The following is a 69,111-nucleotide window of genomic DNA, read 5'->3' as shown; positions in this document are numbered from 1 at the left end:
AGAAGACCTGTAACTTCTGAGTTTTAGGCTCCACAAAGCCTGAGTTTGTTTCTGTCCTTCTCCAAGTATTTATGAAGTGAGTTGGAAAAAAACCTCTCTAAGCAAATGGACCTAGGAAATATTTTCTTTACTCTTGCTCCCCCAGTGCCCAGCACATGTTGTTGCTGTTGTTGTTCGGTCACTCGGTTGTGTCAGACTCTTTGTGACCTCATGGACTGTAGGCCGCCAGGCTCTTCTGTCCATGGGATTGTCCAGGCAAGAATACTGGAGTGGGTTGCCACTTCCTTCTCCAGGGGATCTTCCCAACCCAGAAATCAAACCCGAGTCTCCAGTGTCTCCTGCATTGTCAGGCGAGTTCTTTACCACTGAGCCACCATGGAAGCCCACCTAGCACATGGTAGGCATTTAATAAAAACTTGTTAAAGGATAAATGAAAAGTGAAGCTATGAGCAAAAACAGTAAGTAATTACCCCAGCCAGAGCTATAGCAACAGGAGGGGAGATGGAACCCGTAGAAGGCAGAGCACACCCTTTGACGCTTGTCACTGGGATGGGGAAGTCACAGGATGGATATCAGAGGAGAGAGATGACCAGGGCGAGGTAATTGGGACAGGTTTATGGAAATGCGGCTCCGAAGCAGAGGAAAGGAGAGAAGGCGGCTGGGGAAGGATGGGTCGGACCAGGGATGCAGGTGGGAACCCACGTGACCTGCTTGAAAGGGGCAAACCAGTTGGTGAGAGCAGGAAGGCTGGACAGGAGAGTCTGAAGGGCAAGCTTGGAGCTGCTTTGGGATAATTAGCCAGGAAAGCCAAGGCTACCCAACCAAGGAGCTTGGTTCCACCCTGAGGAGAGAAAAGACCGCACAATGGGTCTGTCCTTGGGGACACATGTGTGTGTGGGGTTCAGAATGCCTCGTCCCCAGGGCAGGAGGAGGTCTGGGAAAGAGAGACCCCGGGCAAGCAGACCGGACCAGAGATGATTCCACCAGCTCAGGAAGCGGGGTGTACAGTCCAGGGCTGGGGAGACGGGGTGAAAACAGCCAAGGAGGTGCGGGACAGAGACACAGCACAAAAAATAAGGGCTAGTGGAGGGGGGCTGGAGATTTGTCTGTTTTTAACGTTTATTGAACGCCTACTATATAGCAGAGGCTTTTTCACGGACCACTTCATTGACTCCTCAAACTCTCCTGAGATAAGAGAGACTGTTGTGCCCAAGACACAGGTTAGGGAAGCAGGGCTCAGGAAGAGACGACCCTCCGCGCCAGGCAGGCAGGATCCGGGGTGGGCTTCTCAGAATCTATCCTCCTCAGGCTCGTGATCCTTGTAGACCCCAGTGGCCACAGGGCACAGGGAGAGGGCAAGTCAAGAACAGCTTCTGACTTTGCCCCTTGGAGGCTGAAGGCCATCTGTCCGAGAGCGGGGTGGTGGCGGGGCAGGGAGACCCAGGGAGAATCTTCTGGAGGCATATTTCTACTTGAGCAGCTGGAGGACAGCTTCTTTGTCCTTGTTCTCCCAGCCTGACAAGTATTTTGAGCCCTGAGACTTTGAGAGAATCACTCTGCAGCTGTCCCTGACATTTTAAAATCTGTTTCTAGTTTGAATTAAGTGGAATCTTCATTCTTGGATATGAAAGTTGTTGCAAAAAAAAAAAAAAAGGTTACAGAAAGCAGTTTATTTCAGCTTTTCTTCATTGTTGCAACTGACCTTCTAAATAAAATATGTGATACAGGCAGGCTTCCCTGCCCCCTGTGAGGAAAGTCTGGGGGTCAGATCTAGAGCCATCCAGGGCTGGGGGCCCTGTATCTGCCTCCCAGAAAGGGGCTTGCTCTGCCTTTCTGCCCGTGGCTGGGCCGTGGACACAAAAGAGGTTAAGCTAATAAGATGTGAGGACTTCTTAAAGGTGTGTGTTTTCCAGTTTCTCCAACTGTCTGAAGCTTCATCCTTGGGGAAATTTTCAACACTGGTGTATTCTCAAGAGAGATTATTTCCCCTGTTTGGTAAAGGAGAAACTATTTATATATTTCCACAATTTACATTGCAACAAAGACATGTGGATTTATTTAAATATTTCCTGACAGGGCAGCTTTAACATGTTATATTAATCTGCCAAAGACAACTCATTACAGCTGCAGAAAAACATCCCCTGCTTACCCACAGGAAAAAAAAAAAAAACATTTACAAAAATCAAAAAAGCTGATCACTTTAAAAGTTGCTCTTGCCACGGAAAATGCGAAAATTAAAGAAACACGAAATGGTTACATCAGAACAGGAAGCTGACTGAAGACCCTGTAGATATTCTTCATGGTTTGAGGAAACGATATTAAAAATGAAAGTAATGGTCTCCACTTGCAGCAACTAGTTGAACAGTACCTTTAAATTTTCTTTCTAAATTGGTCAAGTGCTGTGTAGCTGCTGTGAAAGACACAAATGCTATAGAAACACACTTCTAGAATCTCCCTCCTTCACTGCGGGTCACAGATTATTGGACTGCTGTGATGTTTGCATATATAACTTTCAGCATAAGATTCATAGTATGCATTTCAAGGATACAGTGTTCACTTCTTGCTCAAACAGTACGAGCTTCTTGACCCTGTCTCCCTAGCTACATCACAAACCTCCTCCACGTGGAGCGTCCATCTGGGCTATCACATCGTCCGCTTGGGCCTTGGGGCACGAGGAATCAAGGCCAGCACACTGATGCTTATCCTGCTCATTATACTGTGAGTAACCAAGGCCTTTGTCTCTGACCCTGAGTTTCACGTCTTGTGCCCACACCCATGAAGCAGTAACAGGTAAGGCCCCTTAGCTTCCAAGGAAGGTAAAGTCTGTGAATCTCCACAGTTCTTAACAATTGTTTAAGAAAAAAATCAATGCATTGCGAAGTTTATAACATATGTAGAAGTTAAAAGAGTATGATAGAATAAGCAATGAAAAAGATTAAATGGAAATGTATTTACTGCAAGTTTTTATGGATGCGTGCTATAACAGAACAACGCTGTCTAACAGACACATACCACAAACCAGAAATGCAGGCCGTATATGTAACCTTAAATTCTCTAGAGACATAAAAAAAGAGGAAGTTAATGGTAGTATTTCATTTAACTCAGCATCTTCAAAATACTATCATTTCAACCTTCAATCAACATAAAAAAATTCAGTTATGTATTGTACATTCTTTTCTTATACTAATTCTTTGAAAATGAGCGTATATTTAAACCACCAGCATAATCTGTTCATTTAAGCCCCATTTCAAATGCTAACGAAGCTACAGACTAACCTATTGGACAGCACAGCTCTAAAACCACTGAACATAAAACAAGGAGGGACGGCTGAAGAGTGGACAGAGATAAAATGGAATACTGACGAAATACTATACTAACCCAGAAGAAGTCAGGAAAGAAAAGAACAGGCTGAGAAGTGATGGCACAAATGACCCATTTGGATGTGGCACACTAATTCTTCACCTCCAGGGCGGAGGAAAGATGAGCACGGAGGCTCAGGTCGTGCGAAGAATTTTGGTCCTAAATATGCCATTCATAATCCTTGGGGATTTAGACAAGAGACCTCATCCTCCTCAATTTGCATATATTTCTTTATCATGTAGTGTATCTGTTTATGGCAGCAATAAATGTTACATTTCAGAAAGTGGATTTGGATGTTAGCCCCAGATTTGAGTCTGGACTCTGCCCTCATGTGACTTTGGACAAATTGCTTAATTGTCCTAAAGTTCAGTTCTTTCTTCTCCATAGTGGGTATTATATAACACCTACCTTAAATCCACACAAAACACAGTGTCCATCATTTTAGAAGCCTTCGAGAATATTAAGTGGTTTTATTATTATTATTAAACCAACTAGGACCCTGAACTATGGGTTAGACACCATTCAAGGCAGCGGTGACTCAAGGCTGAATGGCAAAGTCTCTTTCTACAAAAGAGAAGCCGGACATCTACCTGACTGCCTACTAACATGGCTATTACGGGGCTAAGGTAGGAACACAGACAGAAGCATTAAGGTAAAAACATGTGTTCCTTATGTCAGTGTTCATACTGTGATGTGTAATCTTTTTCTTTGACAAAATACAGTATCCAGGGAGCCTGGAATAATCATGAATAAAGTTCTGTTCTGCTCATGATTTCAAAAAATTAACAGACTTTATTCTACAAGTGAATGCTGCTGCTGCTGCTGCCAAGTCACTTCAGTCGTGTCCGACTCTGTGCGACCCCATAGACGGCAGCCCACCAGGCTCCGCCGTCCCTGGGATTCTCCAGGCAAGAACATGGAGTGGGTTGCCATTTCCTTCTCCAGTGCATGAAAGTGAAAAGTGAAAGTGAAGTCGCTCAGTCGTGTCCGACTCTTAGCGACCCCATGGACTGCAGCCCACCAGGCTCCTCTGTCCATGGGATTTTTCAGGCAAGAGTACTGGAGTGGGGTGCCATTGCCTTCTGCACAAGTGAATGAGGAGCAAATTATTCTCCTTTAAGACTTCCCTGGTGACTCAGATGGTAAAGAATCTGCCTGCAAACCAGAAGACCTGGGTTTGATCCCTGGGTGGGATCGAACCCCTGGAGAAGATCCCCTGGAGAAGGAAATGGCAACCCACTCCAGTGTTCTTGCCTGGAGAATTCCATGGACAGAGGAGCCTGGGGGCTACAGTCCATGGGGTTGCAAAGAGTCGGACACAAATGAGTGACCACCACTTTCACTTAACTGAAAAGAGCAGTTTCTATTTGTTCACTAAGAAGCTCCAATCTTCTGAATCTTACCATTGGGAACTAGCATTTTATTGATGTTTTTCTTCTCTAGCATCCTTTTACAAAAGTACTGTGGTCACTCATGTGTCTGACCTAGCCCCTAGTTTATAAAGTGCGAGTTATTCCGTAGAGAAGATTACCAGGTTTTTGATGCCAAACATATAACAAGCACTTTCTCATACCTACTCGATTTAGTTTTGTTTTCAAGCCTGAAATGTGGATTTAGCAAGCTTCCTTTAATAGATGAGAGTCTGGGACTTGCGAGGGTCATACAGTGGTCGGTGGTGGGGCCAGAATGTGGATGAAGGTCAGCCTGATTGCACCCGCCCCTTGTAAAGCTTCCTCTTATGGTGGGTGCTTCAGAGAGGTTGCACAATAGTATTTCCCATTTGTTCAGAGTACAAGCAATCGGTCACATATCTTCAGCTGCTCTTACCAAATATTCGGAGGCTCTCCAAGCAGATCATATGCTCCAAGCTGCAGTAGCAACGGCGGCAGCAACAGTCTGGGGTCACGAGTTCCCTGTCAAGCCAGCGCGATACCCCTGAAGAATTCTCCTTTTCCTACGTGACGTTTAAGTTGCGTGTGTGGGTTCTAAGTCGCTTCAGTTGTGTCCGACTCTGCAACCTTATGGGCTATAGCCCACCAGGCTGCTCTGTCCATGGGACTCTCCAGGCAAGAATACTGGTGTGGGTTGCCATGCCCTCCCCCAGGGAACTCTTCCTGACCCAGGGACCACACCCACGTCTCTTGTATCTCCCCTGGGACGCGGGTTCTTTGCCACCAGCACCACCTGGGAAACCTGACTTCTAGTTTAATCGTCTACAATTATTCAGGTTAATATAATGTCTTATATCAAGAATTCTCGTTTGTTTTTCTATATTCAGATCAGATCACATCAGTGGCTCAGTCGTGTCTGACTCTTTGCGACCCCATGAATCGCAGCACGCCAGGCCTCCCTGTCCATCACCAACTCCCGGAGTTCCCTTAGACTCACGTCCCTCGTGTCAGTGATGCCATCCAGCCATCTCATCCTCTGTCGTCCCCTTCTCCTCCTGCCCCCAATCCCTCCCAGCATCAGAGTCTTTTCCAATGAGTCAGCTCTTTGCATGAGGTGGCCAAAGTACTGGAGTTTCAGCTTCAGCATCATTCCTTCCAAAGAAATCCCAGGGCTGACCTCCTTCAGAATGGACTGGTTGGATCTCCTTGCAGTCCAAGGGACTCTCAAGAGTCTTCTCCAACACCACAGTTCAAAAGCATCAATTCTTCCACGCTCAGCCCTCTTCACAGTCCAACTCTCACATCCATACATGACCACTGGAAAAACCATAGCCTTGATTAAATGGACCTTTGTTGGCAAAGCAATGTCTCTGCTTTTGAATATGCTATCTAGGTTGGTCATAACTTTCCTTCCAAGGAGTAAGCGTCTTTTAATTTCATGGCTGCAGTCACCATCTGCAGTGATTTTGGAGCCCCCCAAAATAAAGTCTGCCACTGTTTCCACTGTTTCTCCATCTATTTCCCATGCAGTGGTGGGACCAGATGCCATGATCTTCGTTTTCTGAATGTTGAGCTTTAAGCCAACTTTTTCACTGTCCTCTTTCACTTTCATCAAGAGGCTTTTTAGTTCCTCTTCACTTTCTGCCTTAAGGGTGGCATCATCTGCATATCTGAGGTTATTGATATTTCTCCTGGCAATCTTGATTCCAGCTTGTGTTTCTTCCAGTCCAGCGTTTCTCATGATGTACTCTGCATATAAGTTAAATAAACAGCACTAAATATTTCTATATTTTCTTAACAGTCTGTGTTGTCCTCTGGGTAAACCTAAGTCTTGAACAAATCTCACGGCAGGGTCTTCCTTACCTGCACCAGCTCATACAACCATTTACCCCAAAGATAAAGAACACTGGGCCGCAAAGGAGGCAGCAGTAAATGTCTGTTGATTGGATTTTCGTGAGGATCTAAATTCAGCACCTCTTACTTTCTGTCTCTCTTGTGCAAATTTGACATCATCATAGAAAAATGAGCACTAGACATGCATGAGAATTTACAAAGGAATAAGTACACATGACCGATAATAATAACATCAAAAGTGTTTAACTGTACTAGTGCTGAAATAAATAAAAATAAATTGAAGGGGAAACCAATATTTATCTACTAAATCAACAAAAACCATTTAAAAATAATAATACCTGGTTGCTGAGGGGATCGTTATACTGTTTGTGGAAAACTGTATGATAGGATGTATCAAAAGCCTTAAAATCTGGTGATTCGTCACCTTGCTGTGCCCCTGAAATGCTATAAGTCAACCATAATCCAATAGAAAAATATACATATTAAGAAAAAAGTCTGGTGATTCTTTTCATGAAGCATTTCACTTTTAGGCATTTACCCTGAGGAAGTAATCATGGCGGCACAAAAATATAGAAGAAGAACATTCACTATAGCAGCATCTCCCATTATTGTGCTGTTAACAGTAGTCTAAATGTCTGAAGTATAAACTGATTCAGTAAATCATGATCAGTCCGTGCAGTAGAATACTATACAGTGACTAACAGTCATGTCACGGAAGGGACTGTGAACGACCCGCGTGAATCCTGCAGTGTGTTGCAGTGTGTGCAGTTTGCACAGTGTGGTTGTGTGTGTGAGTACCAAACGAGCATTTCACAAAATGTCAGTAGGGCTTATCTCTGGATGTTGAGATTATGGGTGATGATTTTTCTTCTTTGTCCAGCTTCCCTGCCCCATCTCCCTGCAGGGGAGGGTTATCTCCAAAGTCTTTCAATTAAGATGTATTAATTTAAGAATGAGAAGAGAAAAAGAAACTGTGATGCATTTTTGAGAAACAATGACATCACACTTTAACTTCTTGGGGAGCCCAGACTCTCAGGCAAGGGTGAGCTCTTGCTTTGCCCTACCTGGGAGATGACTCAGAAGTCCAGAAGTCCAGTCTCCAAGGCCAAAAAGACGAGTTTATCGGGTCACACCCATCCTCCGTACTTCATCCATTCAGTCTAAAGTGTTTTACCGAGTACCTGCCCTGTGCAGGGGTACAACAGGCAAGAGGAGAAGAGGGAAAGAGAAAGGAGAAAGGATGAGGAGGGAGGGAAGAAGAAAGCCTTCTAATGTACTATGAGGGACTCTGACGTCAACAACGTGGTGGCCAGGAGCAGCGCTGTGAACCAGCCCTCGGGTGCACAAGCTTGTTCTGGAGGGAGTTGCCAGGGCGGCACAGCTTCCTTCAGAGCTCAGGCACGAAGGCGAGAAAGAGGTACGCTCATCCAGTGCAAGGTAACAAGACAGGCTGGAGACACTGGCTCAGGAGGGAGCAGGGTTGCTATAGAGACAGAGAGAGGGCTGGGCCAGCAGGGGTTGGAGCAGAAGAGACCAGACCACAGGCAAATCTTGTGGCCACGTTCTGGGGCCCACTGAAGGACTCTGGATCTGGGAGCAGCCGGGGGATCTTAGGAGACCCCGAGGAGCCCCATCCCGGGCGGCGGCGGGCAGACCTGAGCGGGAAGAGAGACCCTCATGCAGTCACAAGGAAATCGCCCGGTGATGCACAGACTATTTTTAAGTGACTTCATCTTTGACTCCCTGCCAGGGAGTCTCCGATCTTAAGGTTCAAAAGCTCGAACAAAGGAAAGACCAGCTTTTTGAGTGTGAAGTGATAACGCAGGGCGGTGGCTTTCCAACACAATTAAATTCTAGGTGAGCAGAGCCCACAGCTGTGGAAAGCACGGTTTGCCTGGAAAGTACAAAGTGCCTTTTTCCCGCTTTATTCATCAATAACCCTACAATTGGAGCTGACACATCCAAGCTTCAAAGTGAAAGCAAAGAGCTCAGTTTGTGAATATTAAGCGGCTTGCTGAGAGATGGTCTGACCCTTAGGTTTCAGCAGCGTCCAGTGGTGACAGAAAAGGGGCCTAACGTTCATCAGACCCCTTCAGGGCTGGGCGGCTCACTGGCCAGCTGTGGGCTCTCTCTTCTGAACTCTCAAGGTCCTGTTTTCGATTTCTAGTGGGGAAGAGATTTCTTCTAATGAGAAGGTATTTATGTCCATCCATTTAGTCACCTGCCATGGGATGCAGGGCCTGGCTTTGGCTGAAAAGAAACGTCTGCAAACTAGATTACTGAGAAACTCTTGAACCTGGCAGTTAGCACTTCTCCCCAAGTCTGCTTTCCTCTAAAAATATAAGTATTAATTTTTTTAAAAAAAGGTGGGATCTCCTGGGGGTGGATCTCTCAGAGGCCCAAGAGGCCGTGGGAAGACTCTACTGAAGACCCTCGCTGGCTGGCACCAACCCTGTGAGATGCACATGTTACCCACACGACAAACAGTAGATGTGAGAACAGTTAAAGAGCAAAACCTCATCGCTCAGCCCTGAAGTGGCGGGGGCGGGGGGCACCAAATGGGGTCACACAGTAAGTAGCACGGCTTCCTGCCATCTGCACAGGCAAGGAGCTGTTGTTCCTGTTGCACTCAATCCGGAAGACGAGAGTGAGAGGAGATCACAGCTGTCCCCTCCCTCCGCAGGGTGGCAGAGGCCAGGGTCAGCCCACAGAGGAAGGGAGCAGAGTGGCAGCGCTCAGGAGGGGAACTATCCCCTAGTATCACAAATAGCGGAGAGCAGCCACCGTTGGATGCAGTGGTCCATTGCAGAATGCAGAAGACGCGCTGGCGTGGGAGACAGAGTCCTGTGTAGTCAGAGCTGTTGCCCTGCTGTCGGCGCGTGAAATATATTGATGGCTCACGCTGGCCTGAAGCCCCATCCACGCACCGCAGAAGGGCTGTGTGCGCCGAGCGTGAACCCCTGTCCTGTCCTCAGTGCGCACACATGCACACACACACATACACACACACACATACACACACACGCGTGCACACACATATGCATTCCTGGAGTGTTTAAGTCTCCACGAAACCTGTGAGGGTCACGGGGTGGCAAGGAAGCCAGTCCCCGCAGCAAAAACTCCAGCATCCAATCCGTCCAGAGACGACCCTGGGCTCTGCTGCCTGCCACCAGCCGCTTGCTCCGCCCCCAGAGGCCGCGTGTCAGTGGCTCCTGCCTGGCTCTCTCCCTGACTCCTTCTCTCTCTCCCTTCCCTTGCACTCAGAGCCCGGTCACCTGCTGTCCCTTCTCCTGTGGGGCGGCGTCGCCCTCCTCCACTTCCGTCTTTGGACTCCTGCCCTCAGGCTCCCGCTCATCCTTACAGTCTCTCCTGAAACACCAGAGTTTTCTTAAGAGCGCGGGCACTGACAGCCACCCTGATGAGAACATTCTTACCGGGCAAGAAAAGAAAGCCACCATCGCCAAGCGAACCTCTGTGGAAAGAAAGCAGCTGGTGACGGGGAGGAAGACAGTTATTTAAGAGTAGAAGGGAAATCTGAACAGGACAGAACAGTGCGGTGACTTCAGCAGGGCGTGGTCGGGGCCTCGAAATCAACACCAGAGCTTGGGGGTATATTCAGTCACTATTTACATACACATACTATTTACATGCACATAACAATACATACATGTAACATAGTTACATACACGTAAGGACAGAGCCTGAGATGCTTGGATGGCATCACCAACTTGATGGACATGAGTTTGAGTAAGCTCCGGGAGTTGGTGATGAACAGGGAGGCCTGGCATGCTACAGTCCATGGGATCACAGAGTCGGACACGACTCAGCAACTGAATTGAACTGAACTGAACCATCTTTCGGGGCTTCCCAGGAGGTGATAGTGGAAAAGAACCCACACCCAGTGCAGGAGACAGAAGAGGCGTGGGTTCAGTCCCTGGGTTGGGAAGATCCCCTGGAAAAGGAAATGGCAACCCACTCCAGTATTCTTGCCTGGAGAATCCCATGGACAGAGGAGCCTGGCGGGCTACAGCCTATAGGGTAGCAAAGAGTCAGATGGGATTGAAGCGACTTAGCACACAGGCCCACAATTGTCTTTCAAATAAGGATACAAACTGACTCTAATTTTATTTTATAATTAATATATGTTGCTGCTAAGTCGCTTCAGTCGTGTCTGACTCTGTGCGACCCCAGAGATGGCAGCCCACGAGGCTCCCCCCATCCCTGGGATTCTCCAGGCAAGAACACTGGAGTGGTTGCCATTTCCTTCTCCAATGCATGAAACTGAAAAGTGAAAGTGAAGTCGCTCAGTCCTGTCTGACTCTTCACAACCCCATGGGCTGCAGCCTACCAGGCTCCTCCTTCCATGGGATTTTCCAGGCAAGAGTACTGGAGTGGGGTGCCATCGCCCTCTCCGATAATTAATATATAATTATTTTAATATACTGAGAAGCAGGACCTTCTCAGTGAATTCTCTGGCTGCCTTCATGAAGCTTCTGGTTAAAGGACTCAACACACTCTGCTTTGACTGGACCAGGCAAGCCACAGCTGATGATTTCAGGCAAGTCCTAGTTCTCGGGAAGCAGGACTCCTTAGAGCAAGTGGCTGGCTACTTCTCATCTTTTTACAGATGTGCTACGTTTTATACAAAGTATTGCCTGTCATTTAGCACAGAACATTTTATTAGGAACTTAGATGAGTTTTTAAACAAATCGTACACTCTGCAACAGATCAAGTCCTCTGGCCTAGAGCAGAGCTTCTCACACTGTGGCCCCCAGACCAGCAACCATGACCTCCCCTGGGAACTTGTTAGAAACGCAAGCCCTCAGCCCCACCGCAGAACTCTAGGACTGGGAACTCGGTGTGAAGGAGCCCTCCAAGTGAGGCCGACCCCCTCGTAAGTCCAAGAACCGCTGCTCCAGACCCACCGCACCTCCAGAGCCTCTCAATAGTCCATACTGAATATTTCTAGATGCCAAGGCGTGCGCTTGGTCACTCAGTCGTGTCCAACTCTTTGCAACCCCATGGACGGTAGCCCATCAGGCTCCTCAGGCAAGAATATTGGAGCAGGTTGCCATTTCCTTCTCCAGGGGATCTTCCTTCTCCAGGGATTGAATCTGTGTTTCCTGTGTTGGCAGGCTGATTCTCTACCACTGCGCCACCTGGAAAGCCCCTAGATGTCAAAACAGCCTCTGAACGATGACTTTTTTCATGGCAAGGTCCTTTGATTTACAAAAGTCTGCAGCCCAGTCCTCAGATGAGCTGGCCTCCCTCTTGGGGCTGCTCTTGGGGCTGCTCTTGGGGCATCTCTCCTGCCCACCTCTCCTGGTCCTCCACCTGGTGGGTGGGGCTGCTCCCAGGGGTGGAGGGGCGTGGCCTCAGCTGCTCTTTACCCTGGCTGTTCAGAGCCGTCTCAGCGAGGAGCCCTGAGAGGTCCCTAGAGAAAGGCTCCACGTCCCTGACCTGGAGTCACTGCTGATCGCGGGCTCCCAGGGCCCACAGCTCTCTCAGGGCCTTGTGCTCTCACCTCAACTCTGTTCACAGCGCGACGCCCTCCTGCCCACTCGGACCCTGCAGAGCGACCTCATCTCTTCTCATAGAAGTTTACCCCCCTCTCCTCTCCTCTGGGGCTCAGATTTCCCCTTGGGTTTCACAAAAAGCCAGTGGTTCTTCAATTTGAACAGGTGTCAGACCCACCTGATGGGCTTATTAAGACATAGTGCTGGCCCCGCCCAGGAGTTTCCGATTCAGTGGGTTCTCAGCCTGCAGCAGTGGAAGAATTTACATTTCTAACAAGCTCTTGGTGCAAGTTGATGCTATGGTCCAGGAATCCTACTTTGAGCATCTCTGTTGAAAACCAACATCAGTGAACCTAAAAAACTAACAAACAAAAAAACCAGTCCCCAAATGACCACACCCTTTCATCTCCCAAGAAATCCAAAGTATCCTTCAATTAAGTCAACTTATTTCACTGGTAATTAAGTTCCACTTACTGCGAAAAAAGAAGTTTTGAAGTTACTTCAATTCTTATTTAAGCCATCAGCAGAAATAGTCAATTTACTCAATGTACTCAGAGAAATGCTTTTCCTCCCAGGGGAAATAGTGTTCTCTGCAGCTTCTAAAATCTGCTGGCCCCAGCCCTGACTCTGGTTCCCTTAAGCTAAGGAGGAGCTGGGGTTGGGCTGGGGACCAGGGGTGAGAAGCTTCGCTGTCACAATTCACGACGATGGAGGATGGCGAACAGGGAGAGAGACTCTTGGCTTTGAATAAGAAGCGGGAGGTGACATCAGTAACCCTGCCGCTGACCCGAACCATCAGGCTCCAGGCTTCCTAGGGAAGCCCTGACTTCTCCACCCCTCCCCGTCCTTCCCACTAAGCTGAGCCCAGAAACAGAACCCAGCTCAATTCTCAGGGCTCTTGCCTGCATCTCCTCTCCAGAGACCACAGCAGCTGCCCCCAAGGACACAGCCCTGCTCCCCCAGCTGAAGTCTGAATCCTGGAGTGGAAGCCAGAGCGAAGTGCCAACAGGGTAAGAGCCTCATTCCAGACCTCAGAGGTCCTTCTGCAGCCCCCCCAAAGGCCAGACCCCCAGTTCATAACCCACATCAGAGCCCCCTTGGGACAGTATGCCAGTGATGGAAAACACGTAGAGGCCTGTGGTTTCGCTCTCCTGAGTTCACTGCTCTACCTGGGGGCGGGGTTCCAGGGAGGGTGGGTCTATATGTGGGCAAGGCTGCAAAGAGGGGCCGCTTATAACAAAGGGAGAGCTGTGTGGAGGGCGGGGCTACAAGGAGGGCGGGGCTTCAAGGAGGGCGGGGTTACAAAGAAGGCTGTTTGCGGGCCCAGCCAAAAGGTCACGTGTTACTTGCTGCCCCTTCTCTTTGAGAACAGAAAGTCAAACATCCCCCACCCCAGACCTAGACTAGCCTCGCCTGTTGATTCAAGCTCCAAAGGTTCAGGGAACTGCATTCAAAGGCCCCTGCTAGCTGCCTTTGGACTTCCCTGGTGGCTCAGTAAAGAATCTGAACACTGCCTGCAATGCAGGAGACTGAGGTTTGATCCCTGGGTGGGGAGGATCCCCTGGAGAAGGAAATGGCAACCCACTCCAGTATTCTTGCCTGGAGAATCCCATGGATAGAGGAGCCTGGTGGGTTATCCAAATCCCTGGGGTCGCAATGAGTTGGACACCGCTTAGAGACTAAATTACCACCAACGGCCTTTTGCTTCTCACAGTGGTTCCCCAGGAGCATAAAATAGGAGAAGTGAAACTGATCATGTCACTGCTTGATAAGGGGGGAGGAAGCACATGGACGACACTGTTTATTGGGCCCTGTTATCGTGCAGGTCACACACAGGGTCTCCGCGCCATGAAAGGGTTCGCAGCTGCCCTCCTCATCTGGACTCTGCTGTCTCCCCGGAGAGCTGGCGGGGAGGCCTGGCCCACGCACACGGCCTGCAGGAACGGGAATCTGCAAGTGCTCTACCAGAGCTGCGGTAAGTGCTTTCTGAACGTCGGTTTCTGTTTACGGGGAAGGCAAGGCCCACACGTGTGAGATGCTCAAGCGCTTTATGGGGGTGGGGGAAGGGCAGGGAGACAGCGGATGAATGGGTAGGTGTGGAGCACAGGAAGCCCTGGGCAGAGAAGCTGTCTGGCGGGAGAGACCTGGAGAGCACGACCAGAGGGCCGGAAAAGCACAGTGACTCTCTAGATCAGAAGGGAGAGGAAGATCTGCCTGCAATGCGAAGACCTGGGTTCGATCCCTGGGTCAGAGAAGAGAGGTGGCTACCCATTCCAGTATTCTTGCCTGGAGAATTCCATGGACAGAGGGTCCTAGCGGGCTACCACGCATACAATCACTAACCTCACAGAGCCCGAAAAAGAGCAGACTGACCGGTGAGTCTACCAAGTCATGAAACCTTGCCAGTTCAGGATCAGGAAGAGAAGCTTCCATCAGTTCAGTTCAGTTGCTCAGTCGTGTCCAACTCTGCAACCCCGTGGACAGAAGCACACCAGGCTTTCCTGTCCATCATGAACTCCCGGAGCTTGCTCAAACTCATGTCTACCGAGTCGGTGATGCCATCGTGGTGAAGCTTCCATGACCTCCCCCGACTGCTCACCCGGGGCTCCTCTCCAGGTTACGTTGTTTGTGAGTCGAGTGAAAAGATGGTTTATGACAAAGGAGAAGACTCCTGTCCTTCTGATGATGCTGCCAGAACTCCTCTCACAGCAGCAACGTCATTTATTCATTCAACACACACTTATCTGGCTGCTGCCAATGCCACGGTTTTCTCTAGCTCTGGACATGATAAGAGGGATGAGCCAAGGCTGTTACCCCACCGGTCAAGCGTAGACAGCAACCAGCATGCAGCCTAGTGAATAGAGCGCAGGGAGCTGCCGTGATCAGGGTCTGAGCCGAGTCTTTGGAGGGTATGTTTGTTTTCTGGGGCCATCAAAACACCACGGGCCGAGGGGCTTCAACAGTAGAGGCTGCAAGTCTTGCAAGACCAAGGTGCCAGCAGGACTCGTTGCTCCTGGGCTTGCAGGTGGCCTCCTCCTCCTGTCTTCACCTGCTCTTTGTTCTGTGCCCACATGTCCCTCGTGTGTCTGTGTCCATTCTCATGAGGACATCAGTCATAGCGGATTAAGGCCCACCCATCCAGGAAGATCCCCCGGAGGAACAAGTGGCAACCCACCCCAGGAGCCTTGCCTGGGAAATCCCACGGACAGGGGAGCCTGGCAGGCTGCAGTCCATGGGGTCGCAAGGAACCAGACAGGACTGGGTGGCTGAGCACAGATACACACGTTCAGTTCATAAAGGGGGCCTGAGTGGGGAGAAATGAGCCCAGTCTCAGGATTGCATGTTGAATGAAGATGAAAGGGACTGGCTCACGAAGTCATGACCTTGTGAAACATGACATCTTGGCGGTAGACAGGGGGCAAAATGCTGCTCAGACTGTAGGCAGTGGAAAGCAGATGCCTGTTAAGTACCCAAGCCGGCCCCACAATATGCCAACGAGGGTCATCAATGTTACACTGAGCAGAAGCTGGGCCCTACGACTGGCACCCAAGGAGTGCCTCACAGATGTCCGGACTTGACTCTTAAAAAGAGGGAACATCGAAGACTGAAATACACACACACACACACACACACACACACACACACACATGCACAAATTTTGTTTAATGTAGAAGAGAAGGAAAGACTGGGTGCTGGAAGTGTTCATCGCCTTCCTCTTGCTCTTCCCTTGGGGATGGGATGCTTTCTGCTGGCATCTGTTCATCTTCAGGGCAGGATGAGAAGCAAAGCTTGAGATGAATGCGCCGCTCAGGATTTGTTTTTCCAGTTCACCCTCCCACAAATGGTTGCCATGGCTGGTCCACCCCTCAGACCAGCCTGCAGCCTGTGTCCAAGCCTGGCAACCACCTCTCCTGCCGCTGCCAGGAGCAGATGCTCCAGGGAAACGGATCATGTCGCTGCAGCCTGGGCAGAACCCCTCCCTCTGAAGAGGCGGCTGCTCTGTGGAGTCAATGAGTGCTGGTCACACCCTTGCTCTAAGCACTCAGTGGAAGAAATGAGGGAGACGCAGTTCTAGTCCAAGAGCAGCGGGAGGAGGGGCCAAGCAACAGGGTGAACGCCTCGTGGGAAGGGCTGGACTGGAGACGGCAGGGATGCGATGATGTCTGGAGAGGGTGAGGCTGAGTCTAAGCCACCAGGGAACCTGTCCTCAAGCTTGAGTTCAACCATGTGGGATGATGAGAACAGTGATTACAGCATCTCATGTTCATAAAGGGCACATGTGTTAGGCGTCACACTAAGTACTTTCTAAGCGTTATTTTTATTTACAGATGTGTAAACTGAGGGTGCATGCTAAGTCACTTCAGTCATGTCTGACTCTTTGCCACCCCATGGACTGTAGCCCGCCAGGCTCCTCTGTCCATGGGATTCTCCAGGCAAGAATACTGGAGTGGGTTGCCATGCCCTCCTCCAGGGGATCTTCCAACCCAGGGATCGAACCCAGGTCTCCCGCATTGTGGGCAGATTCTTTACCATCTGAGCCACCAGGGAAGCCTGAGAATACTGGAGTGGGTTGCCATGCCCTTCTCCAGGGGATCTCCCGGAACCAGGGATGAAACCTTGCATCAGACATGATGAGCAGTGAAACAGCAACAGAGGGTGAGTGACGTCAGATAACTTTTCTGACGCCACCAGGTGGCAGCGGCAGAGTGACGCCCTCCAGGGGCACAGGACAGGCATTAAGCAAATATCTGTGGAGTTAAAATGCATTGATTCCAGGCCACTCTGAATCAACTGGCGTCTAGAATGTTGTCAGAAGGCAAATGGCGTAGGGGTGGGAGCGGGAAGGAGCATTTAGGCCGAGGACCATGTGAGTGAAGGCTGGGGAGCAGGTTTAGCCTCAGGGGCTGGGGAAGGGCTGGGACACGGGGGAGGGTGAGCGATGAGGCGGGAAGGGTGAGCAGAGCCCAGGAGTGATGGGTGACTTTAACGTGTCAGTGCAGCCAGGGCCCGGGATGCTCCGATGGCTGGTTAAACATCATGTCCGGGGTGTCTCTGAGAGGTTTCCAGAGGAGATGAGCGCTGGTGCGGTGGACTGAGTAAAGCAGATGGTCCTCCCGGTGCGGGCGGGCAGCTCCCAACCTGTGAGGCCTGACGCCCGCACAAAGGCGGGGGCAGGGAGTACTCACTCTCTGCCTGACTGTGAGGCTGGGGTGCCCATCTCCCACCTGCAGTGTCTCCACCCTGGGTCTCAGGCCTTCAGGCCACACCAGCGGCCTTCCTGGGGCTCCGGCTCACAGATGGCAGACTCTGAACATCTCAGGTTCCATCATCACACGAGCCTACACCGTGTAACAAGTCTCTTTCTAGGACAGATACAGATATGTGTCATGATCACCAACACGTCATGACCTGTGCGGGGGTTGGAAAAGAATCTCCAGGCAGGATGAAAGGAGAATAAAGTTTATTAGAGTGGGAGACGCTCTTAGAACAGCGGGCTGGCTCCAGGGAGAGCCAACCCTTTCAAGGGCTAGTAGCCAATGTTTATAGCCTCAAAACAGAAAAAATTCCTACTGGAAAGGGTGGCATTAGGTGGTGGGTTAAGATGGTAGAGGGTGGCTAACAGCGTAGAAATTTTACCTAATATGGAGTCAGGGAACTGGCCACTGGCCGGAGGCCCACGGCAGCAGTTGCTATGGGTTCGGTCAGTTCCAGAGATGTTTGTCCTGTGACCTTGGGACAGGACTCCACACAGAGGGCATAGGTTCAATCCCTGGTCTGGGAGCTAAGATCCTCTATGATGCATGGTGCAGCAAAAGAAAAAAAAAAACCAATAATCCAGGAAGGAATTTCTGGGAGCCTACATTAGCATCATTTCAACATCCTTAATGTCAGAGGGAGACTTTGATGTACACCGGGGTCAGCAGAGAGGAAAGTGGTGTCCTGGGAGCTCCCCCAGAGATGGGTCTCCCTCCTATCTTGCCAGCTATCGAGCTGTGGGGGACCGAATGGCTGCACCCCCCTCCCCGATGGAGAAGCCCCCTCAGCTACTGCATTCGCTGCAGGACAGACTCTCAAGGTATCCCACCAGTGAGGCCTGTAAAGACTGTGCTGTGATGCTGCATCCAGGCCTGGGCTTTAGATGTCTTTGGGCACAGCGGGCTCCTGGAATCCCTGTACAGGTGTGTTCACATCACGATCGTCCACGGATGTGGAAGAATCAGCAATCAAGGATTCGCTGTCTTCCGGGTTTAGCGCTTCCTTTCCCCCTTCTCTGCTCGTTTTATAATCTCAGTGGGAAGGGGAGATCATAGGCTAAAAACTGTTCTGAACAATATAAAAATCCTGAAGGTGAAAGAAGGAACTTCACAAGCAGTTACTGGGCGCTGGCCTTAGACCAGGAAGTGAGCAGAAGTGTCTGAAAAAGCAGAAGTCCTGCTCCGTCCAAATGCTGGTGCTGCCGCAGAGAAGAGGGTGACAGTCTTTACAAAAGCAAAGGGGGACTTAGAGCAGTCGGGGGGCCTCTCTTCTGTTAAATCCTAGGGCAGTTTCCAGGGCCAGAAAAAACCCAGGGCCCCCCCTCGCATACCTGCCCAAATGTCCACCAGTGAGGTTATTTCTGCTTCTGTCACATAAAGACGGGAGGTGGATCACGAGAGTGCAGGTGATGAGAAGATGAACCAGAGATTGGGGGAACAGAGCCGGGAAGGGAATAACGAAGCCAGCACGTGGGGGCAGGGAGGTCGGGAAACTTACAACAGGGGAGGCCGCGTGAGGCCTAAGAGCTTGCGGTCTGGAGTCCGCAAACCTCACTCCAGCCCCTGGGCAATCCTGCTTCCTCTCCGGTGATAGTCAAGAGGGTATGTGAGTTTCTTGCGGTGGCGGTAACAAGGTACCACTTGACACTTAGCGGCTTTAAAGAATTCTTAAATCCTGAGAGTTTTGGAGGCCAGGAGTCCAAAGTCAGTTTTGCTGGGTCCAAGAGGACCCTCCCTCAAACTCCCCAGGGAAGGAGACTGTCCTCGCCTCTTCCAGCATCTGCATCCCTGGCTCACAGCCCCTTCCTGCATTTCCAAAGCCAGCAGCACAGCGTCTGGCGTCCACGGTCACATCCCTTCCTTCTTCCATGTCCTGTCTCCCTCGGCCACCCTCTTGGGAGGCCCCCTGAGATTAGGACGATCTCACAGTCTCAGGATCCTTAGCACAGTCAGTTCTGCACAGTCCTCTGTGCTACCTGAGGGAAGACTCACAGATCCTGGGGATGGAGACATGGATATCTTTGGGAACCATTCTCCAGCCCACTGCACTAGGGATAAGAATCTTATCAGCATCTCAGGGCCGTGTGAGAATCAGGTGAAATGTGATGAGCATATACTAAGCGCTCAGTAAGTCTTTGCTGCTGATGACTTGTGAGATACTTCACAGTCACTAGGGGTATATTTGACCACAAGCTTCCTAGAAGTTGGGACTTCCCTGGTGGCTCAGACAGTCAAGAATCTGCCTGCAATATGGGAGACCTGGGTTCGATCCCTAGGTCAGAAAGATCCCCAGGAGAATGGAATGACAACCCACTCCAGTATTCTTGCCTGGGAAATCCCATGGACAGAGGAATCTGGAAGGCTACATCCATGGGGTTGCAAGGAGCTGGACATGACTGAGCAACTAACGTTACACCGTTTACAAAATCAAACCAGTTTTTAAGGAGATGTCCAGCTTTTCCTGACCCTGGGATAAGCCGTGAGGAACTTCTCTGTATCGTAGATGTTACCCTGGACAGCATTTCCACAGGCAAAGCCACAGTGACTCATGCCTGGTGCCCTCAGCGTGGACCACGGGCTCGTCACCAAAATGCAACTGGAGATGATTTTGCAAAGGGCTGCAGTGGAAGCTTCTCTGAGTGTGGCCCTTGCAGGTCTGAGTTGCTCAAGGGGAAGTTGGGTGCCCATAGGAACGAGTGAGTTAGACGCGGTCCAGGACTCACTGCATCCGTGAATGTCATTGTGGCCATTGCTGCTGTTACTGCTGTGATGGGGTTTTTGGTAAGAGCTGGAGAGCAGTTGTATTTTCTGACAACAGCCTTGAGTGTAGATCCTAGTGTTGTCAGTTAACATTCCTTGACATCAACCAGACAAAGAGGAGGGTCAGAAAAAGTAAGAGACGTGTATACAGGTGGGGAACAGGTGCTCCCCTCCAAACCTCAACCCCAAACAACGGTTCGGGAGAGGAGGTTAACTGAAAGAAAAGGGCCACCCGCCCAGGAACTGTGTGCCATCTGGCTTGGTTCCTTCTCTGGGAAGCCATGTGATGCTCCAGGACTTCCCTCTAGGATGTAGAGTAGCCGAGTGAGCATCTCGGGAGCCCTCTGCGGTCCTCCAGGGACCAAGCGTGTCCATCTGGGATCTGGGTGCAGCCCCGGGGGGGCATTCCTGTGCAGCAGGCAAAGGGCAAGCTGGCACTGTGAAGGACCCACCTCCTTGCGAGGGACCCAACAAGGCTGAGCTGTGCCTCCGCGCCTTCTTGAGAGTCTGCGCCAGTTTCCCCCGCAGAGCCTCTCTGCCTCCGGAACAGAAAGGGGTGGGGGGCGGTAACCAGCCAATGGCTGGGAAGAGGAAGAAAAAGATCGGGGGCCCATAAGGCGCTGCTTCCAAGCCTCAGTTCAGCTCAGTTCAATCGCTCAAGTCGTGTTCGACTCTTTGCGACCCCATGAATCGCAGCACGCCAGGCCTCCCTGTCCATCACCAACTCCCGGAGTTCACTCAAACTCATGTCCATCGAGTTGGTGATGCCATCCAGCCATCTCATCCTCTGTCGTCCCTTTCTCCTCCTGCCCCCAATCCCTCCCAGCATCAGAGTCTTTTCCAATGAGTCAGCTCTTCGCATGAGGTGGCCAAAGTACTGGAGTTTCAGCTTTAGCATCAGTCCTTCCAATGAGCACCCAGGACTGACTTCCTTTAGAATGGACTGGTTGGATCTCTTTGCAGTCCAAGGGACTCTCAAGAGTCTTCTCCAACACCACAGTTCAAAAGCATCAATTCTTCGGTGCTCAGCTTTCTTCACAGTCCAACTCTCACATCCATACATGACCACTGGAAAAACCATAGCCTTTACTAGACAGACCTTTGTTGGCAAAGTAATGTCTCTGCTTTTCAATATGCTATCTAGGCTGGTCATAACTTTCCTTCCAAGGAGTAAGCTTCTTTTAATTTCATGGCTGCAATCACCATCTGCAGTGATTTTGGAGCCCCCAAAACTAAAGTCTGACACTGTTTCCACTCTTTCCCCATCTATTTCCTATAAAGTGATGGGACCAGATGCCATGATCTTAGTTTTCTGAATGTTGAGCTTTAAGCCAACTTTTTCACTGTCCTCTTTCACTTTCATCAAGAGGCTTTTTAGTTCCTCTTCACTTTCTGCCATAAGGGTGGTGTCATCTGCATATCTGAGATTATTGGTATTTCTCCTGGCAATCTTGATTCCAGCTTGTGCTTCTTCCAGCCCAGCATTTCTCATGATGTACTCTGCATAGAAGTTAAATAAGCAGGGTGACAATATACAGCCTTGACGTACCCCTTTTCCTATTTGGAACCAGTCTGTTGTTCCATGTCCAGTTCTAACTATTGCTTCCTGACCTGCATACAGGTTTCTCAAGAGAAATCCAAGCCTCCAGTGGGGGGTTAACCCTGCTCCCGGGAGCACAGTGAGGTCAGTGGGGGGTTCACCCTGCTGCCGGGGGCCACAGTGAAGTCAGTTGGGGTTCACCCTGGCTGCTGCGAGCACAGTGAGGGCAGCAGGCTCCCCTGAGTGCGGCCTGGCATCTCTCCTCTGGCTGGGTGGGTGCTGCGTGAGCCCCAGGAGAAATCCAGAGGAGCACGATCAGGGCTCCCTTCAGCTGTCCACCCTTAGCATCCTTTCCCATAGCTGCGGCCTTTCTATTCGGGGTCTTCTCTGTGTTAGTGTTCAGTTCTATTAAGAGGTTTTCCTGGTGGTTCAGTCAATAAAGAATCCGCCTGCAGTGAAAGAGATGAGGGTTTGATCCCTGGGTCAGGAAGATCCCCTAGAGAAGGAAATGGCAACCCACTGCAGTATTCTTGCCTGGAGAATTCCATGGACAGAGGAGCCTGGCCACAGTGCTTGAGGTCACGAGTTCCACACAGTTGTAGCAACTAAACCGCCACCGTGGTCTATTAAAATATCCCTTTAAACAATTAAACTCTATTTGCGTAACCAAAGCTTTGTAAATTTAAAAAATTGGTTTTATCACAGGCATACATCCATGGGTCGCAAACTTACTAGTAGAATTGTCTTAAGCAGGTGAACAAATACAACCAATTTGCTTAAATGCTTTAAAATCTTTAAAATCATACAAAGTAAGCACAGGTTATCACAGTGACTGTTCACTTACTAGGACCCTTTTCTTAAACTAGTGTCAAGATATTGGTTGTTCAGTCGCTCGGTCATGTCCAACTCTTTGCAACCCCATGGACTGCAGCACACCCAACTTCCCTGTCCTTCACCATCTCCCGGAGCTTCCTCAAACTCATGTCTATTGAGTCTGTGATGCCATCCAAGCATCTCTATGTGGATTTTACTTAATCATCTCTACACCGATATTTATTCTTCCTTGTATTCTTACTTTTTTTGGAGTTATAGCAATGGAAGTGTGAAAGTGTTAGTCACTCAGTTATGTCCAACTCTTTGCGACCCCACGGACTGTAAGCCCGCCAGGCTCCCCATCCATGGAATTCTCCAGGCTTGAATACTGGAGTGGGTAGCCAATCCTTTCTCCAGGGGATCTTCCCGACCCAGAGATCGAACCCAGGTCTCCCGGATTGCAGGTAGATTCTTTACCATCTGAGCCACGAGGAAAGCCCAATTATAGCAATAACTAGGTCAGTATTTTCCAAGGGTATGTTCCAGACCAAACATAAAGCCTGTCATTCAGACTAGCCAGAACAAAGGTTTTAAGTTACCAATCAATTGATCCTGGGCCTGGTCGGCCAGCAAGTTGACATCTCTGCACTTGAACTTGACCTATTACATCCTGAAGACCTTTCAGCCCCTTCCTGTCTCAGGGCTCCCTATATCCTGCTGCTTCTCTGGCCACTGATGTGTGTTTCTCTGGGTCATTGTGAAGCCACCATACCATCATTATGCATCAACCTGGCCTGTCAGCATTGCTGGAAACATACACCCACCACCCTAATGTCAGAAATACAGTGAGGGGATCATTTAGCAGCCACAACAGATTTTATCTTCTGCACAGCTGAGGCTCACCTTAACATATTTAGCAAACTTATTCTCTTAGAACATAGCACTGGGTTATCTTTTTACTTTGTGTTTGCTGATGCTGGTTTGACTCTCGTCCAGCTTTCAGTCCAATTTTTACATAAGACCACTTGAGCTGATCAATCCTTCTGTTTCAATTTTTTCCAAGCCCTTGTGTTCATATATATATATTTATACACATTTTATATATATACACACACACACATGTTTTTTTCCTGGCTTATTCACGATGCTTTGTCTTCACTCCTACCTACTTACAAAAATAGAAACAAATCCCGTGGTTCTCTCTAGCCTATCCAAACTGGTGGAGACGTTCTGGATCCCCAAAGAACTAAGAACAAGGCTTCATGCCCATCCAGGGTTTGTGATGTGACGCAACTTCCTTCCTGTCTGTGCTCAGGCTGCCTCACCCAGACAGGCCTGAGAAGTGACTCTGAAAGGCAGAATCCCCAGAGGTGACGTCTTCAGGAGCCCCGCACAGTGGGCACTGCCTTTCTTCCTGGTCCCAGAATCTGCCTGGTGGCACCCGAGTCCGCAGAAGGGAGCAAGTCCCTGGCGGCCCCCTCCCACCTGCCCCCTCCCGGTCAGAGAAGGCATTACAGCTGCCCACCCCCGGCATCGGCTCGCAGTCTTTTTCAGCTCCAAGGCCAGCACAGAGGACTTGGTCTCTCCGACTGCGGTCTGCAGAGGCTGTGAAGCTGCAGGCGGAGTGGAAGGAGGCACGCTCCAGCCTGGGCGGGGTTCCTAGAGCAGCTGCCGGGTTCGGCCTCACGCTCTGTGGGGCTCAGGCATCCGTCCCTGACCGGGGCCTTGTGGCCGTCTACTGTGGTCCTGGATGTTACTTGGCCTTGAAAGGAGCCTGGCAGCCAGGGTCTGTCCATGATGACCTATTTCTCCACAACCTGGTGCTCTGCAGGCATATGGGGAGGGGTCAGCATCCTTCCACCCCCACGCCCGCACCCAGCAGGCACGGGGCAGACAGGGGACCTCTTACAGAACTTGGAAATGTTCTGGCCAGACAGAACCCCAGGGCTTCATTCCAAGCGTCTCCTCGTCCAGAAGAGGAAACTCGGAGCCAGGGAAGTAGCGTGTTCTGACCACAAGCCACGGAGCAGCGTGGCGGCCGCTCCGCCCCCGAACCCTCCTGGGCAGCCCTGCCTCCTGTCTCCTCCGTGGCGTGGCCGCCGCTCCGCCCCCGAACCCTCCTGGGCAGCCCTGCCTCCTGTCTCCTCCGTGAACACCAGGGTGTGAAACGCACCCGATCTCAGATCAAGGATGGCACCTACACTGCGACCAGACCCTCTCCTTCCTACTCACACCCCCGATCCTCTTTCTAGGCAGGCCTTCTCTGAAAGCCATGTGCCCACATCCCTTCCTGCCAGGCCCGGGCAAAACAAGACCCTCTGTGTCTGCAAGACTTGAGGGGGCTCATTTACAATACTGAGAGGACCATTTAGTTCCATAAAAGTTCTATCACTGCCAACTGTACATAGAAGTGACATGGTTCCAGAGAACAGTGAAGGCGATGCTTGTTTAGGAGGAAAGCTGCCTTCTCCTGTGGTATGAGCCCCGTTGAGGGTTCTAGCAGTACTTAGGAAGCAGATGACCGTCACAGAGAACAATGATGGAAATGGGACAGGTGACTCGGACCCCAAAGCCCACAGCTTGATGCCAGCAGCCGGCTTCTTCTGGTCCCTTCTCCATGTGTACAAAAGCTTGCTGAGAGCAGCCAGCTTCTGGCATCAAGGACGATGCCCAAGTCCCACCTGCGTCCCCCGGGATCGGCAGGCTCAGGTCTAGAGCCTGGATGGTGCCTATTCTGGAAGCACAGCACTGGAGGCCTGGTTCTCTGGCATCGATACTCCAGTCTGGCCGGCACGGAGCCGCTGGAATCCAAGCCGGATGGAGAATGGGCAGGGAGATCCTCTCCCAGGGAGCACAGCTTTTCTGCCTCACACTTAGCTTTGGTTTTAACTAAACGAAAGAGCAATTCTTGTGTCAGTGAATATGCACATTTCAAAAAAAAAAATCCCGGAGGAGGACAGAGCATTGCCAGTGGCTGTTGGTTTATTTGAAGCAGCGGCTGAACAGCAAGTATCGTGTCCAATCGTGTCTGAGGTTTTAGAGCCAGTCGCCAAAACAAGGAGCAGGAGGCGCCTGTGCAAATGCTGCTGATTCCCAGGGTCTCAGGGACGCCGCCTTCCTGGGGGAGCAGACCTTCAGGAAGGCAGTGACGGAGAAGCCAGAGAGCAGAGACCACTGTTCCCTTCCTGCCTGACTCGTCATTGCCTTACCTCTCACCCGCTCCAGAGCCCGAGTCAGATGCTCAAACACCTTCATGGAAAAGGCAAGTTGTGAAGGAAGGGGGTCAGTTGTAACACACAGTAAAAGTTGCAAGGACTAGAGGTCATCTCATCTCAAGGAGGAAACTACTGTTCCGCTCCATTTGATCTCCAGGAGGGATTTGGAGACCTAAGACACCCAACCTTCTCCTTTTTCGAAAGAAAAGCTCCTAATTGAGAAGCACCGCCTCCTGATTTATGAACATGGCAGCTGGCCTAGGTGTTCCTTAACCTCGTGAAGGGCAGCGACACAGCTCTGAGAGCTTGGGGTAAATCAGGCTCTAGCAATTTACAGCCTCTGCTGTAGAGAGAGGAGATGTTAGTCTGGTCACACCTTTTTTTTTAGATGCCTCGTCCTGAAGGCTTTCCCTTCCTGGATGCAGAACATCTCAAAAAAAAAAGCATCTTACTGTTCAGTTTTACCATCTCTATCCTCTGTATCAAAGTGATATCACCACGTGAATCCCCAAGAATTACAAATACGTAACTTAGGTGTGTGTGTGTGTGTGTGTGTGTGTGTGCTCAGGCATGTCCGACTCTTTCGCGACTCTATGGACTGTAGCCCGCCAGGCTCATCTGTCTGTGGGATTTCCCAGGCAAGAATATGGAAGTGGGTTGTCATTTCCTCCTCTAGGGGATCTTCCCAACCCAGGGATTAAACCCATGTTTCTTGCGTCTCCTGCATTGGCAGGCAGATCCTTTACCACTAATGCGAAGCCCCCAAAGTAAGGAATCCACCTACTCAATTCAGAGTGTCCTTGCTAGCCCAGGAACCGAGTGTTCAAGTGCATCCAGGTCGTGCTATTTCCGTCAGCACCCCAACACCTGACATTGCTAGGTAGATTTTGGCCCAAATCTGTTGAACTGTTTCTTGCCACCTACAGTCATCACTAAAATGTGTATTTCTATTACAAAAGGGCAAGAAAGCAGGAGGCCTGAATATGAAGGACTCTGAAGATAAAACTATTTCTTTGCTGTCATCTTTGAGTCCACAACATTTAGCACCATATACGTCATCAACAGTCATTACAAATTAGTGGAGTAGGTTTAAGTTATAGGGTTTCCTGAGAAATGACCAGTGACACAAGGAATCAAGTGCAAATTTATTTGAGAAATGATTCTTGGAAGAACCAAAAGAGAGTGAAGAAGTGAGTCAGGGAAGAAAAGGAAGCCGATCAGGTGACCACTGTGGGCAGCTGAAGCCCAGTCCTTCTGGGGCTCCTGGGAGACCCGAGAGACGTGCCTGGGGTGGTCAGATCTGAAGGGAGAGGGAACTGGAGTGTTAGTCTGGCCACTTCTGTGTGTCATGGTGGTTCCTGGGTACGTTGTTTCCCCAGCACGTCTGGCCTGACTGTGTACAGAACAAACTCACTCCCACACCCAGAGAAAGCCCTCAGGCAGAGCCATGGAACTTTCAGGAAGACTTTGGAGAGAATAAATGCCCTGCTACAGTGTCCTTGTGCATTGAAATCCCTCCCATACACAAAAGCATCCATAAACAGGACACTGGTGAGAGAGACCAAGACAGCCCATAAAAAATGACCAGCACACCCTGGAACGGGCATGCTGCGGCCTCCACAGGATGGAAAACTGTCTTGCTATAAAATCTGTGGCTAAAATGTGACACAGATCTTTCTATACACATAGCTGAGCTTGCCTAAAAGAACGGGAGATCTCTGGGAGCCAGAATGGAAAGAAAGCACAAACGCAGGATGCAGAGGGCACTGAGGTTGTGTCTGGCTCAGGCCCTGAGTTGGTCTCCACGAGCCAGAACACGGCTTCAGCAGCTGTGTGCACGTCTGGTCACTGCGGCCTGTGCGGAGCAAAATGGGACTTGATCCCATCGTGAAGCCAGGACCTGCCGAGAGTGACAGCCCCAATAAACAGTGGATGAGAAACAAAGGAACTTACTGGACTCTGTGCGGCCTCTGGAGGAAATAACGCTTCTCTGAGAACCAGGAGCTCCATACCTGATATCAACACAGTTTTGAGGCTCAAGTGTGTAGTCCCTTCATGATCCAGGCGATCCCAAATCTAGAAATCACATTAAAGTGGGCCTCACCGGGGAATACCTGAGACGTGTTGGCAGAAGAAAATGTCAGTTTTCTCCAGAGGAACACCTACTCTCAATTTAACTTTCACACGATTTCTGAAGATTCAGCTTGCAGTCCAAGATTTAAGACCACAAGGAAATAAACCACCATAAGGCAAAGGCAGCAGAAAAACAAAACGCAGAATTCTACCCCGAATACATTAGATTTGGAAAATGTGAAATACAGACTGTAGAAGAGAGAACACCTGATTTGTTTAAAGAAGTGAAAGAGAGAATCTAAAACACGAGAAAGGAAAAACAGAACGTCAAAAAAAAAAAAAAAAAAACCTGAAAGATTTGACAAAGAATCAAACAGAAGCCCTTAAAATATTTAATTGTTGAAATACAAAGCCTCATGGCTAGGTTAGAACACAGATTTAAAAATGGCCTAGAGAGAGGGACCCCCCTGGTGACCAGTGGCTAAGATTCTGTGATGCCCGTGCAGGCTCGGTCTCTGCTCAGGGAACTAGGTCCTGAATGCCACTTAAAAAAAGAGAGAATCCTGCCTGTCGCAACAAAGATGCCGCGTGTCACTAACTTAGAGAGAACTAATGAACTGGACAAAAGGGCGGTGATATTACTCAAAATGCATCACAGAGAGATAAAGAGATACAAGTTTCAGCTACAAAACAAAATAGAAAAAACAGGGAAAATGCAATTTCTGAAGAAAAATACTGGAATTTTCTAGAATTAATGAAAGACCTAAACCACCAAATTCACTGCACACAAATTCCATGTGGGATTCATAAATAGAATACCAAAACTAGACCCACTGGAATAAAATCACAAGTTAACAAAGGAAAAAAAAGTAATTGGTGTAAGGAGAAAGAAAAATCACATAGCAAGAAATTTTATTTAGAGTGATAGCAGATTTTAATATAGCAACATCAGTATACTCAGAAGGAAAAACAGCAATCAACCTTGACTTCTGTCTTTAGGTAACTATCATGCCAAAACTAGAGGGAATTAAAGACTCTTTTGGACAAACAAAATCTAGAGTTTGCCACTAAAAAACTCTTAGTAATGGAACTTTCTAAGGAACACTTCAGAAAGAAGTAAAATGATCCCAGAAATAAGTTCTGAATTGCAAGATGGACTGGGACAAAAGAACTGACAAATTTAAATAAGCAATGAATGTGAGGATGATAAAAATATCTAATTTGAAATAAGAATGCATTTGTTTCTTATTGTCACATAATGAATTACCCTAAAATTTAGCTGCTTAAAACAACAAACATTATCTCACAGTTTTTAATGGCTGACTTTATATGTATATATATAATCACACCTTTTTATCCCTTCGTCCACCGGTGGACATTTATGATGCTTCCATGTCTGGACTCTAGTCGGTGATGCTGCTGTGAACATGGTGGTACAGATCTCTTTTCCAAGTTCGCGTTTGTGTTTCCTTTGGATGTACTCCCAGAAGCAGAATTGCTAAATCATATGGTAGTTCTATTTTTAATTTTTTGAGGCTCTGCCAGCTTGGATTTTGAAAATCAGCTCCCTGCTCTTTAAAGAAATGCACCTAAAATGCTGTTCTACAGCGAGCGTCCCATTGAATGGTGAAACGTGGGAAGCATTCTCTTTAAAACCAAGAATCAGGCAAATGGGAGTGCCTACCGTCACCGCTTCTGTTCAGCGTGGTGCTGAAGGCCGTCACCAGCACAGAAAATACAGCATTTAAGGGTCTGCAGAGAGGATACAAAATAGTATTGTAGGCATGCAGTGCGACAACATAGAAACGTGTAACCTAAAATGTATGGAATTAATGACAGTTGAGTTACAGTTTATTTTGAAATCGATGTATTGCATTATTCCAAGAGATAGCTAGTATGTGTAGCTTTGGTGAATTCACTTTCACAGCTGTAGAACATATCATTTGTGCATAGACTACAATTATATACATTCTCCTTCCAATAGATATTTAGGTTGCTTCCAGTTTTTCACAGTTACAAACTGTTGTGAGCATCTATTATTTACGTCTCCTTATCTCAGAAAAAACTTCCTAGCCCAGGACTTTTCTTTCCGTTTTTCTGAGGCTTAAGCCTGGGCAAAGGTAGCGCATTTCTCTCGTTTCACCAGTTTTGTCTGGTAATGTTTCCATACAGAAACAGTTTTTAAACGCTATGTTCTGAAAACACAAGAGCAGATGGCAAGAAAAGGCTGAACGGTATCCAAATGGTTCCAGCCATGGCGCGAAGGAGACGGGTGAGGTGTTGAGTCAGGCCTGCTTGAGACTTTACTTTGATCAGCTCACGGGCGGCCCTGAACTTGTGCGCAGCCTGGTGGGAGTAAGAAGGCTGTGGGTATTCAGCAGGTGCACGGCTCTCATTTATCAGTCTGAAGTCAGCTTTCCCATCTTATTTTTCATTTCAGTTTGCCATCTTCTAACAGAATTCTTTTTATATTTTTAGCAAAAGTATATTTAATCCTCTAAACAGGAGGAAAATATAATAGGATTGTGTTGGTCCAGGAAGCAGAGAAATGATTCCTCTTCTCAATTAAGAATTTATTTTGCTGGCAGAGGGTCCAAACCAAAGGCAGCTGGTTCTTCTCTCCTCGGGCATCTGGCAGTGAGTGCTTGCAGACCTGGGTCATTCATGCCACAAGATCCTACTCCTGGGTGGTCCATGCCCTGCAGACGAGAAACTTCTCCCTCTTTCCCATCAGGGAGAGCTCTATTGCAGAGTTGGAACGTCCAGCAGACTCCTTCTGGCTTCATCACATAATGTGAGATGCAGGGAGGGGGGAAGTGGTTTGTAGTTCTAGGAATGAGGATTTTGTTTCCCTGATCAGTACAAGACATCCTGGTAGAAACTCCCGTTAGGTAACCTCTCCACCTTGTCAGGAGAAGATTCTTGAGAGTCCCTTGGGCAGCAAGGAGGTCAAATCAATCAACCCTAAGGGAAATCAACCCTGAATGATTGGAAGAACTGATGCTGAAGTTGAAGCTCCAATACTTTGGCCACCTGATGCGAAGAACTGATTCTTTAGAAAAGACCCTGATGCTGGGAAAGACTGAAGGCAGGAGAAGGGGACGGCAGAGGATAAGATGGTTAGATAGCATCACTGACTCAATGGGCATGAATCTGAGCAAACTCAGGGAGATAGTGAAGGACAGGGAAGCCTGGCATGCTGCAGTCCATGGGGTCACAGAGAGTAGGACATGACTGAGCGACTGAACAGCAACAGACACCTTCTCAGGGAAGCTCCATGGTCTCTTTAGGAAGAGTCAACTGCATGTCCTGGAGATGCTGGAGAATGCTGTGTCTCTAATTCTCGGATAAAGAATGAGTCTGTGGTCCCCCCTTGAACACTGCCCTCCTCATTCCAGGGCCTTCGTGGGGCACTCATGCTCATTCTAAATCAGGGTGGCCGGACTCAGAAACAGTGCCACTCTCTGTCCCCTTTGCCGAATGCTAACCATGAAGAGGAAGGTCTTCACACGTGTTATGTACTGAATGTGTCCTCTCAGAATTCGTATGCTGGGGCTCTAAACCCCGATGTGATGGAGTGTGTGTGTGTGTTTGTTCTCAGTCGTGTCTGACTCTCTGCAACTCCATGGACTGTAGCCTGCCAAGCTCGTCTGTCCATGGGATTTTCCCAGGCAAGAATACTGGAGTGGGTTGCCATTTCTTCCTCCTCTTCCCCACCCATGTCTTCTGCATTGGCAGGTAGATTCTTTACCACTGTGCTACTGAGGAAGCCCATAAGGTGATGGTATTTGGAGGTAATTCGGGTTAGATGAGGTCAGGAGCGTGGGGACCCATGATGGGATTAGTGTCCTTCTGAGAGGAAGAGACCAGAGTGGATGCTCTCTCTGCCTCTGCTGGGTGAGGACGCACAGAGAAGTCTGCAAACCTGGAAGAGGGCCCCCACTAGGCACCAAATCAGCTAGCATCCTGACCTTGGACTCCCAGCCCCCAGAACTTTGAGAAATAAGCATTTGTTTGTCATTTCAGCCACTCAGTCTGTGGTATTTTGTTATGACAGCCCGACAGACTAAGATAGACCACCAGCTCCGTCAGTAGTCTTGCTTCTCAGGGAAAGTGTAAATTGGTGTTTCGTCGTGTGGCTCTGATGGGGGATTGGAGACAGCAGTGGACAGTTTCTTACCAGGCGTGGGGAGGGCAGTACTCGAGGGAGAAGAACTGTTTAATAAACTGATCTCATACTAGAAGCACGGGAGAAATGAGTCTTAAGAATTCTGCCCGCCTCCGTGTGACAGAGTATGGCCAAAACTGCCTTAGGGGTCTTGAAGACAGCGATGGGAAGGAGACGGGAGGCTGAGCAAGGAAACCCCCATCCAGCTGGCTACCCAAGCCACCCTCTCCGACACCCATTAACAGCAATGAGCCACTGCTGCACGCCCAACTCATGGCTTCCAGGATTCGATCTTCCTGGGAACAGTCATCTCATGTCAAGGAGGGAGTTTTGCCTGAACCCGGAAGGTTGAGTGGGCATAGAAGTTGTCAACCCCATACTGACCACAGGCCTCTCCTGATTTCTCCCAGGGAACAAGCTTCTCCTGGGAGAACCTGCCTACCATGCTAGAGGGAATGTAAAATGCACAGCCACTCTGGAAAACAGGCTGTTTCTTGTAAAACCAGACATACGCTTACCATAGAACCCAGGAACCTCAGTCCTGGGTATGTATCTCGGAGAAATGCAGACCGTGTTCACACAAAAACCTGAGTGTGGAAGATCATGACAACTTTATTCGTAATGCCCCCAAACTGGACAGATGTCCTTCTACATGAAGGACAGGTGCGCAGCTAGGCTGTGAAATATCCACACTGCAGAAAAAAAGATCCTGAGATACACAGCCACTTGAATGGGTCTCCAGGGCCACTTGGAGAAAGAAAAAATCCAATCTTAAAAGGTTGCATATGTGCTGATTATTTTATAGTATCTACAAATACTGAATCACTACACTGTATGCAGAAAACTAATATGATACAATATTGTAAGTCTACTATACTCGATTAAAAATAAATGTGTACATGTTTTTATATTTTAATATATATATGACGAGTTAAAAAGAACACTTCCATACTTTATGGTTCCACATGTGTAACTTTCTCAAGATGACAGAATTGTTTTGCTGAAGCAGTGATTTGTGGTTGCTGGGGTGGGAAAGGGGAGCTGGAGCCACAAGTGATTGTCAAGGTGCAGAACGAGGAAGGTTCTTCATGTCTGTGTCTTGACTGTAGCGGTGGAAGTTGAAGCTATGAATAGCAACCCCACCACTAAGATTGACTTTAACCTGCAAAGGGATCAGCCCAGGTAACGTGGGGTGAGTGTGCAGACACGGCTTGCACACAGAAGACCGTTTGACTCTATGTTGACCATAAAATAAGAGATTTAAAGTACATGTGTATCTTTTATTGAGTTTATGTTTTGGCCATGTAATGTCATAACTAGATGATGGAAGCATTATACTCCAGATGAAAGCAGAAGCGTTTTCTGGTTCGTCCGTGTATCCCCAAGGCCGTGTATCAGGTCCTCAGCAAAATGAATGAGGAGTTGAGTTGCATTTCCCATTCTTCAGCCACTAATGTGCACTGTCAGTGGGAAGACAAGTTCAAGTTTGTTTGTACTCTTATGGTCAGATTTTATGTGGCACCATGATACCCCCAGGTTTTCCCAGATGGCACCAATGGTAAAGAATCCGCCTGCCAATGCAGGAGACACAAGAGATGTGGGTTTGGTCCCTGAATTGGGAAGATCCCCTGGAGGAGGAAATGGCAACCCACTCCAGTATTCTTACCTGGGAAATCCCATGGACAGAGGAGCCTGGTGGGCCCCAGTCCACTGGGCTGCAAAGTTGGACACGGCTGAGTGCTGAGCGCAGGGCATGTGATACCCCACGATAACACACAATAAAACTGCATTTAGTGTTTGAAGTGCAAAAGATCAATTGTAAGAGCTTCGAATGGGTCGTTTTTTCCCTTGAGATATTTGGCAAGGTGTTTTCGATGAAAGCTCATCTCCATTGCTTTTTAATCTCTTTTTGGCCTCAAATGTTTATAATATAAAAAACCACGTCCTCCTAAGCTCGTGGAAGTCAGGCTCCGGTTATCCCTGGGGAATGGAATTCAGAGGCCAAAAGAGGGTGCAGATTCACACCCTTTATCTGTCAGTAATGAGTTCCAATGAATCCCGTTTCTTTTGCAGTTAGAAGTAAACAAGATAAGGGATACAGACTTTTGAACTTGGCAGCCAAAACCTACCTTCACACTCAAAAATGCGTTCGCCCAGCTTCCAGGCAGGCTATGGGGTGTAGGCGTTCTTGCCCGCAGTGTTACGAACAGTAGCCGTTCCACTGGGCTGGTGCTCATTGCGTTTGGTTGTGTCTGAGATTAGGAACCATGTTTAAGCATTTTTGAACACCCAGTCTATGTATCCAGGCTTCCCTGATGGCTCAGGTGGTAAAGAATCTTCCTGCAACGTGGAAGACCCGGGTTCAATCCCTGGATCAAGAAGATCTCCTGGAGAAGGGAATGGCTCCCCACTCTAGTATTCTTGCCTAGAGGCTTATATGGACAGAGGAACCTGGCAGGCTATACAGACCACGGGGTCATAAAGAGTCGGACACAATTGAGTGGCCAACACTTTCACACTTTCACTTCTCTACATAACCACGCTGAAGAAACAGAAATCCAGATCACATACCCGTCTTTGGCTGTGTGAGTCAATTCTCAATGAAATGCTGACCGAGGAGACTGGAATGGGGGCAGAACTGCTATTATTTGAAATGCAATGGCCCATCGGGAGCTTTGCGTGCTATTCTGCAGTAATAAGATTTGACAGGTGGGGAAAAAGGAGAGACCAGGAAATAACAGAACAACTAGCTAGAATGCATTTACCACCTCGTAAGTCATTTCTTTCTCTTCAAAGGCAGGAAAAGAGGATGGGGCAGGGGGGAAAGGAACACACCACAGCACGTCAAGGACAGAAAAGAGGAAATTAATTTTGTGTTGCCATGGTAACGGATTTCCAGCCATGGCATCTCACGGAAGCCTTCCCATCATCTTTTTTTTTTTTTTTCAAGGATCCACAATGACCCTTGAATGTTATCATAGCAATCACACAAGAAAATTAAAATACCCCATCAAAACACAGCCATATAAGAAGGCAAACTTTCAGATCCACGCACAACTAGGCCTGTATGGTGAACAGAACACAAGCTTGCAAAACTAGTAACCACCCCACCTAAAGGAAGAAGTCAAACGCAAGATCTGTTTATTTTGTTTTATTTGCAGAAGAATTCTGAAAGACAGCAGAGGTCCATCTGCTAATATTTGGCCTGAGACAAGATTTTCATCCACACTCAGAAACTCCATCCTAAGCGCCAAAGCAAATACCTCTGTTATGATGATAATAAAGTTAATATGCACTAACACCTTTCCGAAGAGTATTCCAAGTGCAGGGGAAATTAGTCACTGGCTTCAAAACTCAGGCTTCCCAAGTGACTGCTGGCACCCACCAGCGCCGACATGAAAGTCCAGCGTCCCTCCTGCTCTCGTTCAACTGCTTGACCTTGCCTCTTTTCCGTGTATTTATCCAACCAGCTGAGATATGTGGTTTGTGGACACGTCCACTGTGATCAACCAGCCCCATGTCCACTGTGATCAAACCAGTCCATCCTAAAGGAAGTCAACCCTGGATATTCATTGGAAGGACTGATGCTAAAGCTGAAGCTCCAATATTTTGGCCACCTGATGCAAAGAGCCGACTCTTTGGAAAAGACCCTGATGCTGGGGAACATTGAAGGCAAAAGGAGAAGAGGGCGACAGAGGTTTGGATGATTGGGTGGCATCACCAACTCAATGGACATGAGTTTGAGCAAACTCTGGGAGATGGTGAAAGACAGGGAAGCCTGGTGTGCTGCAGGCGACTGGGTCACAAAGAGTCAGACATGACTTAGCGACTGAACAACGACAACAGGCAGAGCTGTGCAATTTGGAAAACGGGACCAGCTGCATGAGACTTGTCCCCTCCTGTGTCCCTCAAACCACCCAACCAGCAGCACAGAGGCTGCAGGGAGCAGAGTGACTGCCGTGGACTCGAGGCCTTGGGGACACGCGTGTGCCTGAGACATATCAGCAGCAGCCCAGCCCGGTGCGCCCACCTGGCCCCATCGGGCCCCACCGACCTCGGAGAGGAATCGCACTTCCCCAGGCCGTGCCGCTGGGCTTTGTTTTCTTGCCCTGATCCCAGCTGAGAGCCCAATGCTGGCCAGAAATGCCCCAGGCCAGCTCATCCTCTCCCGGATGACCGCCTGAGTCCAGCCCCTCCCGGGAGAGCACAGGCCATCAACAGATCTTAAAGCCCCAGAATGGCTCTGGAGCTGAGATGTGTGAAGACCCTACACACACTAAGCCACATCTGTCTTTCTAAGTCTCTTCTACTCCAACGAAAGAATGCGAACTGGTTCAGGGACGCGTGTGACCAGCACTGCCCTTAGTGAGAAGGCAGATGCTCCTGGCTGCTTCCCCAGCTGCTCCCTCACCCTTCTCCCCGGGGATTTAGTGTCCGCTGTTTGGAGGAGGCTGCCTTCCAGACACACCTGTGCCCCGGGCGTGGGGGCAGCGGGGCAGCTTGGGGGGCATTACGCTCACCCACTGTAACTGCTGCCCTCTCTCAGGCGGACACCATACAGGAGGACTGAGCAGACAGATTAGAGGTAGAGCTTAGAGGCTAAGGAAAAAAAAACTCGATGAAGAGATCATATATCTCACCCTGAAGCTTCTCGTCTTTTCTCGGCTCATTCGCTGCCGTACAGCAAAGTGTCAGGAAGAAATATTTATCTCCGCGCTTGAAGCCCAGGAACACCACTCTCATTAACTCCCCAGTTTTATTCTTTCAGAAGATCCAAATTCAGATAATCCCGTTTCTATGTGGTCAAAATTACCCAGGGCAAGTGTCCAAGGAAAAACCCCCCACCCTGGTCTCCAGTCAACTCTCACTCCATATTAAGGAGATCTGCTTTAAAAATGCAGCCCACTTTCTTTATTTTGGTAGCTGATTCTGTAGGTGTTTGTCTGGCAACTGAGAAAGCAGTTCTTCAAAGCAGTGGTTCCTCACCAGTTGAGTTCATTCCCAAGAGGGTATTTAGTAAAATCCGTAACCTTTTTTGTTGAACTTGGGGCTGGGATGCTACTGGGTCTAGTAGGTTAGAGGTATAGGTAAGATCCTACAGCACACAGAAAAAAAAAAAAAGGATTTTCCTCAAAAAGGATTTCTGACCCAAAATGTCCATGGTGACAAAGTTGAGAAATCTGGCTTTCAAGTTCTCCATAAGTTTACTGTATATAATCCCTATTATTCATTCAACAAACTACTACTTGGAACCTAGTATAATCTTTTTCTTATGAATGTCTTTGTTTTCTTATTTAATTTATTTTGTTTTTCGGCCGTGCTAAGTGGTGTGGAATCTTACTTCCCAGACCAAGGCTCGAACCCACTTGCCCAGCAATGGAAGCAGGAAGCTTGAGCAGCTGGGCCACCAGGACAGTCCCACGTAGGATGATCTTAGCACGTGACGCTGGGCTCTGAGGCTGGGCCGCTTGCCCTGAAGCATCTAGTAGAGGAAAGGCAGAGGTTTACAAGAAAATAAAAAATATTTTTTACAGAGCATGCTAAGTGCCCGAGTGAAAATACCAGTCGATAGAGGAAAGGCCGTAAGTGCGTGAGGGTGTGCTTGGGGGACAGAGGAACAGATGTTATTTTCCCCGAGACAACTGTGAACTACATGTTCACTCTAAAGTACAAAATTCATTCTCAAAAAAAAAATTAAATTAAATTCACTCTCAAGTATAAAATTGAAATAACTGCTAGGAAAGATCACCAAAGCCCTAAGCGCTTCTTAAGCCGTCTGTCTTTCTGTGTTACAGTCACATCCTCAGAGAGAAGCGGCCCGCTGTTTCCTCTGTGACTTTGCTCCTTACTAAGATGATTTTCTTCACAATAGTATTTTTCCAGCACCAGGGAGATGTTTGATTTCCTTCTTCTGGCCTCACTTTATTCTCTCCAGCTATGCCTTTAAAATATTGATCCACACAGTGTGAGTCTGTGCCTGATAATTAGCTAATCGACACATGCTTATCCCCTTTTATCTTTCCTCAAATCGCAACTTAAATTTGTTCACAATCTTGAGGATGCACTTTTCTAAGCCTCTGTTGGTCGGCCTCTTTTTTAATACCGAGGGCCAAATATGTAGCGGGAAAAACTGTCTCCTTAAGCCCTGCTCCCATATTCCAAACTGAAATAAATGCCAGGAAGGCACAAACATGCTGATGAACGAGTAAAATGGGCATCAGAGAAAATGGCTTATCCCTCCAGGAAATTGGTGACCAGATCATAGGCGTTTCATCAGACAAAAGTGCACCTAGATTAGATTCGCAGGGCTGAACAGCCTAGTGATCATTTCCACGGCACACACCACAGACAATTATGCGTCTTCCAGGCCAGCAGTGTGATGATTAAACTGTCTGGAATGCTCCCACCAACAAATGTGAGCTCATAGCTAAGCTGAAATTGAGGCCAGTTATGAAATAGAAGTGCCAGGTGCCACAGGCCCGCACACAGAGTATCCCAGGCATCGCGCTAATCGGTCATTAACATCCACCTTCCGGGCTCTGCTTCGCGTGCCTCTGTGCAGTAGTGGGTGGCAACTTTTTATTTGTTTGTTTTTAAGTCTGAGTTTGAATCCTGACTCTGCCATTTTCTAGGTCTTAAACCTGGATAAGTCAACACCGCCTCTCTGAGTCTTAATTTTCCAATCGGTGAAATGAGGATGACCAGGCCTGTCTCTCAAGATTGTCATTCTTTCCATCAGTCCAGGTCCAGTCAGAAATTCAGAAACCCCATCAGTTATTTCAACAGAAAATTTAATACAAGGTATTGGTTAAGCAGTTGTTCAGTTCAGTTCAGTTGCTCAGTTGTGTCTGACTCTTTGCGACCCCATGGACTGCAGCACACCAGGCCACCCTGTCCATCACCAACTCCCGGAGTTTACTCAAACTCACATCCATGGAGTCAGTGCTGCCATCCAACCATCTCATCCTCTGTCGTCCCCTTCTCCTCCCACCTTCAATCTTTCCCAGAATCAGGGTCTTTTCAAATGAGTCAGCTCTTCACATCAGGTGGCCAAAGTATTGGAGTTTCAGCTTCAGCATCAGTCCTTCCAATGAATATTCAGGACTGATTTCCTTTAGGAGGGACTGGTTGGATCTCCTTGCAGTCCAAGGAATTCTCAAGAGTCTCCTCTAACAGCACAGTTCAAAAGCATCAGTTCTTCGGTGCTCAGTTTTCTTTATAGTCCAACTCTCACAAGCAATTTTTAGGGAACCAGAAAAGAAAAAAAAAGAAAAAAACCACCAATGAGGAAGAAGCTACCCGCCAAGGGCTGTGAGCAGAGGACAGAGGTGAAGGGTGTTAGAATGTAGAAGTGTGACAGCAGAGCCCTTGAAGGGCTGAGATGCAGGCAGCCTCGGAAGGGGTGCCACCCTCTGAGTTACCATCGACACAGAAGCTTTGGGGGTGGCAGAGCTGAGCCTCAGCTGATTCTAGGAAGGTACAAAAGAGAGCTGGACTCTGGAACCAGCTGCCACTGCCAGGCAATAGGCCTTCAACAGGGGACACGCTTGAACATCGGCAGGAGTGTGAAGGAGAAGTCCTTCTCCCGCTCAGCCCGCCTCTTTCTGGTGCATCTCTGGCAGGTGGCAAAGTAGAAATGTTAATGCAAAGAGCCCCCAGCTTCTCACAGCAGAGCCCTGAAGGCCAATTTGAAGCTGAGAGAAAATAGCTTAATACATAACCCATTCATCCACGCCTTGTGCGCATTTATGGAGTGCTTACTTCGTGTTTGACCTCAAGGCTCTGCGCCAGGCGCAGAGAATTAGGTGGAAACCCCGTGAAGTGCCCTATGGCTCAGCGACTCACGTAACGCAGACCCTCACTTAAAATCAGCTATCTTCTCTGGGGCCCAGAGGGAAACATAAGTAAAAAGGAAATGGAAAACAAAGCAACACGAAAGAAACAGAACTCCAGCTCCTGCCTGTCGAGAGGTCTGCGTTTAGGTTAATTATTGTGAGGCAAGCCAAACGTCAAGGCACAAAGTCACACATGCTTGTGCACCTTAAATAGTACTTGAGACACAACTGTTTGAAGAGCTCAGAGAAGCAGAAGAATATCTGGGGGACTGTCAGGGAAATCGGGAGCAGGGCGTGGCAACCCGCTCTGGGATTCTTGCCTGGAGAATCCTATGCGCAGAAGAGCCGGGTGGGCTACGGTCCATGGGGTCGCAAAGAGTCAGACACGGCTGAAGCGACTTAGCACAGTACAGGGAAACCTTCACCAAAAAAAAAGTGGGAATGAACGACTTTAGTTTGTAGACAATGGCCTGAACTGGTGAGACCAGGATACAGCAGAAAGCGCCTGGAGCTTGCTGGAAAACTTGCCAGGTGGGGCTGACGTTGCCACCAAGACCTCTGAGAATGGAGTGTGGACTTTGATGCGGGAAACGGAACTTGGGGCCAGCAGAGCATTTCTTGATTCTCTCTAAGGCATAGATGAGCCACTGGGATGTTGAGAATGAGCAGAAATTATATGTAAAAAATATTGTTTTTGTAGCTTTTCGATTTAACACAATACCTTTCAGATAGTGGGATATTTGGAAACAGTTGCTGTGTTGAATGGGATGGGGTGGGATGAAGTGATAAAGGCAGGTCTTAACTTTGAAGAGCTGCCCTATTTTCCCTTGTTTGAAATATAGTACGACATGCCTTGTGAAGTACTTCAGGCAATCAATTTTAAGGACAGAAGTTCAGAAAATAAAAGCAAGCAATAATCAGAGTTTTAACAAGTAAAGATAGAACCCACCTAGGATTTTTCTGGTGGTCTGGTGGTTAAGATTCTGCGCTTCACCGCAGGGGCCGCAAGTTCGAGCCCTGGTTGGGGAACTAAGATCTCATGTGCTGAGTGGTGTGGCCGAAAAGTTAGCAAAAAAAGATGAAACCCACCCATCAGGACCCTGCGCTCATTTCTTAGCCTGAGACCTGCCATCAGCGTGAACATGGCGTCGAGTTTGCAGAGACGGGGAGGGGCAGTTGAAAGCATCATGGACTTCGGCGAGAAGCGTGCTGGGCAATGTGCTGCCAAGTCCATTCCAGGGACTCACGTGGGAAAAAGGCACAGGATGGGTGTGAGTCTTGAGTGTGAGCATGCAGACCATGTGGTGTCCTCACGTCTAACCCGTCACTTTCTTCTTGGCAGACCCACTGCAAGATTTTGGCTTTTCTGTCGACCAGTGTGCCAGACAATTAAAACCAAATATCAACATTAGATTTGGAATGGTTCTGAGTAAGTAAACATTGCTGACAGCACATAAAACATGACACAGCCTCTTCGTGGCTCAGACACCCGGTTATTTGTATTTGCTGTGGTGGCTGAGCCGCTGCGTCCCATCATTCTCTGGAATTAACTATTTCCATTTCCATTTTCATTTCTCTCTCTGGGTAATATCCAGATAGAGCAGAACTCTCAATTAAAGCTGTTCTTTTGTGAAAAGAGACCCTAGACACTCATTTGGGTGCTATAAGCACCTGGAATCAGTATATCCAATAACAACAACAAAAAGAAAATATTTTGAGCCTAAGTATCAATGTTTGCTCAAAAGAAGGCTTTTTTGCTTAGTTGTCTCAGCCACAGACAAGTCTGGTACCAGCAGCATGGTTTATCCTTGCATTATTTCATTCCACAAATAGCTCATCTAAGCTGTTAAACCCGGACACGGGCAAAGACGTGGAATATCTTCTCCCTCCACCAAGTCAATGAGCCAGGATGCTTTCAGGTTGTTTATTTTTATTTTTACGTGGCCATGTCATCACAGTTGGTCATCACATTGCTATAGCTGCTAGACTCTCTCCTTTCTCACAGTTTCTCAAAACCAGAGCAGAAGGATTTAATAAATTGAGCATGTGGACTCTTTCCAGAGAAATGGAGGGAACATTCCCGGACGCCGAGAACTCTCAGGCATCTTGGCATTTCCAGACCTTGCACAGTGTCTGGGCTCCATACCAACAGCTCCGGGAATGCTGTAGGGAGAAAAAGAGGACTAGAAGGAAGGGAGTGAGCAGAATCTAAACAGGGAGGAAAGGAGAAAAGGGCAGAGAGTCGGGAGCCGGCTGTGCAGAGCGGCCAGAAGCTTCCTGTGTGATAATGGACATCAGCAGTGGGGATTACAGGCTGGACCGCAGCCCGCCACTCTTGGGGGAGGCACCTGGGACCACGTAGCTGAGAAGCTGTAGGAGCCAGGTCCCCGGGGTCCACAGCGTCAGGGCACGGGTGCAGGTCAGCTAGCTGCTCCAGGCAGGTGAAGTCAGTGAAAGGCTTTCATCCACAGACATGTCCCACTAGCACTGCCCAAAGGCTGTTTTACCAAAACAGAAAGCTGTTCGCCATACGGTGCAGACTTCTGGCGATGAAAGGTCCTTCAACTCAGGCTTTTATGACTTCTGAACACTCTGAAGCTCAGCGAAGCCCACACTAACAGGAAAGCTGGTCTCCCCTTTGCCCCCAGGGGAGGACATCGAGCAGCTGTTTCTGGATGTCGCGCTCTTCAGTAAAGGACTGTCCATCCTGAACTTCTCCTACCCTGTCTGCGAAGTGGATCTACCCAAGTTTTCTTTCTGTGGAAGAAGGAAAGGAGGTAGGTGTTTGGCTGGCTGACGGCCGCTGGGGCCCAGAGAGAGGTGGACAGGAGCTTGCGGCCAAGGCCACGATATCCAGGCCGGTGTCTAGGGTCCCCTCTCCCCTGCGGATAACCTTAGCCTCATGGATCATCACATGTTGTATAAAAATGACCACACGGCCCATCCCACAGGACCTGCCTTACAGGGCAAGTGTGGACATCAAATGAAATGCGTTTATCGAGTGTTTGCAAAGAGAAAATTGTTGTTAATGTTAGCAGTGGCACCTTGTGAAAAATAACCGGTGCAGTAAGTAAGCTACATGAAAACACTGGATATGGACTTAATTTTAAAGGTATTGCAAAGCTTGGAGGTAAGATAAACATGACCCTGACACCTTTTGCAAGCTGATGAGTCCTTTATTCAAAGAAATAATTGCTCCCTGGTTCATCTTTTGTGGCAGTCCGATCTTACCTATGTCAAGTGTTTGTCCAAAGCAGGGAATACATCATAATTAGATGAATTTCAATACACAGCAGAGAAGATTCCCTGAGAGCTGTTTTTCAGGTCTGACATGATATCGCCCAGGAGGCAGGTGTCATTCCTAACAGCAGCTGGAATTGTAGGGCTTCCACGACAAAGTTCGCTGATCTCACACCTGCAAGCAAGACAAAGCGGGAAGCTTAGTGGGCACTGGGGCTGGGCACCTCCCCGCCCTCCCTTTCACAAACGTGGGCATTTCCTGTTTGTTCTGGTTCACGCTGAACATGTGAGCCTGGCCATGCCCCGAGATTATTGAATGCAAAGGCCTCTCAGTCTCACTGCCTCTAGCTGTTCAAAGTCAGTCGTAACAGCTCTATCTAGGTCAGCAATTCATGTTTCATCAGCCAGAGTTCCACTGCCTCACTGTCTCTAAGTGCTGCTTTTTGTGGGTCTAAGAAACGAAGAACTTGCCTAGATTTGGAAAAAGTATCCCGAACACTTTCTGCAAAACACCTTATACCTCACACAGCTGTAGTAGAAAACAAGACAAAGCACCTTCCAGGCAGAGGCCATCTTGATGCGTCCCACCGGTAATCCATGCCAAGGACCGGACAGCCTGTGTCAGCACGCCCGCAGCCCCACCCAGGGCCTCCCTTTGCAACTGTTCACGGCACACGTTAGTAACAAATGCAGTCCCAGGGACTGAGCCACTCATTTCTGCTCTGAAAGAAGGGGAGCAAGTGGCTGTGTCTGAGGCCTCACTTTTAAAATACATCTTCTCTGGGTGGGGTCCCCTACCTGTTTGCACATCCGTGATTTCTGGGCCACTGTAGACCTCCTATAGTGGCCCTGTGGTGTAAGGGTTAGCACTCTGGACTTTGAATCCAGCAATCTCAGTGCGACCTACTTATTTGGGGCTTCCCAGGTGGCTCAGCAGTAAAGAATCCACCTGCCAATGCAGGAGACCGAGGAGATGCAGGTTCAATGTCTGGGTCGGAAAGATCCCCCAGAGAAGGGCATGGCAACCCACTCCAGTCTTCTCACCTGGGAAGTCTCATGGACAGAGGAGCCTGGCGGGCTACAGTCCAAGGAGTCGCAAAGAGCAGGACCCGACTGAGCGACTAAACAACAAGACTTCTGCGTCTCCTGGTTGCTTCGTTTTTTCAGGCTTCGGTCCTGCGGGTCCCCGGGCCTTTGTTCTCGGTCTCTTCCAACACAGGGTTGGAAGCCAGGCTTACACAGAACCAGACCTTTGCTGTCTCTTATGGCTGTGTGACTTCAGGCAGAATTACTCAGTGTGTCTGAGCCTCAGTTTCCACATCTCCACAGAGACCTCATGGGATTCTTAGTAAGGATAAATTGGACAATTATACAAAGTCCTTAGGACAGAGTCTGGCACACAGGACTCAGTAAGTGATAAATGGCAGCAACTGCCGGCAGGTGATGAGGGATTTCTCAAGCAAGGGCTCTGAGCCCCTGAAGTCATCAATCTCAGAGTGGAAGTCTGCATTTTAACAAGACCTGGAGAGGCGGCAGAGCCTCGGGGGCTTAGAAGTTTAAGACCGTTTTTCCTTGGAGGTAGCAGGAACCTGACTTAGGCCCAGGTTGTATATCCTCTGCTGGCTGAGAGCAGAGCCCCCGCAGCCCCCTTCCACCTCTGGGGAGAGAGCCCCGCCTGCAGTTCTCACGAAACTGGAATTTGGAAGCACCAGCAACTCAGCCTTCAGCCTTTCTTCTCTTCATGTTTTATTCTTTGTCTGCATACTTCAAGCAGCTGTGGGTTTCCTGCTTGCAGTGACAGGACAGCTGCAAATTCATGAAGAATCAACAAAAACAGCGCTTTATTACTGCATTGGCAGCAAACACCCACCCTTGAACTGCAAAAAAAAATAGAAACAATGATCACCTTAGACTTTTTTTTTTTTTTACTAAGAGAAGGAAAGGAAGGAAGGAAGGAAGAAAAGACAGAAAGAAAGAAGGGAAGGAAGGAAGGAAAGAAGAAAGAGAAAGAACAGTGCCTATTCAGGAATTCTGTAACCCTGGGAACTTCCCTCCATCCTCAACATTAAGCCTCTTGTAAATGATCCAAGAATGTGTTGAACTTGTCCTTTGAAATCCATCAGTTCTTTTTGTTGATCCCAAAATATTGAGATTAATAATGACATAGGACCTAGGTCCGGATAGTCAAAGCTATGGTTTTTCTAGTAGTTATGTATGAATGTGAGAGTTGGACCATAAAGAATCTGAGCATCAAAGAATTGATGCTTTCAAATTGGGGTGCTAGAAAAGACTCTTGAGAGTCCCTTGAACTGCAAAGAGATCAAACCAGTCAATCCTAAAGGAAATCAGTCCTGAATATTCATTGGAAGGACTGATGCTGAAGCTGAAGCTCCAATACTTTGGCCACCTGATGCGAAGAACTGACTCCTTGGAAAAGACCCTGATGCTGGGAAAGACTGAAGGCAGGAGGAAAAGGGGATGACAGAGGATGCAATGGTTGGATAGCATCACCGACTCATTGAACATGAACTGGAGTAAACTCTGGGAGACTGTGAAGGACAGGGAAGCCTGGCACGCTGCAGTCCATGGGTTGGCAGAGAGTCGGACACGACTTAGCAACTGAACAGCAACAAAAGGCCAAAGTGTTTTTAATTCTCTAAGGTAATACGGGATCCTTTACAAACTCTCAGCCTGTTGTGGAGTTTCATTAAATCTAATTGAAGTGAAGTCAGTAAGTCATGTCTGACTCTTTGCGACCCCATGGACTGTAGCCTACAAGGCTCCTCTGTCCACGGAATTATCCAGGCAAGAATACTGGAGGGGATTGCCATTTCCTTCTCCAGGGGATCCTCCCAACCCAGGGATTGAACCCAGGTCTCCTGCATCACAGGCAGATGCTTTACCGTCTGAGCTACCAGGGAAGCCAGGACCCACAATTCTGTGTAATCATCATGTAGGAAGCTATTTGAGAAGGCGGACCGGCAGCTCTCCTGTGGACCCCGTGGGTTGCTGGTGTTTGCATTTTAACAAACGTCCTGAGAGCTCTGATGTGCACGAACACCTGAGACCCCCAGTCTGAGGAAGACCACCCCCTGTGACATCTGTTTCATGACTTCGGTCACACTGCCCTTCCCTGTGGCTGCCCCAGATTCCTGAAGATCAGCTCACTTTCTTCCCTTTGTTCCCATCACCATCTCCTTTGCTTCTCCTTCTGGCAATGCAATTAGCCCACCAATTCACAAGCTGTATTTTGAGAGTTATATTAAGTGTTTACACACAGAAATCCAAAAATAGATTAGTAAGGAAAAAAAAAAATTTTAATCCTCCTTCCCTTCTTGCTGCCAGAAGTTATAGCTCTTACAGAGAAAACCTGGGCGGCAAATGCAGAAAGCTCTTGTAGGAAGAATGAAGTTGGAGAAAATCATTTCACCTCCCAGGCCATCCATGGCTCCATCGTTGGCCCTGTCCATTCCAGGAGCCATGAGTCATGTGTGGCTCCTGGTAACCAGAAACGGGGCCCATCCAAGTGAGATGGGCTCTGAGTACAGTTTGCACCAAATTTTGAAGACTTTGTACAAAACATAGATTGAAAAAAGAATTTAAAAATCTCATTGATGCTTTCTATATTGGTAATCTATTGAAATTTAGTCTTTTTTTTTAATTTTGTTGAAAAAAATCTTTCAAGCAGAGATGATTCACATAACTTCAAGATAAAATTATTAATGGCATATTTTAATTCATGCATGTTTTACTTTCAATATGATCCTAAAGGGTGCCATTTTTGAAAAAGGATTTTGAAAGGCTTGATCAGTTTTTTCAAGTTTAACTTAACTTTGATATGCATGTCATTGTCTTATAGGCATCATTGGGTTTTTTTCCCTTTAATTGTTAGCTGGTCTCACTCTGCCAGATAAATATTCATTGTCAATGGCTTTAAGTTCTTTAACACTTTCTTTGCCTTTAGAGACCTAGATTTTTTTTTAAATTAAATTCAAAATTTGTATTTTGTATGCAATGTGTTAATTATATTTTCCATTGCCAAAAAAACCAGTTTTTGTTAAAGTATAGCTACTTCACAACGTTGAGTTAGTTTCTGCTGTAGAGCAAAGTGAATCAGCTACACGCGTACATATACCCCCTCTTTTTCGGATTCTCTTCCCGTTTAAGCCACCAGGGAATGCCGAGTAGAGTTCCCTGTGCTCTGCAGTAGGTTCTCATTCGCGATCTGCTTCACACGTAACACCCATAGTGTGCACGTGTCAGCGCCGGTCTCTCAGTTCATCGTCCCACCCTCTTTCCCCTCCTTGGTGTCCGTTCATTTGTTCTCTATGTCTGCGTCTTTATTTCTGCTTTGCAAATAGGCTCGTTGAAATTATAATAATTGTAATATTTGGGTTAATATGCATGTATTATTAAATTAATTTCGCTTGTTTCTTTTTACTTTTTAAAAATAATACAAATTACAGATGTGGCTCACATTATATTTCCATTGGATAGTGCTGACCTAAAACCAAATGTCCAATACGATAGCCACTCACCTCGGGGGGCCACTGAAATCACTTACATTTAAATTAAATTAAAACCTTAGCCACACTAGCCACCTTTCAAGTTCTCAGTGGCCACATGTGGATGGCGGCTGCTTTATCTAATGATGCTGATGCAGGATAGTCACACCTTTGTGGAATGTTGCACTAAGCATCACTGACCTGGTAGGCTCTGCATCACTCTGCATTTTTCTTAACCACCTGTCCTGAGTTTAGTTGGAATTTGTGTTGGAAATTTCACTGTCTAGACCAGGGACTTTCTCTTTTGTTCAATACCTAGAGTATGCGGGTGTCATGGTTCCAAAGAGGTCTTTGCTGGAGCCCAAGAATCCGCCTGCAATGCAGGAGGCCTGGGTTCGACCCCTGGATTGGGAAGATCCCCTGGAGAAGGGAAGGGCTACCCACTCCAGTATTCTGGCCTGGAGAATTCCAAGGACTGTATAGTCCATGGAGTTGCAAAGAGTCAGACGCGGCTGAGCGACTTTCACTTCACTTCACTTCAAATATATGTAAGCCGCCACTCTTGGCCCTTCTCCGGCCAACCGCCCAGCCTCCTCTCTGGGCCCGAGATCAGTGTATCAGTGCCCTACTGCTGCTGTGAGCCTAGTGACCTGCCACACAAAGGTGTTCTCTTACCACTCTGGACACCAGAAGCCTGAAACCAGACTCAGGAGGGCTGTGTTCCTTCTGGAGAATTCCGAGCATGGATACAGGTCCATTTCCTTGAGGTTTTTAGCTGTGGAAGCTGCTCGCTGTCCTTGCCTTGTAGCCGCATCCCTCCTCTCTGATTCCACATCCCCTCCCTCTTTTGATCTTCCCCAGCTTATGAGGATCCTTGTGGTTACACTGGACTCACCCAGACAATCCACGATAATCTCCCCATCTCAAAATGCTTAATATGACATCTCAAAATCCTAATTTTGCATCTTCAAAATCCCCTTTGCCTTGTAAAGTATCTACAGGTTCTAAAAATCAGGACATGCACATCTGGTGGGGTAGGGGCAGGCATTAGTCGCCTGTACAGCCTCCAAACGGAGAGCCAGCACAGCTGTCTGAACTGCGCATACTATGACCTTGTGAAGAGGCCATGTAATTGTGCGTCATCAGAAGAAAACTCAAACTCTGTATGCTTCCAATGAAAAGGCCCTCCAAGAAGTTCTGAGAGCTTCACCGGTGATACAGCTACTTGTGTAGCTGGGCTGAGATGTGAGTTTCTCTGTTAGGGGATCCTATCGCTGCTCAGAAAGGTTTGCCTTCTTGGACTGTTCTTGTTGCCCTTTCCCAGACCCCATAACGCTCCCACCAGTGAGGTCCCCTGCCCAGAGGAGAAACCATCTGACTAGAAGTGGGGGACACAACCCATGTGTCTGTCGGAACCATTCTTGGCAGAGAAAGAGGCTAAGATTGTCAACGAGTCCTTATAGGAGTTTGTCATTGAGAGGAGGCCCATGTGATATTAGGGCAGAAAGACCGGGGTAACGAGCACATCTCTGAATGCCTGGAGAGGGGGCATGGCGGGACCCTACTCAGCCCTAGAAGGCTGCTCACTTCATAGTTTTATAAATGCCCATTGCAAGTGCACAGTGAATGTGTCTAAGTTTAAATAACGTTAGATTACTCTCTTAGTGAAAGGGCAGCCGTCTGGTCCACGACTCTTCAGGAGCTGCTATTTCCACATTTTAAAATCCATTTCCTCTCTAAAAAGACACTGTGTGCCAATCACACAAATATCTGGGTCCCCCAAAAAAAGTCGATTGGCAGAAGCAACTTCAAGTATTCAGAAGCAGGAGGGTGAAATTTTTAATCCACTCCGTATTAAAAACTGATCAAGATTCCCAAAGAAGGAGAGAAAGAAGTGGGTACAGATATACCGCGGCTCTTTTTATAGCCCTGGAGTGTGAGGATGTTAATTAAAGGAATCTCAGAACCCGAGATGATCTGGAAAAGGAAGGAGCAAGAATTTAATTTTAGGTGTTGTTTCATCAGGTTTAAAAAAAAAAAAAGTTTCGCAAGTTACTTGCAGCAATTCTCAGGAACTTCATGGGCCCACAGAAAAGCTCCAGTTGAAACTGTAAAGTGAGGACCGAGTTCATGGCAATCTCTCACCCCACAAAGGTCGCTCATAGTGAAGCACAAATCAGCAGATGTTGGAGCATTAAATGAGTGTAACAAAGTGCTAGATAGCATTTGTTTGGTATGCTTCAAAAGACAGCACTCGTCCATTTTTTTTTAAAACGGAAGCTAAAAAAGAAAAAAAAGACACCAGTAGAACTTAGCAACTGTTCACAATGGCTCAGGAAGAAGGTTCCCAAACCCAGCCTTGGCATGTTTCTCTGCGTCCCCCCGGGAACCTTCGCGTCCCTCTCCTTCACACTGGGAAGTAAGGTGAGAAACGTGCAGGAAGACCTGCTGGCTCCCCCTTCCCAGGGCCCCGTGCTCCGCGAGCTCGCACACGAGCTCCTAGTCCCCTCCGCGCCCTGCAGAAGAGGCCTTCCTACTTCTGCATTGCAAGTGCAGGCGCTGCGTCACGGGATAGTTAGCAACTCGTCCACCAACACTTAGTGAGGAGGAGAGCTGGGTCCTGCCTCCAGGATCCAGCCGTTTGCACTGTGTCACCTTAGAACACCAAGTAGATACGTGAAGTGGGTATAAAATGCGTCCAGGGGAATCCAAGCAGAATCCAGCCGCACCTGACGGGAAGGGGCGTGCTCACTGGTGTGCTGGGACTCTGCTCCTCTGTCAGCTGGGTCCCGTTCCCTGAGGGACTTCAAGTGGTTCGTGGTCCCAGCAGCCATGGTTCTTGAGCTGCAGGCAGCAGAAACCTACTCCTGCCATCAGCAGCAAAGGGATTGTCTTGAAAGGCTACCGAGAAGTCACAGAATCAGCGAGAAGCCTCGGGGAGATCTTGTCATTCAAACGTCCCACACCAACCATCGTCTCAAACACAGCATCTCTGTTCGTAACTTTAGCAAATCTTCCCAAACATCATTATCAGGGCTTTATACGGATTAGCTCTCTTCATTCCTCGCAACTCTGTTGTTGTCCTTACTATACCCGTCTTAAAAACGAGGGCGCTGAGCCCAAAGGGATCGTAACTGTCCAAGGTCGATCAGTCACGGGAAGTTGTCTTAGGATTTAACCCTGAGCATCCCAGGGCCAGCCTACCCTCTGAACCCTCATCCTGCCTGGCTCTCTCGTGACCTGCGTGTCTCCTGCTACTTGCTACGGCCTGGATTCTGTCCCACTTAGGGATTTATGTACCACAGTCAGAGACCCTTTGCTTCCATCACTGGATCCCCAGGGCACAGTAAGCAGAGACAATAGTAAAGTCAATTCTGTTTCAACACTTGAATGACTTGATGTGCGCTTTGTCTGTCTTTCCAGAGCAGATTTATTATGCCGGCCCTATCAATAATCCTGGATTTGAAATTCCCGAGGTAAGGGTTTGGTTTGCTGTTTTATTTTGTTCCTTAATTATTGTATCGAGCAGTTTCTTAAAGAAGGAGGTGGGCAGGGAAGAGACAGCAGAGGAGGAGAGGGAATTAAACTAAAACCTTCAAGTTTTTGCACCGCCTTTCACTGAGAAGACCCTTTCTGGGTGAAGCTGTTACTTCATTGTGGGCACTTGCTAATTAAAGCTTGACGCACGGGTTTTGGCGTTTTGGTGTTTAACATTTTTGTCCGGCGGGATCCTGGGGCACCCCTTGTGGAGACAGCGCCCCTAGAGAGGGGCTCTGGGGCCCTGTCCTGCTGGAGGACTCTGTCCAGGGGCCTCCGCGTGGCCATACTGTTAGAGGCGAGGCAGGCAGCCACAGGTGGGCTGGCCGTTCAGAGAAGGGAAGAGAGACAGCCCAGAAAGCTCTAAGCTCCCCAGTTACTGCGCTTGCTCAGTACTCACAAGCTCCCACCCCGTAAATAAAATGTCCACGTCTTGCACCTTCACTGTTTTTCCAACAATTCCTTTTTATTCAAAATACCATTAGTTTATGAAACAGCCGAATTCCAGCAACTCAGACATAGCAATCCATTCTCAATAGCTACTCCTGAGAGCATCCTTCAGAAAAACATCAAAAGAATCACAGAAATGTAATCGGTTTGTTTCATTTTTTGGTTTTCAATTTCATCCTTTTCATCTTCCAAAGCCTGAGTATGACTCTAGAAGAGGACCTCCTGCTCCATAAAGAATCTCTTGAACTCGTTTCATCCCCCAGGACATGTTCCCTTTCTGTCCCAGCCTCTGCATTCCTCCTCTTCAAGCCGCCAAGTCTCCAGACCACCTCGGTCTTTCTCCAGCGATGCTTTGGCAGCTGGGGCAGGTCCAGCTTTCCAGAGTCTTCTCCTCAGGCCTTTCAGGGTAACACGCAAGTTGTACAAACTCTCTTCCCTTCTAGGATGTGAGACCAAATTTCTCCCACAATGTTTTTGCTTTAAATCTTTGCTATTTGAATTCTTTTTCTTTCTCCATTTTTTTCTGTGGATCCTTCCCATGCACCCCCAATCCATCAACTTGAAATTTGCAAGCAATTTACTTTTGTTTTGCATTACTAACTTAAAAAAAAAAAAGCAGTTACTCTTAGCAACTGGAATGAAATAGAAAGAACTTAAAAGTCATAGGACCACTTTGAAAGAAATGAAGCCCAGATGTACCGAGGTTTATTGCATCCATGTAGGACACGTGGGTGAACGCATCACCTGCATCCATGGCCCGCCTGCATCACCTGCATCCGTGGCCCACTGACGATGCTCCTTGCGATGTTGCCCAGTGTGAGGCTAAGACAGTGGTCAGGTTGCCTGCCCCCACCTGCCTGTTCAAGCATCCACAGAAGCCCTCTGTGCAGTCCTCCTACCTCTTCAAGACTTTCTGGGCCCGTGGAGCAGGAACCTGGCCAGTCCTGACCCCCGAGCCAGGCCTGCAGGGGACAGAACCAGAACCACACGTGACCCATCACGTGAGCCGCACAGGCAGCTGGAGGCCTTAATCCCAACCTGGGCTCCCCTGCTGGCCCGAGACCAGCCCGGCCTCCCAGGCGCCCCTGGCTGGCCGCCAGCCTGCAGGCCGCAGAGACGCTGCTTCCTAACGTGGAACAGAAATGGTGTGCAGACTTTTGGTTTTAGAAGACCTTGCCCAGGTGCCCCCTCCTCCCACCAAACCCCCCAGAGGTGGGCTCTGTGCTAATTCCATCCCTGCTCGACTGAAAACTCCCCACTCGGCCGCCAGTCTTCAGTGTGTTGGTATTATTTTCTTTTTATCACAACCAGTCCTTGGCCCCACTGGAGTCCCGCCTACAGTGGGCATCTGTCCATGGCAGCTGCTTTCTGACTTAGAGACTCTATGAGCTTCCAGCTTGGCTGCCAACTTGGAGGTACAGCCTGCACCGTCTAAGTACCAAGGGTGCAACTACAGCCTCCTACCTGGCGAATCCAAACCGCGGAAAGGCCCCTGGTCTGTGCCTTGACCCTTCTTCCTGCCCGCAGATGGGCACAGCTGCCTGAACGCTTTCACCCCTTAGAGCAGAGTCTGTATTAAAATATCTTGTGATTCAGAATCCCGAACCCCTTCCTTCAAATGCTGCATCTTTTGTTAGGCTTCTAAAGCATGGATGAAAGACTCAGTTGGGTTACAGTAATTTCGTGTGGCATGTTCTTAAAGGCACAGGAACAGTGAAAAGTAGATGATGGGGATGAGGATGATGACAGAGAGGAGGAAGCCCACTCAGGCGCACGTGTGAGCTGGTCTTTATCCAGACCTAATTCTCTGACTTTTACACTGTGACTGACACCCCTAACACTGCTTCTGAAGTCATAGCTGCTGCTATTTGAGCAGGCCTAGGGAGCCTAGACCGTCATAGAGTCTTTAAGGTGAAGAGTGCCTAAGATCACCTTCAGCAGCCTTCACACCCAAGACCCCATCAGTGCTGGGGAACCCGCTCACTCCTGGGCCTCTGCTAATTGCTAGAAAGTTCTTCTCTCCTAGCCCGAGACCAGTCATGCACCATCCATCCGGTGGTCTGATCTGGCCCTGCCCTCCAGCTGACACAGATTAAACACCCTCCCTTCCTTGGATGGGGGCTTCCCTGGTGGCTCAGATGGTAAAGAATCTGCCTGCAGTGCAGGAGACCTGGATTTGATGCCTGGGTTGGGAAGATTCCCTGGAGAAGAGAAAGGCAGCCCACTCCAGAATTTTTGCCTGGAGAATCCCCATGGACAGAGGAGCCTGGTGGGCTTTAGTCCATGGGATTGCAAAGAGTTGGACACAACTGAGCAACTAACACACACTTTCTCTTGGATGACTGGCTCCTCAGAGATGGGCCAAGAGTCCCAGGAGCTTCCTCCACCCTCCACCATGCAGAGCCTTTCTCCTCGGGACAGAGTGTCCGCAGCCGCGGGCTGTGGGGCACGCAGGGCTTCGGCCACGAGCACTGCAGATGTGGCTCCTGCCCGGGGCCTCTCTGCTGCGCCACACAGAGCCTGGGCGGCCTTCCCTGACCGCAGGCAGAGGGGCTCCTCTGTGGCTGGCCATGGCCAGAAAGGACCCCGAAAGGCAGGAACACGTTCTCTAGTGGTGCGTTCAGGTTCCGTGCCGTTGAGTTTTGCCCCCCAACTGCCTCCTCCGTCTCCACACACAGCACTCCATCTTTCCTGTTGCTCAGGCCAGGATCCTTGGGGTCAGCCTTCACCCCTCTCTTCCCCACCCACGTGGGTCTCCTTGGCAAACCATCTTGGCTCTTCTTTGCAAATCCAGCCAGAATGCCCACCTCTCCCCCGTCTCCCCCAGCTGCTCCGAACCGTCCCCACCTCTCACCTGGCTCTTGCAGCGCCTCCTACCTGGTCCACCACTTCCTCCGCCTCTCCCCCATCTCCTTCCAGTGTCGGCCGGCATGCTGCCGACAGCCATGTCGGGACAGACCACCCCCCCCACCACGGCCCTTGGGGCTGTCCCCTGCCTCCTCCCTCTCCTCCTGCGGGCCTCTCCCGGGAGTCCCGTCTGCCTCCTCAAACGCGGGGCCCCCAGCCTCCAGGGGAATGGTGAGCTCCCGCACTTCCTTCAGATCTTGGCCCCAAGGTCACCTGCTCAGGGGACCTGCCTTGAGCACCCTACTCAAAACCACACAGCAGCCCCACCACCCCATCGGTCCACTCCCCATGGGAGCGCCATCTGGAGCACCAGCATCTCAGGCTTAGCCAGCCATCCCGGGCGCCCTCTGCTCTCCCGGCCAGCCTGGGGGCCTGCAGGGCGGGCGTGGTTCCTCCCGCTGACCTAACCCCCAGGGTCGAGATTGGAGGCTGCATGTGACGGGCTCGCTGAGCGCCCGCTGCAAGCCGATGGCTTTGTGAGTCTCACAGCTGCTGCTTCCCTGTGCCCCTCAGGGAGACTACCAGGTCCTGCTGGAGCTCTACAACCAAGACCACGCCACCGTGGCCTGTGCCAACGCCACCGTCCTCTATTCCTGAGCCTCTCGAAGCACGGTCAGCAGTCCCGTGGCAACAGCGCTCCTCCCACAGACCCTGCTGAGAGGGAGGACCAGCAGACCACACAGCAAGCCTCCTGGAAGGTGCCAGCGCTGATGTCAGCCGCAGGACCAGAGGTCCCCGCGCTCCCTGGATGCAACGAAGGCCCCGCAGTATCCGCCTCCCAGGAGCTCCTGGGGGTCAACCCAGCAGTCCTGAGGGACCGTCCCTCATCCCTAAGTGCTCTTCTGACAAAGCTCACCTCTTTCCAGCTCCTGGGAGCCCAGGATCAAATAAAGAAACTGGCCCACAAGGAGTGCCTCGTGGTTTGTTTAAGAATCCTGGTACAGCCCTGTACCTGTAGCGTGAGCTCCTCTGCACACAGAGCCACGGGCTGCCACAGCATAAGTGAAGCTGAGAGATGCAGGAAGGTGGGGGCACGCCTGCAAGGGCAGAGCTGGGATAAGCCCCACACTCTGGACGTGAGGCCCAGAAGCTGGTGAAACCTCACGCGCAGACAGACATCACAGTCTCCACTGAACTAACCTCTTGATAACTTCATCCCGGAGTGCGGCTGTCCTGGCCCCAGCGCACCTCGGCTCTCCTGAGTGTGCTCCTTAATTCACCCCCCGCGTCACTGCCGGCCACTCACATAGCAGGCCCTCTGCTCAGCACTTAGGCTACTCCAGGGGGCAAAAGAGAGCTTGTCTCTGCCCTCATTGAGCCTTCAGGCCCCCAAAATATTAAAAATTCCAGTCCCCCACAGTCGTGCACATGCAGAGCGGCCTCCTTCAATGCCCCCCATAAACGGCGAGGTCGCCTGCTGTTGCCAGAGCCCATGGGCGCCCCGATGTCTCCTGTCCCTGGATGTGCAGGATCCCCTGGGGGGCCCCGCCCCCTGCCACACCCTCCTGCTCCCCCGCTTCTGCTTCCAGCACCCCGGTCCCACGTCTGTCCCTCTTGCTCCTGCGAAGGGGCTGGAGTTGGGAGACTGGGGTTGACTGTGTGTTTGCAGGCCTTTTACAGCCATAAAGGTGCCACTGTGCTAGTGATGAAAAGAGGAAAGAAATGCATAGTTTTAGAATCTCTGTTGCTATTAATTACCATCCGTCCATAGTTGAACTACCCGGAATAGCAGGCCATGAATGCTTGGTGAATCAAAACCTTAAGCCCAGCATCTGAGGTTTCCTGGGTTGTGGAGAGACGAAATTACAGCAGTGTTCTCGCTGACGCCTAACATGCTCCGGGGCAAAGGCTCGCTGTGGCCATGCCAGGCTCGGGGGCAAAGCTCAGGGCACACATGTGGCCGGGGGCAGGGGGAACAGTTGTGGATCCAGACGGTAGACTGGACTGCTGGTCCTTCTCCATTCCTCCCAGCCAGACATTCCCCGTTCCCTTTCCAGAAACAACCCCACGTCCAGTAGGGGCCCTGGGTGGAGTCCAGGAATTCACAGGTTCCACAGACGGCTCAGGATAGCTGTCGCTGCCTTCCAAAGATGGGGATGGGGAAGAAGCAGAGCACATCTCATCTGCCTCTATTCAGCTGCTCCTTTTTCTATTCTTTGCTCTCTTCTTAAAATTCATTGACGGTGTTTGTGTGTGTGTGTGAAAGAGAGAGAGAGGGAGAGGGAGAGAGAGCGAGCCAAAGAGGCAGGGGGAGAAAGAAAGAGAGTTTTCAAGGCTGTAGGTTTAGTTAAACAGAGACTTACACACACATGTGGGCTGACCCTGCCTTGGCTGAGCACACAGGAGCTCACAGCAGTTGCACTAAGGGTGTGATTTGAGGAAGAAAAGTGTTTCTCAGCACCCAGATATGTCTGCCCTTACATTTCACTGAGTTCCACTCCTGCAAGTTGAGAAAGTTTTTCCCTGTTTATGACTCTCCAATTAAAAAGTACAAACCGTCCTGGTAGGCGAAATGCCAGAATAATTATCATAACTCAGGCAGAGCATCATAACCAGGGTGAGGCTTGGAGTTGCCAACACAGGAAGCGGGAGGTATTAGAGGGCAGGTGGGCAACCCACCGCAAGCTCTTAGGCTGGTCACCCACGTGTGCCCAGGGGGCAGGGTTGGGGATGTGGGGAGGGGGAGGGGGCCGTGCCAAAGAACTTAACTTAATTACTTCTTATCCATGATTTGCCATTGTTTCAAAATCACCATCAAGTATTCTAAAAATCTCTCCTAAATAAACTTCGCTGAAAAAAAAAAAAAAATTCCCTGGTTTAAGATAATGCTATGATGCCTCCAAACCAAGGGACTCAAGTGGAAATAAGCGAGCTCCAGTCATTTTGGTGTCTGTAGGCCCTTCCTAATATTTTAAGAGCACCTCTGTGTATGTGTGGGTGTGTGTGTGCGTGTGTTTGTATTATTTTTAAGGAAACTTTGGTGCCCAAGGAGAACTTCCCCAAGCAAGGTTCAGGCAGAAAGCTGAAGATCCACTGGGTCAGTGTGATCACCCCACTTGGAATGTTTGTAAGGAAAGGAGACCAGCTCCATCTGGTTATACACTTGGCTCAGCGCTCACTGCTGAGGTCATGCGGTTCAGGCTTCAGCCACGGTTCGCTAGAAAGCTTCACGCGGTCATCACCATGTCACCTCTATTTCTCTGCAGTTCTTTTACCTCTGGTCTCCCTGAGTATCGGCTTCACCCTCCGACAGTCCTTCCTATAATAGTAAATAGTTTCACACTTGTCCAAAGTACAGAGGAGGGGGGCCTTTCTCCCCAGCCCAGCATTCACTCTAAGTGCAATGGTTTGGATCACGTGACCATTCTTGGCCAATCACCTTGCCCCGGTGCTGATTGGCTTGCCTGTGTCACATGACCCACCCGAGAGCTGGATTGGCATTAGTCCCACTGGAACCACACCGTCCCCTAAGTGGGCACTGGGGAGGCTAGAAATTGTACAGAGAGGAAAGAGTTGTGGAAGAAGCATCTAGAATTAGGCCATCTTTTCAGCTGTTAACTGGGCGAGGGCCTCAGATTCTCGAAGCCTCTGTTTGTTCATCTGCACATGTCAACAGTAATAATACCTGCCTTACTTACAGAAATACCTTGAGAAGTAAATGAAAGAACAGTGCCAGGCATGTAGCTCAATGAATATGAGTTATTCTGTTCAGGAGGTGCATGAGTCAGTTCAGAATGCTGTAATAAAAATACCATAAGCTGGGTGCCTTACGGACAACAGACATTTATTTCTCACATTTTTCTCATTTATTTCTGGAGCTCAGAAAGACCAAGCTGCTGGTAAATTTGATGTCTGGTGGAGCCCGCTTCCTGGACCGCAGACAGCTGTCCTTCTGCTGTGCCCTCACATGACAAGGTGTGTGCTGGAGCGCTCTGGGGTCCCTTTTTATAGAAGCACGAATCATGTCATCACCTCCCAAAGACCCACCCGCTAACAGCACCATGATGGAGGTTAGGATTTTAACCTATGAACTTAGGGGAGACACAGACATTCAGTCCAAAGCAGATGGGTACTCACCCTGGAGCTGAAGGCCTGTTGCCTAATTTCCCTTCGACATCATCGGATGCAAACTGTCTCTGAGCCTTGACCTCACCCAGGAGCCTGTGTTCCTTTTATGTCCTGACGTGGTTCCTTGGCACCTTGATTTCTTCTACGTGTGGCTGGTTTAAGTCAATCTAGGTTAAGGTCATGTTCACTGAACTGCATAAACCCTGAGAAGAATTTAAGGGAAATATTCAGGGACAAGTTTCCCCTGAAACAGAAACTTTCCAGGCCAAAAAAAAAAAAAAGAGGCCTAAGAAAGAAAATGCATGTAATTTTTAATTAAACTTGCTTCCTGTTTAAAAAAAAAAGAAAAGATACACATTGGGGATGTGAAGAACTAAATGTAACATCTGCAAATGTAACAATTACGTCTGCCTCCAGAAAAAATCACCCAAAATAGCTAGTGAGAGAATGGAAAAGGCCACGTGCTGATTTTAACCTGACTTGTCAAGGAGGGAAAACATACCATCCCAGCAGCTCAACTTCAGATTTGAATCATCTACAGTTTTCTCAGCCAGCTTTCTCAGACAAGTTCCTCTGCCGAGTTTCCCCATCATTTGATCTGGGCAAGCAGGGATTCCAGGGGAATTGGGAATCAGCCACTTAACATCTAGTTTGTAAATAACTTCAGTTGTTCCATTGGAACTGAAGTCCTCAGCTGCCTTCAAATGTACCAACCTGATTTTTTTTTCCTCCCCAAACCCAGATTTCCTTTAAAAAGTAGGACAACACCAAATTCTTTCTTTCAGTTTCTTGGTCCCTCACTCTTGAAAAAAAGAATATTTGCATCGATCTTATTTCAGCTGAAAACAATAATTTCTTCCTTTAGCTGATGTTTTTATGGATTCCTTGAAACTCAACCAAGGATGCAAAGAAGGAAAAAGTCCATGCCACACAAGCTCATATCATTTTATTGTGGTTTTCCCTCCTTGTCTTCTACTCAATGGTTGGAGAAAACTGGAGAAGGGGCCAGAGAATATTATTGAAATAATCAAAGAGTTACAACAGGGATTCCACATCAGTTCAGTTCAGTCGCTCAAGTTGTGTCTGACGCTTTGTGACCCCATGGACTGCAGCACGCCAGGCCTCCCTGTCCGTCATCATCTCCCGGAGCTTGTTCAAACTCATGTCCATTGAGTCGGTGATGCCATCCAACCATCTCATCCTCTGTCATCCCCTTCTCCTCCTGCCTTCAATCTTTCCCAGCATCAGGGTCTTTTCAAATGAGTCAGCTCTTCCCATCATAAATCAAGGATTCCACATAAAGGTAGACTAAAAAGGTTAAAATATGTGATATAGAAAAATAACGTTTGAGAAGGCAGAACAACTGCAGTAGTAATAGCGCCAGTTTAAAAGCTAACAATTTTTTGAGCACTTGCTATGTTTTGGTGTTGTGCTAGGGACTTTGTGTTCAGTTACTCAACGTTGTCTGACTCTTTGAGGCCCCATGGGCTATAGCCCGCCAGGCTCCTCTGTCCAAGGGATTTTTCCAGGAAAGAATACTGGAGTGGGTTGCCATTTCCTACTCCAGGGGATCTTCCCCACCCAAGGAGCAAACACGAGTCTCTTGCGTCTCCTGCATTGGGAAGCAGATTCTTTCCCATTGTGCCACCAGGGGAGTCCAGCCTCCGTCTCAATACTTAGTCTCATTGAGCCCATGGGGGATAATCCAATGGCCCACTTTATAGAAGAGCAAGTCAGGGTTAGCGAAGTGAAGAAGCAGAGCCCTGCATCTTCAGGGATCAGTGGGACTGCAGCGGCCCTGGCGCCCTGACAGGCGCAGTGGGGCCCCTGGGGTGCTCGGTGTCCATCGGCTCATTCCCACGCTTACTTCTCCAGCCAGATGCAGTAACACCCTGAGTCACACCTTTCCCCAGAAAAGGGTCACGTGCTTAGTTCGTTTTGCTGCTGAAACAAAAACACCATGGAATGGGCAGCTTAGGAGCAGCAGAAACGCCCCTTTTCACATTTTTGGAAGCTGCAAGTCCAGGGTGTCTGGGGACGGCCCTCCTGGCTCCTGGTTCTAGGCCGATGGCTGTCTTCCGCCTGGGTCCTGAGTGCTGGAAGCGGGGAGGGGGCTCCCTGTGGCCTCTTTGATAAGCGCTCCACACCCACCCAAGGGGAGTCCAGCCTCTTGACCCAACCATTCTCCAAAGCCCTCACCTGGCAACACCATCACAGGGGTGGGGTCTGTTTCAACCTCTGAGGTTTTGAGGGATGCAAAGGTTCAGACCTCACACCTGCTTTCTATTTTTCCTTTTCTCACCTCCTTTTTGGTCATGAAACGGAAGAAACTGAAGGACGGCTTAACGATGAAACTCCCCTACTAAAAATGAATTGTCCCGACCACCAAAAAGAAAGAAGAGTTATGCAATGTGATCGAAGCAGTAAATGTCACTTTGACAGCAATCATTACAATATATGGCTGTATTATTTAATACCTTGTACATCTTAAACATACATATTGTTGTATGTCAATATATTTGATTTTTAAAAAAATAAATGAAGGAGTAAACCACCCGTGGTCACCTGTCCATGTCTGCACTCTCGGTGACGACCCTCTCCACCATCCTGGGCGACACACGCCTGGTCTGCTGTCATTTGGAAGAGAAAGGTGCTTGAGTCTTGCCTCGTTCCCTGTCCACAGTTTTTCATCATCGCGCTGGATTGTCCCTTTGTTGCCTGCAAAGGTACCAGACCATTTGTTTGTCTGAGTTGCGTTTTTTCCCTTCCCTTTCACAGGCCCTGAGGGCTGTCTGTCTGCAGCTGTTTGCTTCTTGTTCAATTTTTTAATTGGATCTCACTGTTCAATATTTTACATGTTTTGACTTCAATATTTCACAGTCACGCTCAGGCTGTAGAACCCTGGACTTGGAGATGAGCCTTTAAGGTCACCCCTGGGAGGGGGTCATACCTGCCCCACTTAGGGAGCTGGCTCCCAGATGCTGGAGAAACGGCCCTAAAAATCAGAACCTGAGACTCAGCACAGCTGTGGAAGGAAGCCGATCCTCCCTGGAGCAAAGGGCACACGTCGTCTCTTCTGGATATTTTGGGGTGGAAGTCATGATATGGGCTCTGCCTTGTGGGTGAGCTTCTGAAGACAGAGGCAGAAGGGAAGGGGCCTGGGGTCCCACGCCCCCATCCAGCCCTGCAGATGTGCATTGAGCCTTGAGGAGAGAGAACGCCCGCGGGAGTCTGGGCCGGTAGCTGACGCGCCAGGAACTCAGGGCCTCCAGGCCCCTCGTGGCACGTTGTGGGGTCCACATGGCAATGGGGTACAGGCAGCAGAGGGTAGAGTACCACACGGTGTCTCCACAAACCGGGGCACCCAGCACCAAGCAGGGAGGGGAGAGCCAGGCCTGGGCACGGCGCCACGCGCCCCAGGACATGCAAGGGCAGCGATGCTCAGCCTTCTTGCACCCCGAGAACCTGGGTCAGGGCCCCGGGGAGGCGCCCGATAATGAGACAGGAAAGAACTGCTCTTCTGCTGACAGAGGCCCCAGAAGTAACCAGCGGGGGCAGGAGGAGAGTCTGCAGAGATCCCTTCACATGTGAGTTAAGGGCTCCGTCAGGGACGCTTAATTCAGCTCTCGTCGTCAGAACGTCTTCACTGGAACCCACGAGCGGACGCCTGAGACGTTCCAGCTTTGCTGGTGGGCGCGGGTCCCTTCCGCAGAGCCACTCCCCCTTCCAGGGCTGGAATTCCGTTTCTTCCCCACATGCTCCCTCCTCGGCTCCTTCAGTTTCCCTGCAGACACGTGGGGGTCCATGTGGACCTCCCTGGAACCTCCGCTCTAGCCCCGTCCTGTTGTTTTCCCGTCTCCCTGATGACAGGAAGGATGCTCTGCTCTCACCCTGGACTCCCTCCCTCAGCCCCTCCCGACAAGAAGCACTGGACTCTTGTCTGTTTAAGGTCTGGACCACACACTCCCCCAATCCCTACAGCCCCTCTGTTCACCTTACTCCCAAAGGAAACTTGTGGTGGGGTGTATAGCAGGAGAAACTCCAGATCCAGGGTAACTCGCAACATTGTTGTTGTTCAGTCACTAAGTTGTGTCCAGTTCTTTGCGGCCCCATGGACTCCAGCATGTCTGGCTTCCCTGTCTGTCCTCATCTCCCGGAACTTACTCAAACTCATGTCCATTGAGTCGATGATGCCATCCAACCATCTCATCCTCTGTCGCCCCCTTCTCCTCCTGCCCTCAGTCTTTCCCAGCGTCAGGTTGTTTTCCAACAAGTTGGCCCTTTACATCAGGTGGCCAAAGTATTGCTTCAGCATCAGTTCTCCAGTGAATATTCAGGACCGATTTCCTTTAAGACTGACTGGTTTAATCTCCTTGGAGTCCAAGGGACTCTCAAGAGTCTTCTCCAACACCACAGTTCAAAAGCATCAATTCTTTGCTGCTCAGCCTTCGTTATGGTCCAACGCTCACATCTGTGCATAACTAGTGGAAAAACCACAGCTTTGACTATATGGACCTTTGTTGGCAAAGTGATGTCTCTGCTTTTTAATTGGCTGTCTAGGTTTGTCAGAGCTTTCCTTCCAAGGAGCAAGCATCTTTTTACAAAGCATTACAGCATATTAGATCTTTACTATGTATAGGACAAGAGTGAACTGCGTAGGGGACAATGTCCTACCTACGTAGACAATATTTATGAGTTATTAGCTAACCACTCAGAGAAATCGTGTCCTCTTCTCTCTAGGCTCCACAAAAACCAGATATTAATCTCAACCTCAGGGTTGTGGGCCAAAAGACATATAGCGAAAGTTCAGACTAGCAAGTTACCTGGGAGGAAGCGATTTAGCCAACGAGATGGGCGTAATTCATTTAAGAAAGAAAAATAAGGTGATGATGTGCTAGTTTGCTAGGGCTGCTATAGCAAAGAATGCAAACTGAATGGCTTAGAACAGCAGCAACGTGTGTTCAGTCCATTTTACCCGGAACCAGGACCGGAACCCCAGAGTGTTATCAGAAAGATGTTTCTAAAGCACAAACCTGGTTACAGCACTCTGTGTAAAGTTCTTCAAAGCCCCCTGCCCTGTGCCCACAGATTCCTGCTTATGCGATGCTGAGACTCTGTAAGCCAGCCGCTCTCCGCTGGCCAGCACCCGCCCCTTGCACATTGCTGTGAAGCTCCCCGGCGTCTGCTTACACCTCCTGGAGCACAGAGTTCTCCTGACTTTGACGCGCCCTCAACCTAGAATCTGCTTCTCCCTTCTTACCTGGCTGCTTCCCACAGAGAGGTCTCTGTTGGGATGCTGCTCTCTCCCAGGAGCTGTCCCTCATCCGAGAGAATGGGTTCGCTCTCCCTCAGTGAGCTCCCTCCCATCCTGCTGCTGCTGCTAAGTCGCTTCAGTCGTGTCCGACTTTGTGAGACCCCATAGGCGGCAGCCCACCAGGCTCCCGCGTCCCTGGGATTCTCCAGGCAAGAACGCTGGAGTGGGTTGCCATTTCCTTCTCCAATGCATGAAAGTGAAAAGTGAAAGTGAAGTCGCTCAGTCATGTCCAACTCTTAGCGACCCCATGGACTGCAGCCCACCAGGCTCCTCCATCCACGGGATTTTCCAGGCAAGAGTACTGGAGTGGGGTGCCATCGCCTTCTCCGCCCTCCCCTCCTATCACAGCACTAATCCCTGTGAGCCATGATCACCTGTTTGTCTCTGTCTTCCTTACATCACTGGGACCACCTTGCAGGCAGGCTCTATGTCCCATCTGGTTTCTAGCAGAGGGCCTGGCCCAGAGTGAATATTGACCATCACCTGTGGGGTTGAATTGTTTCCGTAGCAGCAGCGACCCCAGAGTGGGCTTCCTACCCCTCCATGGCCACCCCTTGGTTGAGGTCCCTGATACCTGCCCGCTGTGTGGTTTCCTGTCAAACACATGCTCCACCCTGGGGCTTGGTTTCCCCCGGGGTATCCCAGTGTGCCCTCTCCAGAACCCCCTTATCTGAGCCCACCGATTTTCAGCTTGTCTGGTCCCTGTGAGGACCGCCCTTTAACCCCCGACGTCATCTGTGGAATTAAACTGCGCCAGAGTCCACAGTGCCCTGGGGTTAGACTTCCCCCTCTGCGTCTCTGCCTCCTTTGTCTGAATCTGACCACCAGTACTGACCGTGTGGACCACCATTTCCCAGCTCACTGTTTCCACCCCACCCCACCTGTCTGCCTGCACCCACACCATCCCGGAGAAATCTGATGTGGAAGCCATCCGTGCCATTTTAGATTTTCTAGAAGCTGTATTTCAAAACACGGAGAAGAGGGCTTCCCTGGGGGTAAAGAATCCGCCTGCCAAAGCAGAAGACGGGTTCAGCCCCTTGTCTGGGACGATTCCAAGTGTCTCGGAGCTCCCTAGCCCGAGCACAGTTGTTGAGCCTGGGAGAGCCCAGGAGCTGCAACCACCGAGCTCACGTGCCGGAGAGCCCGTGTCTGCAGGGAGAGAAGCTGAGCACCGCGACCCTCGTCTTGCTCGGTTGCCCAGTGGCTACAGGTGGCCGGTGACTGCCGCCCTGGACAGCAGAGGACAGGCAGCTGGTAGTAATAGTGATAATAGGGGAGACGACGTCCTTGCCACTTGCCCAGGACTGTACGGAGCCTCTGAGACTTTTCATGCCTATCAAGCTTAATCTTCACAGCAGTCCGACAAGCTAGAGACTGTTGTTAACCCCATGGTGCAAGCGAGGAAACAGTCTCAGAGATTAAGAGACTGTACTTGCCACTCGTCTCCACTGCCCCCTGACCTGTGGAACACTTGGTAAACACGGGGTTTGCTAAGTCTTCGAAGTCGCATATCAAGAGTGCACGTAAAGGTTAAAGATGCTGTGGGTGATCTAGCAAAAAAATAAAGTTTCGATGAGCAAATCCACGTTTTGAAAGTCGTCAGAGAGGACAGCCGTATACTTCCAAAAGCTACCTCCTGTGCCACGGCCAAAAAAATAGATGAAAACATGACAAAGGGTAGCCTTCATTATGTTCTTAGGCTTTGAAAGCTTCAAAAAGAATTAGCTGAGAGAAAGTTCATTTTCAACGGTTTTGACAGATGATTAAAATCAAGCTGGTTTCCTTTCGGTCCCTTCATTGAGCAGACTCTGCCAGCCTCTGGGGCCAGTGCTCTTAGCCGGGCACACGGCTGGGGGTGAGGGGAGCTGCTTTCTCACGTGCTGTTTTCAAAGACTTCTCCAGGACGGGCATCTGTGGCTTCCTTCTCGTGTCCTTGAGAACCAAGAGAGATGACTTCCTAGCAACAGGAAGGGGAGACCTGTCCCCACCCTCAACAGATGGAAAAAAGATCACCTCCCAGCAATGGTCTTGGGCAATTACAACCTTTCTTTGTGCCATGGTTTACCCTCTGGGAAATGTTTACCTCTTTAACCTTCAGACTTCACTAATTGAAAAGAACCTGTGAAATGTAGGAGGATTAAGTTCGATTTCCAGGAACAGAAAATCAAGTAGTGATTTACACAAGTTAGAAGTTCAGTTCTCTCCTCCAAGAACCCAGGCAGTCTGTGATCAGCAGGGCTTGAGTTTGTCTTATTTTGGAGCTTTATCACCCTCCCCAGATGGCTTCTGTCTCGTGGACCAAAACGGCTGTCCAGATCCAGTCATCTCATCACATTCCAGCCAGCAAAAGAGGTGAAAGGGCAGGGAAGGAATAAGCCCTCTCTTAAGGACTCTTCCTGAAAGCTGTGTATACAGCTTACACAGATGCCGCACTGACCAGAGCCCAACACAAGGTCATCAAAGCTTCCAGGGAGGACGAAGAAAGTGATCTTTGATCTGATGTGTCTGCAGCAGCATGCGAACGTGCCTCTCAGACTTCTGACTGCAGGGAGTACAATCGTTTGAGGTCCCCAGCTGTTGTGTTCCAAAATCCTTCACTGCGTTTGCAGGGAGGTCATGCTTCCTGCAAGCTGCCCCAGCCTGAGTGCATCAGTAACACTAAGGCAGCCCTTTCCTGCGAGTCGTACAACTTCTCTGATGGGGAGCATCAGCTAGAGGACTGTATGAATTACCTCTTTCCAAGTAACAAATTAGGTCTTCCCTGATGGCTTTGGTGGTAGAGAATCTGCTGGCAATGCAGGAGATGCAGGAGACCTGAGTTTGATCGCTGGGTCAGGAAAATCTGCTGGAGGAGGGCATGGAAACCCACTCCAGTATTCTTGCCTGGAGAATCCCTCGGAAAGAGGAGCCTGGCAGGCTGCGGTCAGTGAGGTCGCCAAGAGTTGGACTGAAGGACAGCACGCACGCAGGAAGTCCATACTGTGTAGTTCACAAATGTGGCCAGGAGGTGGCAGTCGTGACCAATGAGAAAATCCTGCTGCTCTGCATCTATCAGCTTGTTCACTGCCCGGTGGATGCTTCCTGGACCTAATCTGATTCTTATGAAAGCGATTTCCTTCTTACGAAAACATCAGGCCCAAAGAGAAACTAACCTCATCCTGCAGATAAAGACTGTTTGTGCCTCACAAGCTCTTTTAGCTCTAGCCAGACCCTCAGTAAGTACTTTCCCAGAAGCAAGAGACTGGTACGTCGTGGGAAGCCGGGTGGGCGCAGGCCTCTCCCTGAAGCCCCACTGTCTTATCAGAAGGGACCCAAAGTGGGTGGGCTCCGCAGACTGCCAGACTGATCCCAGCCCCGGGAAGGCTGAGCAGCTGGAGGATTCTGCAGGAAATCACAAGAAGCCGGGCGGCTGTTGTGTTGAGGTCACGGAGCCGAGTCTCTGACACCAAGTGCTTTCCCAGCAGCAACGCCCGCGTGCTGGCCTCGTGCAAACGCGGGTCCGACGGTCTCTCCCGAGAGGCGATCACTGAATCGGCATCGTCGCCACCTCTCTAGCTACAGATCTAGGCTGGCTGCTCAGACAGCGAAGGGTTCTGGGAGGATTGGGAAAGCCACTTAAGGAGACCAGACCTGATCTGGCGGCTGCCAGTTGACGATTTCCAGCCGGAGAGGGCAGACGGAGCAGAACATAGATGAGGTGATTGAGAGGAGACAGAGGAAGCTCTCCGCCACCCCTGACTCTCAGCATCCAGTCCCTCTTCTCGTGCTTCTCATGGCACGCTGTGACGAGCAGAGATGTTTCCCAGGTTCCCTCCTCTGCCTCATCTTTGCAAAAAAATAGCCCTGTTTCCACTGAGTCCCCAGCGAGACAAGTGATGGCAGAAGAGCATCAGAGGGACCCGGCTTCAGGATTTGGAGGCATAGCAGAAGCCCTCAAATCTCTGTTTCCACGTGTGTTACATGGGGGTGAAACTATTTACCAGAGGGGCTGCTGTGAGAGTGGAACAGGACCAGACAGATAAATCCTTGGGACAGTGCCTGAGCTAGAACACGTGCTTGGTAAGCTGGGCACCACAGACCGAGGCGACCTGGGAAGTGGTCATGGAGCAGAGCAAGCTCACCAGCAGGTGCTGATCCAGCCCTGGGGCTCATCCCATGCGTGCACGATTCTATACACTCTGCACAGGCACGCACGCACACACACACGCACACGTGCACACCCGTGCACACACACATACACACCCACCTGCATGCACACACACACACCTGCACACACACACACCCTCACATTGAGACACAGAGGGCCCCTGCTCCTTCACACACCCCCAGGTCTGCTCTGAGCTGACTCTGCCTCCTCCGCGGTGCCTGCAGTGCTCCCTTTTCCGTCCGCATGGGTCTGCGTCTGGAGGGCCCACCCGGAGGTCAGCCCCCCGGGTTCTGCAGTGCCCCTGACTCCTGCCACCATCCAGGGCTGACCCAAGCAGGCCTGCCCTGCTCTGTGGCCAGAGTCGAGTCACCTGCTGCCTGATAGAAATGTTTGCCTGTGGGATCAGACACCTTGAGGCCAAGCCCAGGCTCTGCACGCACTGGAACCACCAGGAAGGGCAGGTGTCGCGTGAGGTTAGGAAGAAGGTGGCCGCTCACGGGAGCCTCGCAAGAAGAAGCCCTGCTGATAAACACCGTGTTGCACCTGCCAGCCCGGGCAGGGGCCTGTCCCTTGGAGGAGAACCCGGAGGAAAAAAACCTGCTTTTTCCCGCCCGGCATCCGCGGAGAAGCGCACGGTGTAGAGCTCAGCCTTTGCCTAGGTCGAGTCCAGATGCCTTCCCGTGACAAATGGGGTGGGCAGCAAATGGGTCGGCTTGCCCTGTCCACGCTGCCAAAGCTCTGAAGAGCGGTCTCCCAGGACCAGGGGCTGCTGCCAGGCCCAGACCTCCTAGTGCAGCTGGACTCGTGTGACGGAACTTGTGGGCCCCGGCCCACCGCTTCCTATGCACTGAACGTGGTTCTGAAAGTTGATTTGAAATGGGTTTCCCCATCAAGACAAGGGGGCTTGGACTGCGTGTGTGTAGGACTCCCTAAAGGAGATTAAACCCTTTCTAGGCCTTGTGTGGATTCCAGAGGTTGGGTAAAGCCTGACAAATTTCAGGGGACCAGACCAAGGTCAGAGTTGGTGGGGGGGAATTGACAAGAGAGGTCAGGGAATGCAGAGGATGAGGGGGAAGGTACACAGATACCCAGGAAGATGAGGAAGGATCCTGGAAGCCACTTAAGACTTCTGATCTGCCTCAAGAGCAATGGGGCACCATCTG

General features: G+C 49.5%; 1 protein-coding gene across 3 annotated transcripts; it reads left to right on the top strand.

Moving 5' to 3' along the window:
• The first annotated feature begins 12,985 nt into the window (after positions 1 to 12,985).
• LY86 (lymphocyte antigen 86) lies at positions 12,986 to 55,326 on the top strand. Of its 3 annotated transcripts, none has more exons than XM_061398932.1 (6): positions 12,986 to 13,131; positions 13,947 to 14,096; positions 41,123 to 41,209; positions 42,429 to 42,557; positions 50,949 to 51,001; positions 54,933 to 55,326. In XM_061398932.1, exons 2-6 carry the CDS (start codon positions 13,970 to 13,972, stop codon positions 55,014 to 55,016), a joined length of 480 nt encoding a protein of 159 aa, XP_061254916.1. In that variant the 5' UTR covers positions 12,986 to 13,131; positions 13,947 to 13,969; the 3' UTR covers positions 55,017 to 55,326. The 3 variants fall into 3 exon arrangements, with proteins under 3 accessions (XP_061254916.1, XP_061254917.1, XP_061254915.1); XM_061398933.1 differs by lacking the exon at positions 12,986 to 13,131 and adding an exon at positions 13,521 to 13,655; XM_061398931.1 differs by lacking the exon at positions 12,986 to 13,131 and having other exon boundaries at positions 13,871 to 14,096.
• The last annotated feature ends 13,785 nt before the right edge of the window (positions 55,327 to 69,111 follow it).

The sequence above is a fragment of the Bos javanicus genome, chromosome 23 (assembly GCF_032452875.1).
Source record: "Bos javanicus breed banteng chromosome 23, ARS-OSU_banteng_1.0, whole genome shotgun sequence".
Classification (NCBI taxonomy): Eukaryota; Metazoa; Chordata; class Mammalia; order Artiodactyla; family Bovidae; genus Bos; species Bos javanicus.
The sequence above is the reverse complement of the archived record's forward strand: the minus strand, read 5'-3'. Positions and strand labels throughout refer to the sequence as shown.

Excerpts from the sequence above, each read along its gene's own strand:
- LY86 (XM_061398931.1), top strand. The coding sequence starts at position 13,877 with ATGTCACTGCTTGATAAGGGGGGAGGAAGCACATGGACGACACTGTTT. Across the intron at positions 14,097-41,122 it reads AGTGCTCTACCAGAGCTGCG|ACCCACTGCAAGATTTTGGC; the intron begins GTAAGTGCTTTC and ends TCTTCTTGGCAG. Across the intron at positions 41,210-42,428 it reads TAGATTTGGAATGGTTCTGA|GGGAGGACATCGAGCAGCTG; the intron begins GTAAGTAAACAT and ends CTTTGCCCCCAG.